Raw genomic sequence first — 55,381 nt, forward strand, 5'->3', positions numbered from 1 at the left:
CAGGTTGAAACTTGATCCTGTTTCTTAGCCTTTTTCTGCTGAGAAGGCGCATCCGCAGTAGTATCACGCTTTCTTTTATACTGAGAAGATAAAGCCATGTGAGCACTGAATTTCTTAATAAAGAATTTCTCAACATCCTTTAGGAACTGTTTGGCATCTTTATCCTCAGTAATTGAGCCCCGAAACACCTCAGAAATTGAGCGTTTCATGATCATAATGCTCATTCGATTGGATCTCTCCCACTTCTCTATTTTAACCTCATTGAGGTTTTCCGGAGTGGAAGTGGGTTTCTCCTCTCGAAGAGCTATATCTAGATCCATACAACCGAGGACAATCTCCACGGTATCTTTCCAAACTTTAAAGTTTGAACCATTCAGCATAGGAATACTGCTAATTTGCGCAGAAATATTGGTAGCTAAAGCCATAGTTTCTGGATTAGAACAAAAAGAACATGCAGTAAACATTAGTTAATTAATGGGAAAAAATCCATATTGATATCTAACACAACATTAATTTTCAATCTTTGGATAGAAAAATTAACTATAAGTGATACTCTCATTGCAGTAATCAAATATTGTCAAAATTCCTGTCACACATTAAGCCTTTCTTTGGACCGACTTAATGCGCACATGGAAACTTAAATTTCGCAACCTATTTATTACCGCATATATTTTCTATTAATTGGCCAAACAATAACCTTCCTTTGGGCCGATTATTAGCCGCATAATTAATAGAAAATAAACAAAAGTGTGCAATGCTTATTATTTGGCCAAACAACAAACTTCCTTTGGGCCGATTATTGTTCGCATAAATAATAAGTATTACTTTATTATTAATCAGTTACCCAATCATGTATTTACTATCAATATGTGTATGTAATTCGGCCAAATATAGACCTTCCTTTGGGCCGACCAATATTCGCATGAATTACATATCACCATATTCCTTATGTTTTGAATAAATCAATTTTCACAAAAGAGGCTACTTTGGCAGCATAATGTTCAATCAATTTATTTCAAAACCAAATTTTTATAAAATATGTGGGTATAATAATCCAAATTGTTACTAGTTTCCTTATGTAACAATTTAAAAAAAATATTTAAATCACAAAAGAATTTAAATCTTAATGGTGTCTTTTCAAATCTAAAAAAAATATGATTATAACTGAATATATGTGCCAAATAAATTCTTGATCCATTAAAATTAAAATTAATCATTATATAAATTAAATGCCAAATCGATCTCATATAATATATTTATACATATATATACTTTAATGGATAACCAAACAATGATAATGTTTATCAACATATATATACTTACTAGCACTTCTATACACACACAGAAAATTCATGATGTGCATAAGTAAACATACTAATTAATATATATATATATATATATATATATATATATATATATATATAAAAACAATTTCACGAATATATATATATACATATATGCACGATAGAAACAATTTCACGAAGCGTGCAGCGATTTTATATGTAACGTAAATCGTGCATATATATATATATATTGATTTAATAAAATTAAATATTTTCGATGATTAAATTATGGATTGCTCTGATACCACTTGTTGGAATAAATTAATTTTTAATAACCCAGATCATCCATATTGAATTATCAAAAATATATTATATCATAGTGCGGAAGCGTACCTGAATTCATAAACATGAATCATACGATCGAAAGAGTTTGGATCTTGTGGTTCTTTCGATATTCCTCAACCAAAGCTTTCTGTATTCCTAGGTGGCTGAACTGTAACTCTTTTGATGGGGAAAGAGCAACAAAGGCGGCTTTGGTATATTAGGGACCGAAACCCTGAAAGTCTATTTATATTTGAGCATGGCACCCATTAAACCCTTAAGCCCAAATAAAATAGTATCTAAAACCCAAAAGATAATATATCTAAAATCCAAAAAGATAATTATTTAAGGAACAAAAGATAACATCCGGTTTTATTCTCATTTAATTCCAAATCAAAAGTAATAATGACTTATTCAATTAGCATTTAAAACAATAAATGAAATCATCATTATATAAGTCATTTAATTTGAAATAGCATAATTTGTGATTATAATTAATATATGTATTGCTCACAAATAAGTTAGGAAATCAAATAATTTCCTAACAAATACATGATATGGAGCTAAAATATTTATGCAAAAGTTTTAATGAGAATATAGACACATTTTTTTTTATATCTCATAAACAAAAAAATATGGTTGTATTTTCTATTCCATATATATATATAATACTTATGAGTGTATTTAAAGATTGTATTTGATTCTGAAAATAAAATAAAATAAAATATTAAAAATAAGACATAAAAAATAAATACGTATAAAAATTAATATTTTATATTTTATTTGATCATAAATTAAATATAAAAATAAATAAATTATAAAAATATATTTTTTATACAAAAAAATTATAAAAAAATATAATGATAAAAAATATAAGTATAAAAAAATAAAAAAATATTGAACCTAAATGTGAAATTAACTAAACCTATTTAGAAGTAATTAAAAGTAGGAATCAAAACAATAACTTAAATACCATCAACTCCAGGTTTTCAAAATCAATATGTTTCACAAAGCAGATATTTTTTATAAAACCAAACATAACTATCACCTTAGCAGTACAAAAAATACCAAGAAAAAAAAATAAGTGTTAAAAAAAATTATATTTATTACGTTACTCATTTGGCTAATAACTATAACCACATAATGTGTATATATTGGATCAAAAATCAAAATATTGAGATCCAATTTTTAATTTCCACAAAACAACAATAAACATAATCACAAGCCATAAGTTTCTTGTTTTGGTAAAAGAGAATTAAAAAAATGGTGAAGTGGGTGTATTTTTTGTTGTTGTATAGAGTGAAATACATGCATGATGTAAAAAGTTCCAAGAATGTGTTTCCAAGTGGTTTATTAAATAGAAAAAAAGATAAATTTATCCTTAACTTTTTGGTCTGCAGATATTTAAGTTTTTGAGAATTTAAAAATATATTTAAATTTTCGACCTCTTCAAAATCTGGACATATTAATTTCTGAGTCTAATTTGTCTACCAATTTTAAAAACTCTCTTATGTGTACATCCATATCAACCAGATTCATACAACAGGAGTCATGTTTGATTTTTTCGTTGAGTCTGACAGACCCAAGTGAATATGAGAGATCAATTTGTCTGGGTTATCTGGACAATTTATTGCGGTGGTTGGTTGGCTTTTTTACGGTCATTTGGACAATTTAGCTAGAAAAAAAATGATAGACTCTTCAAAATCAAGGTTCAAGTGTGGTGGACATCATTAACAGATCTTTTACAAGTTATGATGAGTAGATTGCTCGTGAACCCTGTCCCTGTGGTTATTGATGGCAATATCGGAGATGACTAGGGGTTATTATTTTAGTGTTACGAGTTTTTGTTTCTTTTCTTTTACTCCACTTTATTGTGTTGAACTTTTTTACTTCAAAAAGAAAATATATTTGACCATACAGAAGCACTTTTGAATTAAAGGTGGTTGGGCTCCCTTTTCCAAAGCAAAAGTAGAGTTCGGAATGTATCAAGCTGAGGAAACCTGTTCACAAAGCTTGATAAGTTCAAACGGAGAGTTTATCAAAGCCTATGCAGCACTAGCTGCCATTTTAGCCAAAAGAGCATCAAAAGTATAGACATAATTATCTTCCATCCCATCTGCCAAAAATGTAATTGAGCACCAAAATTATTCTCCAAGAAAAATGTGTTACAATAATAACAGTATTACTATATAATTCACAAATATCAAACCGTTATCATGGTACAAAGGGTTTAGAAAAGAAAAGAAGACTTATTTAGAAAAGTATCATTTGTTATTTCTTCATTTGTGATTATAAGGTTCTTAACAATATATAGGTCAATAATACGCTAATGAGTACGCTAATTATGGAATAATATCCTAATAAATTACATTGATTTTTTTCCGATCCTCTTCGACATTTTTATGATTTTCTTCCCTAATCATATTCTAATACTCCTCCTCAAGGTGAGTACTGGGATTATCAATACTCAGCTTGGTTAGAACTTTAGCAAGGGCTTGTCTTGAAACTGCTTTAGTAAGAATATCAGCCAACTGATCTTCTGATCTCACAAATGGAAGCTCAATAATTCCATTCTCAATTTTTCTTTGATAAAGTGTCGATTCACCTCAACATGTTTTGTTCTATCATATTGTACGGAATTATCTGAAATGCTGATTGTGGCTTTGTTGTCACATTTCAACTGGCTTGGCAATCGTGGTGGAAACCCAATCTCAGTCATCAATTTTATTATCCACAATACATCAATTATGTCTTTAACGATCCCTCAAAATTTTGCCTCTACGCTTGAAAGTGCTACAACTTTCTACTTCTTGCTTTTCCAAGTTACCAGGTTGCCTCCAACAAGTATAAAGTAACCAGCTGTTGATCTTCTATCGTTTGGTTGCCTGCCCAATATGCGTTAATGTATGCCTCAACCTTCAAATGGCCATTCCTTTTGAATATGATTTCACTTCCTGGAGTTCCCTTCAAATATTGAACTATCCTCATGGTAGCTTCTATATGATCTTCTTGTGGTTTATGCATAAACTAACTTACTATTCCCACAGCATAAGCTATGTCAGGTCAAGTATGTGATAAGTAAATTAGTTTCCCAGCCAGTCGCTGGTACCTTTCCCTATCTGCTAGGGTGGCACCTTCTACTATCTTCAACTTGTGATTAACTTGTATGGGCGTATCTATTAGTTTGCAATCCCCCATTCCTGTTTCTACCAGAAAGTCCAATATGTACTTTCTTTGGGAGATAAAGATTCCTTTGCTGGATCGTAGAACATCCATTCCTAAGAAATATTTTAGTCTTCCCAAATCCTTCATTTCGAAGTTTGTAAATAGGTTCCTTCTCAATTTTGCAATTTCTTTAGCATCACTTCCCGTTATGATCATATAATCCACATAGATTATTAGGCAAATGATTAAATCTCCCTGTTTTTTCAAAAAAGGTATTATCAGAGTTGCTTTGCTTGTACCTATACCTTTTCATGGCCAATGTAAATCTTCCAAACCAGGCACGTGGAGATTGTTTAAACCCATAAAGAGCCTTCTTTAACCGACAAACTTCATGTTTTTTAAATCCCGTTGAGAAACCTGGAGGAGCTTCCATGTACACTTCTTCTTTCAACTCTCCATGCAAGAAAGCATTCTTGACGTCAAATTGATGGAGTGGCCAATCTTCATTTGCTGCTATTGAAAATAACACCCTGATAGTATTAATCTTTGCAACCGGTGAAAAAGTATCAGTGTAGTCGATACCATAGGTCTGTGTATAATCTTTGGCCACCAACCTTGCCTTGTACCGTTCAATGGTGCCATCTCCCTTGTGTTTAATGATGAAAACCCATATATATCCGACTAGCTTTTTTTTCTATCGGTAAGATACATTTTCTCCCAAGTTTCATTCTTCTCTAGAGCTTTCATTTCTGTATTCATGGCTTTTCGCCATTCAGCTTTCTCATTAGTTTTTTGGACAGTTCTTAGAATGTCTTCTGTCAAGAGTGTGGTGGAAAAAGCCTTTGCAATATTTGCTATTCCTTTTCTAGCCACCCTTATCGGGTATCTTGAGTTACGGGGAACATGTTCTGGTGAGTACCGATCAGAAGGCATCCCTCTGTTTCTTCTTGGAAGAAGAATAAAGGTAATGGACTCTGGTTCATCATGTTCCAGTGCTATACTGTTATTGTTAGTGACCTCATTGAAAACAGGGAGTAAATTATCAGATTGGCAATTACTTACCTCTTGTCTGACATTCTCAAAAGGACTCTCACTAGCTGTATATACCGAGTTATTTTCTACATTAAGTGATGTATACTCGGTGGCTCCATCTGCTTGCTCTGTTTGAACAGTTTCTGGGCAACAAAGGTTATTTAGCTAACTTTGTGGTTCATTATTGTTCTCCCCCTGAATGCCATGTTGGCGGTTGAAGTAAAATTCGGATTCTAAAAAATCACAATCCATGGTCACATGAATACGACGAGTGATTGGATTGTAGCACTTATACCCCTTTTGGTGTGTAGCATACCCAACGAAAACACATTTTTCTGCACAAGGATCAAGTTTGGTTCTATTGACTTTGGGGATATGGACAAAGACGGAACATCCAAATACTCGAGGTGGTAAGGTTAGAATAGGCGAGATTGCAGTCTGAGTAATCAAAACTTGTAAGAGTGTTTTATGGTGGAGAACTTGGGTAGGTAGGCGATTTAGTAAGTAGGCAGAGGTCGCTATAGTTTCAGGCCAAAACGTTTTTGGAACTTGTGCATAAAAAAGCATGGCTCAGGTCATCTCAAGTAACTTACGATTTTGCCGCTCAGCCACACCATTTTGTTGGGGTATATTTGGGTAGGAAGTTTGATGGATAAGACCATTTTGCATAAAAAATTTCGCATTGATTGGTTTATAAATTCCTCACCATTATCTGAGCGAAGTACTTGGATTTTCTTGTTAAATTGAGTTTGAATCATTTGGTAGAAGCAAAGAATTTATCAGGCACTTCAGATTTGTGTTTTAAAAAATATACCCAAGTCATGCGAAAGAAATCGTCCACAAATAACACAAAATATTAAAAATTATTATGGAAAATAGGGGCTAGGCCCCACACATCAGAGTGTATTAGAGAAAAACTAGAATTGACTCTAGTGTTAGTTGGAGAAAAAGAAACTCTGTGATTTTTTGCACGAATATAAGTTACATATTTGAGGGGTTCAGTGCTGCTTGTAAAAAGACTAGGAAATAAAAACTTGAGGTACCCAAATAAAGGATGTCTGAGACGCCTGTGCCATAACCAAAGTTGCCTAATAACCGTTCTGTGAGCAAGCATAGCATGACCCTGGTGTGATACTTTATCAACGTAGTAAAGGTCTTTTCGCTCAGCACCATGCCTAATGATCTCCTTTGTAAGAATGAATGTAGAGTACATGAGTACCACACAATTTAGTTTCTTTGTTACTTGACTAACAGACAATAATTTTGATGATAGTGCAGGGACATAGAGGTAATTCTTTAATTTTAATTTTTTTAAAAAAATTAATGGAGCTTCCTCCTTTAACATCGATTAATTCTCCACTAACTATTTCAATATGGGCTTTTGAGATATAGTCAAGCTGTTAGAATCATGGAGGTCATGAGTCATAGTTTCAGTAGCCCCACAATCGAAAATCTATTCATTTATTTTTAATTAGATTCTGATTTTGGTTCTCCCTTTTATATTGAGTCGCGGCCCTGTGCTGAGCAGCTAAGGAGTTCAGTAGTCCTTGCCGTTACCACCGTTGCTGCCTTGCCATCGCGACTTGCTTCCTCTCTTCTGGTTTCGCCACTACTGCTGGTAACCTTTGGGATGCTCACAGCGGCGGCTCCGTTACTCTGGTTTCTCGATGATTTGGGATTGTTTTTCCACCAATCTGGGTAACCCACAATCTTAAAGCAGTTTTCTTTGGTGTGTTTCTTTTTTCTTCTTCCACCAATTATTTTTTTCATCAGAGTTGCCCATAATGGATCATTATCTCTATTTAATTTGAAACCAATTGATAAATTATCAGAATTGGTTTGTGGTGATTGCATTCCAAGACTATTGCGTAGCATATTTGCAATTTGTAATGTCAATTCGTCAGAAATTGTTGATTTTGAGTTTCTAGAACCTAACTCTGCTCTGATACCATGTTACCATGGTACAAAGGGTTTAGGAAAAAAGAAAAAAATTATTTAGAAAAGTATCATTTGTTATTTCTTCATTTGTGATTACAAAGTTCTTACCAATATATAGACCAAGAGTACGCTAATTATGGAATAATATCCTAATAAATTACATTGATTTTTTTTCTGATTCTCTTTGATATTTTTCTGATTTTGTTCCCTAATTATATTCTAATACAAACTCCAAAAAGTACTGTTAAATTTTGAAAACCCAAGCCCGTTTTTTAATCTCAATTTTAATAACAATGATTCCAAGAATACAATTACCGTTTGTATCCACATAAAGGAACATACGAATATTCCTCCATAGATTCTCCATTAACACATTTAAGAGTTTGTCTTCATCATGTGAATTGAAGAAATATCAATGACTTAGTATTTACAAGCTAAAATACAAATACATTACCAAAATCTCGCAGCACATTGAAAAAATAAGTTGAGGTGGCAGCAAGATGGACAGTCATATAAATATGCCATTTCTCTATGAACTAGTCTTCATCATGTGAATCGAAGAAATATCAATGACTTAGTATTTACAAGCTAAAATACAAACACACTACCAAAATCTCATAGTACATTAAAAAAATAAGTTGAGGTGGCAGTAAGATGGGCAATCACATAAATATGCCATTTCTCTGTGAACTGCCAAATAATTGCATAATCAATTTTCATCATACTTGCTTTACAAATATACCATATACTTCAATTTTTGATTTACCTTAATTGAATTACCCATAAGACTGGTAATTATTTGCCGAAACCTTCCTACATCACCTATTAACAGCTCAAGAACCTCATCTGATACATAAGCTGCCAACTATGCAAGTATATATATATGTATAAGATCAATATCACTATATATTGCAAAATTTCTAATATGATAAAACATAGCATATAATATATGTATTACCTCTATTCCTTTTTCTTGAGACTTTTTTGAAAATAATGATAATATATCATCCAAAACAGCACGCAAGACAAACAGTGAATCTTCGAGCTCCAGTTTACTAACTTCAATCTTTGCCTGATCCAATACCTCATTTATAAGTGACACCAAAGCTTTTTCACTTTCCTGCGCCATTCTCACATACTCTACTTAGTATTTACAAGCCAAAACACAAACACACTACCAAAACCTCACAACACATTGAAGAAAAAAAAAGAAAATTAAAATACATAGTTTCACTTTTCTTCAATAATAACAAATTCAAAACAGCTTAAAAATCAGTACCAAATGAATAACAACGAAAATCACAAGGAATTTGTATCCACGTATTCATGCACTCTCATGTTTCAATCGAATTGGCAAAAAATCAAGCAAAGCAAAGAAATAATTCGTAATTTTGAACCCTAGAATGTGAAAAAGTAGCAGGCTGACCTGCCGATCCAGAACAAAAGGGAGACACTGAAGATTTGGCAGAGAGGACACATAGGACGACAAGGAGGAAGCCGGAGGAGATCGTCGCTGGAGCAGACATCACAGGGGGAGATCGTTGTCGGAGGAGATCGTCACCGGGGGAGATATCACCGAAGAAGATCGCCGTCGAAGGAGAACGCAGGAGGAGATCGCGTAGTGTTTCAACTTTTTGCTCGAACACAGTGATACAGGGTAGCGTTTTTTAAATGAGGGTTTGGTCGATTTGTGCATTTTAAATATAGCTAATGACAATGGCGGTTCAAACCCGCCAGAATTACCAAAAACCGCCACAAAATACAAATCAATTATGCCAACAACAAAAAATGCCGCAATATCTAAATATTATTAAAACTGCCGTAATACAATTGCCATTTTAAACTCTTTTTTTTTGTAGTAACTCTATTAAAAGTGAGAAAAATGTAACTAGTTTTCAAATAGTATGATCTTTGTTGGGTGTCCTCAAAAGAAGTGATGCGCTTGAGTCTCTCATGGGTGGTTGTTGTGGAGTTGTTGCGGCTCACCTCCTCCTATCATCTCCTCTTCTAATGAACTAGAAACCAAATCTATAACTATCTGATCTTCCCATGCTGGAATGTCTTAAAATGAAATCTCATTGGATGAAGTCGACAGAAAGTCTTTAGCTACGACTGGTGTTTGTACTTGTCTTAAGGGACTGAACTGCTCAACCAAAGAATCTAAGGGCTGATAGTCGAGCATCAGCACATCTGGTATCACTAGCTCAGGCGCTGGATCAACCCAATACGGATAGTCAATATAAACCCCGTAAAACTAGTGAATAATTAATCAATAAACTAATTTTTAATAAAAGAAAATAGAAATGTGAATTTTATAGTGTAATAAGATAGAGCTAATTAAAATAAGAATTTTGATACTAATTTAAAAAAAAAATTAGCCCAATATTGGGCCGAACCGGACCCGTATTGGGCCTAAGGCCCAACCCACACTCCATAAGCCAATAAGCTTCTGCTCATTTCATCCCGAAACCAAAGGAAACACGTTCCTGGGAGTGAGAACAAGAGAAAAATAACTCAAACCATTGCATTGATTTCAAATCCACATTTCTTCCAACTCCGAGCTCCGATTACTACACCGTTTGTGGCCACGCGTCCAGCACATCGAGCTCTACAAAGCCCGGTAACCAATTTCGGTAAGAAACCTCATTTCTCATCTCAGCCTCTCAATTTCCTTGATTTTTGAAATTTTGGGGGTTTATTTGTTAAAACTTGGTGTTTTGATGTTTATGATTAGATTAGCTTGAGGAATTTGTGAGTTTTTGTTTAACCAAGTCACATATAAGGTAAGGGCTCTCAAAACCTTGCAAATTCTTAGTTTTTGTGAGTTTGGATATTGAAATTTGGTATATAAATGTGGTAATGTGAATTAGGTGGTATATGTATAAGAATTGGAGCATATTTATGAAAATTGGAAGCTTGGTTTTGGTACTGGTTGCTGAATTTTGGTGTTGAAGGCTTGTAGTCTTGCCTAATTGTGTTGTCCTGGGTTATACGAGGAAATCGGCGAAGGTATAGTTTTGATTTCTCGTATATATATATAATGTTATGTAAAAACTTAGGCTAGATAATTTAAGATAAGTTGAATTGTATGTTTGATGCATGTTGGATGATTTTAGTTGATGCCATGTGTGTTGGGTTGTATGTGAATAATTGGGAGTGATGTTGGATGATATGAATATGGTGGATGGTTGATTTGGTAATGTGTGAATAATGTTATGTTAATGAGTAAGTTGAAGATTAAGTTGAGTTTTGAATTCTTGAGGTTGAAATCGAGGTATATGTATGTTAATAAGTAAAGGAATGATTGGGATTAAATATAGTTTGTTTGTGGTTGGTTTGAAGACTTGGAATTTCGAATTGAGTTGGAAATGTGGTAAAAATATAGGTTTGATGTTTTAGATGAAAACTTGATTTTTAATGAATTTTGGCGGTCCATAAATGGATACTCAAATTTTGGATGGAAATGAAATTTGTTTCAAATCAAAGATATTTTACAAGCTTTAAAACAATATAAATTTTGTGAAAAACGAAATTTTGTAGAAGAAGTTATGGACGTCGAAAATCGTGCAAAAAATTTATTTTTCCAAGTTACAGCAAAACCAGAACTTCTGGTTTGCGTGTATACGCACACTGATGTGCGCACGCGTCGAGCAGGGGCACGCGCCGAGCAGGGGCTATGTTTTTGCTTGTGCGTATGCACACCCTGTGATTTTCGGCAAACATGCGTACGCACACAGAAGGACATGCTTGCTGTTGAGAGCGTATGCACACGCTGGATCTACGGATACCTTTGAAAGTTTGCACAAGTGTGCGCACGCACGCACCTTGTTTTTCAGCAACTTATATTTTATGATTTAAAACATGGTTTCGAACCTGTAAATCTCTATTTTTACTTTTTTAGCCCCTAGATCTTAGTAGTATGCCTAGTAATAAGATGAAGTTAGGAAAATGTGGTAATTTGGAGGTGAAGTAAGATTGGAAATGATGAACTGTGTATGAAAGTGCAAAGATATGAAGTATATGTGTGATGTCATGGCTATAATGAATGATTATGCAATGATTATGTGGTTTATGCACTCAATTTTATCTGAGATACGAGTTTTCCTGGGTAAAGAACAGTGGCTTGCCACCACGTGTTCCAGGTTGAGACTCGATACTCTGTTGACCCTACGTCGTAAAGGTGACCGGACACGTATAAATTTCCGGGAAGGATATCCCCGATGAGCAAATTTATATATAAGAAAAAGCTATGTATAGACTCTTGGAGATGCGCGACGGGAGATAGTCCAGGGTTTAGCAGCCAGACTTGTTGGGTTGGCTTGATAACCGATAGACGAGACTCATCAGTCAAAGGATATGCATACATCATATGCATATTGTTTGAATTGTTTGTTTGTGCATTAATTGGAAATGCCTAAGTGAATTTAATATACTAATTGTCATACTTGCTATCTGCATTACTTGTATTCTACCAGTGTTTGCCATTGTCCGCTTGTTTGTCTATGTGGTTTCATTGGAGTAGGAGGATCGGAGGAAATGCGGAGAAATTGAGGGTTTTAGTTAGGCTTTGATTAAGTTTAGAACCTTAGAGGACCACCTGTTTATGGTTTCTGCTTTAATTCTTTAAGTTTTATAATTTGAGTGTCGGAATTCTATGATTGCCTCTGGCTTTCCCGAGGCCTTATATCTTATGTATGCGGCACCTTTACTATACTGAGAACCCCTAGTTCTCATTCCATACGGATATTTATGTTTTTCAGATGCAGGTCGAGAGGCACCTCGCTAGGCGTCTGGAGTTCTGCAGCGAAGTGGATCTTTTGGGACATTATTTTGTGTACTGTTTATATAGAACTCTTAGAAGTGTATGGAGAACTAGGGTTTCTTTTGTGTATTTTGGGTTATGGATTTTAGACATATGTATGTAAATATTCTCCAGTCAGCCTTAGCTTCGCAGTCTGAGTTAGGAGCTTGTTATTTTGTACACTTGACCCTCTATTCTTGCTTTTTGTATATACATGTTTATGAACATTAGCTTTCTTCGTACTCAAGTAATCTTTATTCCTGAGTATTGCGCTTTTAATTTTACGATTTTGCTTTACCTATTCTTCAAGACTCCTAGTATACTACGTTCTTTCAACTATTATATATATATATATATTAGAGGTCATAATATCACACTACCTCTATTTTACGACTTAAGCGTATAGCTCTGTATGGTAGAGTGTTACAGTTGGGCTGAAACACTAGTGATTAAGGATGGATACGATGAAACTATATAAATAAACTACTAAGAAACTTTTGTTTCTCATCCCTTTCCCTATACCATTTTCAAGAATGACGCGACACGAAGTAATACGCTACTTGATTGAATTAAAAAGACCAATACACTATAAGATGATTAGGAGCTAAATATCAAAGACCTAGACACAGAAAGTCAAGTACTTGCCCAAATTCATATTAAAAATGGAGAATAAGCGAATTGTTTTTGTCATAGTTATGCAAAGTAAGAGAGTTACGATTTTACATGTGTCTTGCTTGATCTTTATTGAGCGATTTTTCGTTTTTTTTTTTTTATAAATAAAGTTTGTCATTATTTTTGTCTTTATAATTTAGTACATTCATATTCCGCATTAGTATCACCATGTTACTTATATTTGTTAACTAGTTACAATTCTAATGATCATAACTCTCATTATTCTTCAAATGACTTCAAAAAGAAAATTAGTTATCGACAATCTTTTATAAATTGGTTTATATAAATATTTTATTTTAAAATTTTTGTAAAAAATTGAATATCAACAACAAATATAATATAAATAACTTAAGCATAATTTTAAAAAATTAGAATGTTATATTTAGCATATATTTAATATATAAAAAATAGATCAATAATTACATTAATGCTTATACACTAGTACATATAACATTAATGTATTCAATGTATCAAGCTTACGAATTATTGTGGCCTCATCATGTCTCCTAGTTCGGACATGAGATCATATGATAGCCAATGTATCTTGGTAATTTGCTAAACATCTTTAATGTCTAAAGATCATGTTTTTTTTTTTTTGTTTGCACAAAGATATCTATTAGGTCAAAAGTTCAATGATTAATCTTTTAAGTAGTGTAGAAATATAAAGTGAACAATTTTTTTAAACAAATAAGTTCTATTTTCATCTTTCAATAAGTATCAAATTCGAAAAAAATGGTTAAAAAACAGAATCCTCATCCATTTATATTAACTTGTGTTAATAAAGATATAAAGATTATGGTATCTAATTTTGAAATTTGAGCTATGTAACCGTTTTTCTTGGTGCATGCACTGACTTAATTAAGAGTCAAAGTGTTGTATAAACACACCTCTAAGGCATGCATTTTGTATTTTGAGTCAACAGTGTCATTGATAATTTTTAAAATGTTTGACAAATGTTGAAAACAAAAAATAGCACTTTATGCTTCACCTAACTAATGAAAACACATTAAAATTATAATCAGACTACTTTATTCTACTTGTCTTAGAGCTACATTTATATCATAGTAATGGAAGTTTGGCACATGACAACTTTATTCTAACCGGTTTTGTGGATGTTGAATTTACAAAATTGAAGATTTAGTTTCAATTATCTATATATGAATGAATGTAATATTTCATTCGTAGTGATAATCGTATAATTGCTCAAATGCACTCAAGCAACGATGTCTTGACATATTTGAACAACCATATTCCTTAGTTTATTACTTTTTCTTTTCTTTTCTTAAGCACAAATAAATAGATACAAGAACAACTTATATAGCCATTTTCAATTGTTTTGACACATGAACTAATATGAAACATATTCAACGTCATGCTGTAATAGGCAATCAATTTTTTATTCCAAAAATTAAAACAGAATAACATTAGAATAAAAATATTTTTAAAACAACACTTGCTAATTGGATCATATTAATTAATTATGCATTGCTCAATTTACATCCTGAGGCAGCAACAGCTAACAAGTGATTCAAAAGGACCAAAACGTGCATTGCCGTTGCATCATTATTAATTTTTTTTGTCTCTATAAATTGAACCGACTCATATTATTTGAAGAGTTCGCGCGAAAATAAGATTGAGTTGAGTGGCGAAAATTATATTGTTCCCGCCATAAATTAATTCACATAATTTAGTAATAATTTGACACGCTACAGAACTGTGACCTTCCCACTTCACAGTTACGTTCAACTTCACCATGCTGCTACTACTATTTTGACTCACTTCGTTCCGTGTCAACTCATTTCGTTCGGTTTTTGTTAAAAAATTATGTTACGCTTAATGGCAATATTTTCTCGTGATATATATTCATCATGAATAAAATAAAATGGTAAACAAACCAAGAAAATAAATGAATATCCATTACACTTACTCGCAGTTATTAGTTAACCCACCGACGAGACTTATGCAATAGAGTAACAAATTATTGTTTGATGTATATTACCCTAGATTCAAAATTTATTATAAAATTAGAAGTTTCAAAACATAAATTAGTCTATTGAATTCCTTCTCAATGTTATTTTAATTGGACAAATTTATCTATTAGAAACAAAGTATACAGTAAAAAAATGAAGTAATTATCCTTTTCAAATGGTGTAACATATTAACAATGTCCAATAACTATAAGGTATGATCTATACCTCACTGAATTCTTTAATCAAATGATATGTGCTTTATATCCCATTTTGTAAATAATTAAATAAAAATTATTAACAAAGAATCTAATAAACAATTATATAAATTTAATATAATTTTATATTTATCTTCTTAGTTGTTTTTTGATCATCAATCAGAATTTTACATCATACCAATTTAGTATAATTATATTTTATTTAAAAGTTCAGGAAACATTGAAAGACTCGATAGCAAAAAATGGTTTTATTAAATTGGTATTCTTTTTCTTTTATCCTAACTTGAATTTAGAACTTTTAATTTTGCAAATACTTTTTTCCGAATTGAATTTACCATTTGATTAGAAAATCAAATGCTTAAAATTTGTCTTATGAATACTGATAATTAAATATAAGTTTTGAATTTATTAATATTCAAAATATTTTACAATCAAAATAGATATTAGTTTTCTCAAAAATAATTATATCTTTTTTTTTTTTTGTAAATACTCCAATAATAATCCAAACATCCTATACATACTCTAGTAGTCTAGTGTACTAAAAGTTTTATTTTAAACGACTACTAATAACTTTTTGTTTACTGATCTGAATATATGATAAGTATTTGTGTAATTTTTTTATATTGATAACATATAATATATAATATATATACACATTAATTAATAATTAGATAAGAAAAATTGGCAAATTTAGGAGCGCAATGACTCGGACGAGTGGGTGAGCCGACTCGGACGAGTGGGTGAGCCGACTCGGACGCAACGAGTATAACGACGAGTTGACTCACCTTGATTTAGAATAATAAAAAAAAAAAAACTCGGTAACTGAGTCTCCAGAAGAAACCAATTTCCCTCTTCCTTCTCGTTCTCTAGGGTTATCGTCTTCTTTCGCACCTTCTTCTTATCTCTCCAAAAAATCACACACACTCCATAAATTGTTCAAACTCACCTCACACTCTCTCTCATGTTCCGTCTCACGAATTTTCGTTTCTAACCGTTTTTTCCCCTTCCATTTTCTGGAATTTACCATCGACTCTTCGATATAGTTTCAAGTTCCTCCTTCGATTTGCGCTCATTTCTTTAGATCCGAACAATTCCTAGCTTTAAGAGCTCCGGTGGATCAGAATTAGAAGTTTCCGAAGGAAATCGAAGTGTTAGGGTTCCGATTTTTCTGAAATTTTAGTTTCCGTTTGAAAAAGCGATGGAGCCACCGGTTGTTAGATCGAGAGGGAGGCCGCGGAAGCGTAGAAGAAAAGAGGAAGAAATGGAAGCTCTGGAAGCAAAGAGGCAAGCCTTGGCAACCAGATCGATAGCGTTGGTTGGACGATTCGTGCTGAAGGAGTTCCCGAAAATCGGTGTTTTTCTCGGTAAAGTTGTGTACTACGAGTGTGGCTTGTATAGAGTTAGTTATGAGGACGGTGATTTCGAGGATTTGGATAGTGGTGAGGTTCGTGCTGTTCTACTAAATGACAGTGATTTTGATGATGATTTGACTAAGAGGAAGGGTAAATTGGAGCAATTAGTGTTGAAGAATAGTGTAAAGGTTCAGGCTAAGTCGGTGAAGGCTTCTGATGAGATGAATAAAGATGAATCCAAGGTTGATGGACCTGTTTCGGGAGAACTTAACGGTGAAAACGGTGAGGAACAAGCTGAAGGTGGCGATGATTTGTTGAGTGATGATTATTCTGATTCAGATGCTGAGGCAGTGCCTGCCGTGCCACCGCGGCCGCCTTTGTTGCAGTTGCCACCATCGTCAGGGACTATTGGTGTGCCGGAGCAGTGTGTTTCGCACCTGTTTGCTGTTTATGGTTTCTTGAGATCATTTAGCACTAGGTTGTTCCTGGCACCGTTTACTTTAGATGATTTTGTTGGTTGTCTTAATTGCCGAGTTGCTAACAGCTTGATTGATTCTATTCACGTCTCCCTATTGCGGGTATTGAGGCATCATCTTGAATCCGTTTCATCTGAAGGCTCAGAGCTTGCATCGAAATGCCTTAGGTGCTTAAATTTCTTTCTACTATTTATTTATTTATTTTTTCGGTTTGGCAAGATTCATGTATACAGCATTGATAGTAGAAATGGTGTCTACACTTGATTTTGATTAGATTGAAGTTGTTGTATTTGCAGGTGCAATGATTGGGGCTTGCTTGATGCATTGACTTGGCCTGTTTTTGTGATTCAGTATTTATTAGTTAATGGACACACAAAAGGACCTGAATGGAAAGGGTTTTATGATGAGGCTTTTGCTTGCGAGTATTATTTATTGCCTGTAAGTAGGAAGTTAATGATATTGCAAAAACTCTGCGATGATGTTTTGGATTCAGAGGAGCTAAAAGCTGAAATGAACATGCGGGAAGAATCAGAGGTTGGGGTGGATTATGACGCAGAAGATATCATTGCTGCAGAAAATGGGCCTGGAAAAGTCCTGCCAAGACATGCCAATACTGCTTGTGAGGATAAAGGAGCCATGAAGATAGTTTTGGCATCAAATTTTGTGAACCAACATGTTAACCCTAATAATTCCAATTCCAGAAATGCAGGAAACGTTGGTGATGGCGATGATAGAAATGGAGATGAATGTCGTCTTTGTGGTATGGATGGGACCTTGCTTTGTTGTGATGGGTGCCCCTCTGCTTATCACTCCAGGTGTATTGGTGTTTCGAAAATGCATATACCAGAAGGACCGTGGTATTGTCCAGAATGCAAGATTAACATGATTGGGCCAACAGTTGCAAAGGGAACATCACTTAGAGGTGCTGAAATATTTGGAATGGATTTGTACGGGCAGCTTTTCATGAGTTCTTGCGACCACTTATTGGTGTATGTTCAACATCATTTTGTGTTATTTTTTCTTACTTTTTTTTGTTATATCACTACTGGTGCTTCAGTTCTATTTTGTGTTATTTTTTCTTACTTTTTTTTGAAATTTGTGCTTTAGTCTACTTCCTTTCCATCCCTTTGCTATCCTCCTTAGAGTAGATGTACTTTTAACTTCCCAAATTCATCTTCATGATCTTTAAAAAAAAATGGATGATTGCAGGCTCAATGTCAACAATGATGAATTCTGTCTTAAATATTACAACCAGAGTGACATTCCTAATGTTATCCAAGTGCTCTGCGGATCCTTGCAGCATAGACCAATATACTATGATATTTGCATGGCAGTTATGCAATATTGGAATATTTCTGAAAGAGTCTTGCCTCTTCCTCCTCCGTCAAGTGAAGATGGTCATAAGCCTGTTAGTTTGGTGAATGGAGAGTACTCTCACACTTTGAGCTTGATTTATAGTGGCAATGTAGTCCCTTCACGTGATATCTCAACAACTAACACTGTAAATCAATGTCCTGAAAGCAGCGGTAATGAGCTCCCTACCACAAATATGAAGCTTCCTCAGGAAACTAGGATGGTGTCACTAATGTCAAATGATTCTGGGTCTGTTTCTGTTAGTAATCAGTCTGAGTTGAACTATCGAAGTTCTGTCAATGGGTTAACTGTGGTGGCTTCTTCACGCTCTTTGATAAACAGCCAATATAGTAATAATGCCCATTCAAATGATATTGTACTGCCAGTGAACTTCTCTCTGGAAACCAAAGAGAGCACCCGAGTTGGTTTTGGAAAGGTGGAACACAAAACAACTAACAATGTTGGGTACATGGGTTTGTCCTATAAACCTTTGTCATACATTAATAACTATATGCATGGTGATTTTGCTGCATCAGCAGCTGCCAAATTGGCCGTTCTATCCTCTGAGGAATCTAGGTCAGAGGGTCATGTTTCCGACAGTCAGAAGAAAACGATAGCTCAGATCACTTATTTGCAAGCAAAAGCATTCTCACAAATAGCTTCACGTTTCTTTTGGCCAGCTACTGAAAAGAAGCTAATGGAGGTGCCAAGAGAGAGGTGTGGCTGGTGCTTTTCTTGTAAAGCCCCTGTTTCAAGCAAGAGAGGATGCATGTTAAATCATGCCCTTATAAATGCCACAAAAAGTGCGCTGAAAGTTCTTGCTGGTTTTCCTCCACTAAGGAGTGGAGAGGGAATCCTTCCTAGTATTGCAACATACATTTTATACATGGAGGAATGTTTACATGGTTTAATAGTTGGGCCCTTTCTAAGTCCAAGTTATAGAAAGCAATGGCGAATGCGGGTTGAACAGGCCACAACATTTAGCTCTATCAAACCACTCTTGCTTGATGTGAGTGGCATTTAATTTTCCAATTTGGTTGAATGTTATATTTTACGTCTGCATATTTTTTAATAAATTGAAGACATACATTTTTATTTAGTCAATTTAACACTTGTTTTGATTTTCAAATTCTGTATGTGAAGCTCACTATCTATCGCACTTTTTGGAGTGTGCTAAACTTGGTGAATTTTAACAGTTTGTGTCCTTGTTATTGGTTATAGAATGCTCTGTACATATGTTCATGTTACCCTTTCTCAAAATTCTTCATTATGATGCATTTATAGGTTGTACCATATGAGTAGGTTTGTTAAGCCATTATTCTTCCAGTAGCTGATGAATTTTCATTTTCAGCTTGAGGAAAATATTCGCATGATTACTTTCTGCGGGGATTGGCATAAGTTGATGGATGATTGGTTGGTTGAGTTTTCTATGATTCAAAGGTCTGCATCTGCTCTTGGAACAACACAGAAACGTGCACCAAGTGGGAGGCGTTACAAAAAACGCTCAGCTACTGAAGAACCTACAGCTGATGGTTGCCATGAAAGCCTTGAGTGGTGGCGGGGTGGGAAATTCACCAAGTTTATATTCCAAAAAGCTGTTTTGCCAAGATCCCTGGTCAGGAAAGCTGCACGCCAAGGTATTCTATTTTCGCCTCAAAAAATTATACCATAATGATGATGAGCCTGAGTAAGAAATTCTGAATTTGATTTTTCTAAAACAAAGGTCATATTGATTTGAAATATGTTCTAAAATTTTCATTTTTATTATAATTTTTTTGGTTATTTATTATTTATTTTTTCTAATACTAAGAATAAATTAATTGAATTTGTATACTTATTACTTAATACAGCTGCCTCTGGTTAGAACAAGTAATGATAAAAAACCAGACTTGAGATTCAACGGAACTGTTACTAAGTGTATGCTTATATTATATATAAACTAGTTTGTGACTCCCATAGGCGTGCAGGGAATTGAAATAAAGAGTTTTTTTTTTTTTGTTTTGTGTGTTTTGTTGGGGGGGGGGGGTGGGGAATTATAGGGGTGTACATATATAATAAGGGGTGGGATATTGACCGGAAATGGATCCTCTCCAGTTTTTTTAACACTTGACAGAATCTAGTGTGATCTCTCACCTTTGATTTTATAAGTGGGACCAGAAATAAATAAGAGAGAGAGAGTAATGAATGGTTAGATTAAACACTGCACACCATCCAGTTTTTTTTCACTGGAGAGGATCTACTCCTGGATATGACCTACTCTCGTTCATGCATATGTCAGCAACATATACTTTTTTTTATAGAAAATGACAAATAGGTCCCTGACCTTTTGTCGCGCGGACATTTTCGTCCCTATCCTTCACAAAATTTGGACGGATCAGTCCCTCCGTCCAAATGCCTCCGTCAGGGACTGATCCGTCCAAATGCCTCAATAAGGGACTGATCCGTCCAAGTTTTGTGAAGGTTAGGGACTTAAAAGTATTTTTCAATGATTAGGGACGAAAATGTCCGCGGGGCAAAAGGTCGGGGACCTATTTGTCTTTTTCTCCTTTTTTTATATGTTGATCAATTCAAAAAATAAGGAAGTGTGATATTGCCTTGTATTAATGAGTCATTTAATATTTTCTCTTTCCTCATTAATATGCACCCTCCACTATTTTCTCTATCTAAATTATGTATATGTAGTATTATTAGTTTCTGACTTTCTGTTTTCTAATTTTGCTTTCTAGAATAATGTTACCTTTTTTTTAAATAAAATAATAGTAATTTTCCAAACAAAACATCTAGTAATATATACTGTTCAACATTAATTATTTGTAAAGAGTAAGCAAATATCTTATGTGTATTGCCAAAAATTGAAATTATTTAAGAACCCAAAAATACAACATACGTATATGACATTTCAAACATGCACGGATATATCATTAATAATAAAATTCCAAATATAACTAGAAGCATTACATATAATATGTTTTTTTAATTTAATTTTTCCAACAATCCTAATTAGCTTGTGTATGATTATATTTAAGATCACTTATATATTATTAAGTATTTCAGCAATAAAAACAATAATTATTAAATTAGAAAAAATAGCAGGGAGAGAATATTTGCGAGGAAAGAGAAAATGAGTCATTAATATGATTATGACAATATTACACATTTATTCTTACTTTTAATTAGTCATGAATAAATTATGGTGGATTTTATGTCTCAAAAATATGTGTATGTAGGTTAGAATATTCAAATATATATAAAGTATAGTATGAGAAAAGCTTGGACATATGGAGCATTTATGCTTCACAATGTTTATTGTATAATTTTTTTACCCCGTAATGCTACTACACACATGTATGGTTTTAGGTTCATTAAATTTTTTAAGTCAATAAAGCATGTTATTTATTGTGAGCAACAGGTGGTTCGAGGAAAATCTCTGGCATTTTCTATGCTGATGGATCTGAAATCCCTAAAAGGACCAGACAGTTTGTGTGGAGAGTTGCAGTACAGATGTGTAAGACTGCATCACAGCTGGCACTTCAGGTTTTGTATAGTTTATTGTCAGTTTGCTTTCTTCTTTGAGCATATTGAATGTTGCAAAGAGTGCTACTTATGATATAAATTGTTTGCATCAGGTCAGATATCTAGATTTTTATATCAGATGGAGTGATCTAATTCGTCCAGAGCAGAATATTCAGGATGGTAAAGGTCAAGAAACTGACGCTTCTGCTTTTAGAAATGCAAATATTTGTGATAAAAAGCTTGTAGAGGGGAAAACTTGTTACGGAGTAGCATTTGGGAGCCAAAAGCATCTTTCTACTCGTTTAATGAAAAATGTTATTGAAATTGAGCAAGGTATAGAAGGAAAGGAAAAGTATTGGTTTTCCGAAACACGCATTCCTTTATATTTGGTGAAAGAGTATGAAGAAAGCAATGGAAACGGACCATCTGTTGGTGAGCACTTGAATACTGCATCACAACAATTGCTCAGTCGGTGGTTGAAAGCATCCCGCAAGGATATTTTTTTCTACCTTACCTGCAAGAGAGACAATTTGGACATGTTCTTGTGTTCTGTATGTCATACTGGTGTTCCATTAAGGTTGCCTAACTTTTACTACTAGTTCATTGATTTGTTTTTAATTTCCCTTGCGCCTTTTCTTTATTCCTATTGTTTGCTAGACATTAATCTTTATCTGGCATGGTTTCAGGAATGCACTCAAGTGCAATACTTGTCAAGGTATATCAGTTATCCTTTTACTATTATGCTTTCATAGGTCTCTTGTATATGCAGATATGATTCAGTTATATTTGATCCAAACGTTAATAGGAACCTTGCCTTTTGTAAATCATTGAAAGTAAATCCAGAACTAATTTTTTTGCTGCTACTTAGGCATTGGGGTTGTGTTATATGGTTTTCTTCATTCTTTATTTTATTTTTGCTATTATAGTTCATTAACGTATCCTGTTTAAAATTTTGTTCGATTGAGCATTAGGTTTTTGTCACGAGGGCTGTTCCCTAAGGTCAACAATCTTCACAAATAAGAAAGTTGAGTACTTGACCACATGCAACCAATGTTATCATGCCAAGTTCCTTGCTCAAAAGGAGACCAGTAATGAATCTCCAACCAGCCCCTTACTCTTACAAGGACGTGAAAACAACTCTCTTACTATCCTAAAGGGATTAAAGTCTAAATATTCTGATCTAGCACAGAAGTCTGCCAAGGCAAAGGATAGCCGTCCAGAAGCAAAACAAGCAAAACAAGTTGCTTCAATGACAGTTTTGAAGGAAGCAAAGACTTCCACCAAGTCAAAGGATAGTCATCCAGACAGAAAACAACTTGCTTCTGGTTCCAGCTCGGCAACTGCAACCCATCGTAGGAATTGTTCTTGGGGTGTGATATGGAAGAAGAAAAATATTGATGATACAGGCGATGAATTTAGGCTCAAAAACATACTTTTAAAGGGAGCTTCAGGAATTCTTCAAGAGCCACCAATTTGTCACTTGTGCCGTAAGAAATACTGTTCCGATCTGATGTACATTCACTGTGAGTCATGCTCAAGTAAGTATTCTCTATTAACCTACACATTTTTAAAGGCTTTTTTTTTTGCAATTTTTTTATCTCTGTATTTTGGTTTTGGCTTTTGACAGATTGGTATCATGCTGAAGCTGTTGAACTCGATGAGTCCAAAATTTTTGATGTACTGGGCTTCAAATGTTGCAAGTGTCGCAGGATAAAATCACCTGATTGTCCTTATGCTGATACTAAGCGCAAGACACAAGAGGGTAAGAGGACAAGGACTTCAAAGAAAGAGTATTCTGGTCCAGATTCTGATTCTGGAACATTTTCTGATATGAAAGAGTGTGAGCCTGCTACCCCTGTCTTCCCAGTAGAGGATGATCCTCTACTTTTCTCTCTTTCAAGCGTGGAGCTGGTTACAGAACCTAAGTTAGAGGATGCTGAGTGGAGTACTCTCTCTGGCCCTGGGCCTCGGAAACTACCAGTGAGACGGCATGTTAAACGTGAGGGGGACTGCGATGGATTTTACGTAGAGAAACCGTTGTATGATGAAACTTTGGCACATAATGAAGCGGGTGATACGTACAAACCCGAGCCTTTAGACTATGACTCTGTCGTGCCAAATGATAGCAATCTGCTTAATGAAGCGGAAGGTTCACAGTATGAATTTGCGGACTTTGAACCTCATACCTACTTCTCTGTAACGGAACTGCTGCTTCCAGATGATAGTAGCCAGCTTGAGGGAGCTGATGCATCTGGTGAGTTGTCAGGATATTTGGGGAATTCTTGTACACAAGTTCCTGAAGAATGCGGTGTAACTTTAGATGACAAATCAGAACCTGCCCTATCATTTGAAGACGCTGTTTATAGTTGTTGGCAGTGCGGGCAAATGGAACCAGCCCCTGATCTGTGTTGTGAGATTTGTGGGATTTTTATTCACAGTCAATGCTCCCCTTGGGTTGAGTCACCATCAAGGCTTGGAAATTGGAGGTGTGGCAATTGCCGGGAATGGCAATAGCTGATTCACATGTCATTTTGTTGAATTTGAATTTGGGAAATTCTCCCTCTTGATTGAAGTGGGTTGAAGCTTCTGATGCCTTAACAGTGATAAATCGTACAAGTCAGCTCAAATGAATATTTGCACTTTCTTGGCAGTATCTCCCCGTGGACGAGGTGAATTGTTTGCGAATCTTTCAAGGGCAACTTTATGCTGTGTGCTTTGTCTTGCCATTATTCTGTGCACTGTTCACCGAAATATAACTGCCTGTGCAGTGCCCAGCGGTCCCGGTGTACTCAATCGACGAAAGGATCTGGTGCGTTTGTCGTTAGTTTGCTTTGATCCTATAACGAGATTTTTTAATCAAATCAGTCGGTCACTCGCATGGGGGATTGTTTTCACTTTACCCATTTTACGGTTCGTAGATAAGCATTGTTTTTGTGACGCTTATCTGATGGAATTATTTGTATAGATGAGAATCCTCAATTTTTTATGGAGGTTAGTTAAAACTATGAAGCTTCGATCTATTACGAAAGAAGCTTCTATACTGCTTCCATTCATTTTCACTCGTAGTAGTGAAAGAAAGCACGTTAGGATCCAATGCTGGCCTTACTTAACTCTTTTGTGGTCTTTATTAAACTCATGTTTTCCGCCTAATTCGTGTGTTAGCATAGCACCGAATCCAGTATTATTATTGGCAAAAGAAAGTTAACATGTGATACATACAATCTAATCTATCACGCAAAATATTTTACATTATAAATACACCCTGATAAAAATAGGTAAGAGCTCACGGATAAGAGAACTAAAACACTCGAGAGAATTCACTCACTCTAGGGGAAAGAATCTTAAAAAATGCCGACCTACCGAGACTACACTGACAGTTTTCTCTGATTCCGCCAGTCCACGCATCATGAAATTGTATATGCAACTCAATTGGCTTACGATAAATCCACCTCAATAACGTACAATAAATCATTGGCTTATGCATCTATCTACTTTGTCACAGAAGAGCAGCAAGCATAGCCCCGGGGTCTGTCGATGCTGCCAGATCACTGGCTTGTTGAAGTGATGTTGGAGATGCTTGTGGAGGTTTCTGGATTGCTGGGGGAATGCTGACTAGCATTTCCTTTATAAACATCTTCAACCTGAAACCAAATGCGAATTATATGAAGAAAAATCTCTTTCAAATATGTTTGATAGCTCACGTAAATTGAAAACTAAATCGCATACTCAAATGTTAGTGTTGGGTCTCCCGAAGCAACCGTCATTCGTAGCTGGGTTCTGTCTGCTGGATCCGTTTCAATTCTTATCTGAATATTTAGAGTGTTACAACTTCTTTCATCCATCAATAACTCAATAATGCTGTGTATTATCTCTACGATGTAGAATTCCTAAGTAAATAGATTCCTAAAGCAAACATGAATACTAACCAAACAGAGCATTGCTCTTGTATTTTCTGAATAGAATGTTGCACACGCAACAAGATTGTTTGGATTGGGATCCTAAAACAAATAGATAGCAGAAAGAGTTATGATATAAATCAATTGGTGTACAACAGAAAGATAAGAAAGATAAAAAATAATAGTTGGGAATTACCAGCCCCGGGCAGACTGTCAAAGAGTAACTATCGAATAAGTTGGCCATTTCAAGCAACGGAAGTGGTTTGACACCTCTAACCTGCAAAAATAACAAAATAAACTGATGACTGCATGATCCATATTCAACAATATACATTTGCAAAGTTAAATTCAACTTCCTAGAGTAAGTATACTACTCTAGGTGCACATAATACATACCACTTCTTGAAGCTTTAAAGGTGGTCCAGATAGGGATCTCCATTGAGCGAAAAAATCTTCAGCAGATATAGATATAGGCTGAAGAAATTTATTTAGGACAGCTGGAAGCTGAAGTTTGACGTTGACCTGTGAAAGGACACATGTATGCAGTTACACACATAGGGTACTGGGAATGAAGCTCAATGATTTTTCCAGATAGTAACAAACACAGGTTCAAATTTACGTACCATATCATTACCAAACTTGTATGAGAAGTCAAGAACAGCCACATCCCTGCTTGGGAGGAGATTAACAACTTCAAGTGGGCATTGCACCTACGCAACCAAGAGGTCAGGGAAATGTGAACAAATTATTAAAGCAGCAACATTTAACATTGGTCGTGTTGTCTCACCTGTGCCCGGGGAGGTATAGTTTCTGGTACTAATGAGAGCTCCGTCTTTAAATGAGTGGGTGGCAATATTATAGCTTGAACAGAGAGGAGAGGAGAAGTATTCTTGTTTCCCAAAAAAAGAACAACACGTCCCTGATGAGCTCTCCATTCTGCTTTAAGGCCAATCTGTTGCAAAAATGAATGTACATACAAAAAAGTGAGGACACCAAGAATCTACTATAACGTTGACCCTTAATTACTGAAAATACTAAAGATGTCTCTGTCAGTGAACTGCAAGTATATTTTGGACTGATGTTACAAAAAAAATAAACAATAATGTTGGAGGAAAAACCTGAATGTAAGGATCCTCATATAGAACACCACTATCCTTCAAGCACAAAGAACGAAACCTTTCAGCGATATTTCCAATTGGCTGCACAAAGGGTGGTATTCGTTACATTCCAATACATACATGCGGTAATATCTTTCTAATGTTGAATAACGGATGACAAGTCTCCATCAGATAGGTAAAATGGTCTATCATAAAGTATTCTTCATTCATGTAAAGAAAAGCCTTTGGCACAGAAACCAACATTTGACTCATCCCGGATCATTTATGAAAATGAAAAAAGTCTAACAAGAATGTTTTCCTCAAGTGATCAGTAAAATTTAAATATGGAATGTTCTAGTAATATTCCAATAAAATGGGTAAAGTTAAAACTTAAAAGACTTCAGAATTATGGTACTATAATCAATACAAGTACCTGCACAGCATTAGCTTGCTGATCAACAGGAACGAGGGCTGATGACTCAACTGCAATACCTCCCAATCCCAAATTGGAATTTGACTTAGGCTGGACAATGCTGCTGGGTGGGCCCTCAATAGCCAATGTATCCAAGAGAACACCATCAAGGTCGCCAGATTGAGGCAGAGCATCTACTTTACTCAAAGTCCCATTTACCTGGGGTAATCTTTGATCCTCTGAATCATTATCCTATTAAAACATGAAGTCCACATCAAACTAAGAAGCAACTGGGGCAAATGTGTTATTTCTTCTGAGGATGATAGAATGAGACTTAAACTAACCATGTTACTCCTTGTGCTGGGGTTGGGCACCTTTAAAAGACCAAGTTGGTTGACCATGACTGCTGGTGTACCATTAGCAGGGTGTTGGTCAGATACAACCAATGCATTTGATGTTTGAGAAAGTTGCTGGGCTCGCAACTTCATTGCACTTTGTTCTGCAGTATCAACTTCAGTGTCTTCAGCCCTTTTGATCAATGCAGACTGAAGCCAAAGTAGATTAAACCATGAGTATTATACCATTGGTGAATAAACTGATGAAACAAAATTATAAATAAGCTGCCTCTAAAATACTGAAACAATAAGGCAATAATACCTGCCGTTCAGGGAATTTAGGCATTTCAGCTAATATATCTACTAATGCTGCACCTTTTCTACTCAAGGCAAAATATTCAACAGCCCGCTGCTGTATCTCAACTTCAATGCAACTCTCATATCTAAAGATATGAGCAAATGCATCAGAATCTCAAGCTTTATGACAAACCATAGACCAACTCATGAAAAATAAATTGAATAGGTATAACTCACTTTTTGAATATTGCCCATATCTGATTCTGTAGATCAGGGTCTGGTGGTTGAGTGTGCATAAGAATTTTAGCATATGTTGATAGAAGAATAGGAATAGTAGAAGTCCTGAAAATAAAACATATCTAGGTCAAACGGAACATCGGAACCCAGCTATGAATTAAGTGAGGTATCTGCTGATATGGACCGATTCTGCTTACGATACAGTAGGAAGCTTCTCATGTATGATGTTAAATATTTCCCTTGGACTAAATCCAGGTTGTCTCACTAGAAGGTGCCCAAACTCTCCAAGGATATATGCACTAACCTGTTGAAATGCATGCAACTAGAAAAATTAATAATGAGCTATAATCAGATCTCATGCTATATGCCTATATCAGTGTTTTGATTAAGTATAAACCAATTATCTGTGTCTGAATTTAATACAAACTAAAAGTTAATAAACATAAGGAGAGGGAGGGGGGAAGGCCTTTTACTAAATGGTGACAACAGCACACAAACCTTAACCATTGTCTCATGTATGGCAGGCTTATCAAGATACTCTCGAGCTTTTGCCGCGGCATAAGGCTGATCAAAGACATAAAAAAGTCCTTGTTAGCAATGTATATACTAGGAAGAAGTAAGAGTTGATACGAACTTCTGTTTCACCTGTAGATCATCATTATTTGTAACAAATTGTATCACACGAAACCAGATGTCATCACTAACAAATTCTCCAGCCTTGTCAATTAGTTGAAGGATCACATCTACATACCTGTAATAAAATAAGGATGGCCCAGTTCATGATGGATAGTAGTTTTAATACACAAATACAGTACAGTGTACTTCAGCAATGCGACAAATAGCAATAGCATTACCAAGAAAGATCTGGTGTAAACTTCTCCGCAAGAATAGCTGCTTTTAGTGATAATTCCTCTCGCATTGCAAAATCTGCTGTGCTGAGATACTACAAGATAGTAGAAGTTACAAAGTAATAATTTGGGTGGTTCAATTCAACTGTAACATCAGTTATTTTTTTTTTTTCTAAATAAAAAAACTTCATTTGGTAAGGATACAAAGGGTTTAAAATGAGATTTTCAAATTCACAGGAATCACCGTAAATCTAGTTCATACCTGCAGTAGTTCTTCAACTATATCCTTTGCATTTGAAACATCACACATGCTATAAAGCAAATCCAAAGCACGCCTTCGAATACTGAGTATAAACCAACAACTTAGAAATACTAGATTCAACAAAGAATGACATTAAGAATAATGGAATTAAATATGTATGATACTGGAGATTTTAAGCACTTTTAGAGTTTTTAGTAGAAGAAAACTATATCTTCAATGGAAGGACATTTTTCCCTTCAGAGTACGACGTTAACATGCACGTACAATAATTATATCCAATTTGTGCAAGCTTTACTTGGAACGCAAATAACGGGGATGAGATATATAAACTATAAAGAATTGATGATTTCACAACATAGGACAGTGTGTATAACCTGATGTCAGGATCTTTCAATGAGGTAATAATCTGAGCCTGGTGTCTTTTTATGATATCTTGCACATCTGTAATCATAAACATTCTAGTCATATTTTCCTGCATCACAATAGCATATATGTTATGAACTCTACATTGCATTCTGACAGTAACTTTAGCCTTTTAAACTATAAATATGATATCTTCTACTGCATAGTATTTATATTTTATGTCGCACGGTTCTTCCCCAAAAAGAGAACTTAAAACAAAATTAGGGATAAATGAACAGTGTCAGTGACAGCAATTTACCAAGCCTAGATATCGAATATTTGGCTCTCTAACAGCAATAAATTTTCCAAGAAGAGTCACACATTGAGACATCATCTCTTTTTCAGCATCAAGATGCATAACCTGCAGCGGGCAATTGGAATAGATAATATAACAAAACTACTATATGTAAAATTGCAAGATAAGAGGAAGAGAATGAACATATGGCTACCAGATGCACTGTACAATTCAATTAAGAGCATGGTAGAAATCCCTACAGAAGAGTCATATTTGTCTGTTAATGACAGGCTACAGAACCTACCACATGCATACACAGAAGAGTATAATTTAAGCCACATGGTAACATTTGTCATTAGGTTCACAACAGCATCTATTATATTTGAGCAGTTACATTTAAAAAACGAAATCAATCATGAGAATGAATGGGGTTGTCCAAGAATAGTATAATTTCTAAGGAAATTTTCCTAAAACCTCAGCTAATTTGACAAATAAATTCAAAATAAAGAATTTGCATTTAGCAAGTCATTCATAACAAGATCATTAACGTAAAGAAAATGCTTTTCTTGTTTAAAATATAAAATGTCAATGTACATACCAGAGCAAGGGCTTCAAACAGAACAGCATGAGATGCATTATTTTTGTTCACATTTTTTACCACATCAGTGCCCATCAATATCCTTTGTAAGACCTGAAATGATTAATCCAAGAGTTAGCAAGACTTAATAATTAAACAAAGTTATTTGTATGTGTTAAAATATCCAAACCTCAAATAGTGATCTTCTGGTATTTGGATCTTCAATGATCGGAAAATACTGAAGGGCCCTCATTGTTTTGACCTATGTTAAGAACGAACCAAACAAGCAATACAAGGTTGACAAGCGTCGTAAGGGAAAGTAAGAGTTGCAAAATTGGGGAAGCATACTTTTACTTTCATTAAAAGCTACACTGCAAGAATAGCACCCAAAATCTCCTTAAATCCAAAGCTATCAAAGGAAAAGGCTAAAAGTTACACACCTGAAGCCAGGGAGATGGAATGCCGTAGTAAGTGTACTCTTGCGGAATATCCTGGTTCCTAGCAAGGCGTTCTAAAATTTTTACACACTTGGGAAGACAACTCCAATATGCCTCATAATTGTTTGACACCAAAGCAACAAGGAGACTCATAGAAGAAGTCAAAACACCAAGGTCTCGTTCATCCAAAAGTTGTGCCATCCGAACCGCCCTGAAATATATTATAAGGAATTATCAAGATACATTTGAGGTAAAACATTGAAGACAGCATGTTACCAGCAAAGTGACATTCAAATTACCACCCATCTACATTGACAACATCTGGATTTTTCCTGTATAATCGCAGTAAGCATAAAGCAGCTTTTTTTTTCACAAGCGGTCTGCAACTGCTAGATACCTAGATCACAAAAGCATAAATTATTTTCTCATGGAAAATATTAATTAATTAATAATTATGCATAATTTCTTACCAGCAACTTCTGTACATCAGGTGCTAAGGACTCGGAAAATTCTCTTCCGCCAATATTTCCAACCTGCAAAATAGAATACACAATATGATAGCAACGAAAATAACATTCCAGCTTACATAGCTTGGAATTGGAAGGATAATTGTTTTCAGAACAAACAGGTGAACACATGCAATATTCAGAGAGCAAAAGTGATGGCATGTACAAAAAAGAAATTTACAGATATTCTGAACCTGTACTCAAGTTGGAAAAAAGGTTCAAAATTTAGGGTAATCAAAACCAAACAAATAAAGCTCCACCAAATGTTTCAAAGTTCTCACTCTCTATGTATAGAAGAAAACTGCATTCTCAAATATTACAAATCAGAATAGTGAACCATATATGGAGTGCTCCATAATCAGATCCCAGAGAGCTATATGACCTCAGAGATATTTTATCCAAGCAGTTGAAAACTATATCTGAATACATGTTTTAACAGTTAGAGTGGTACTGAGAATAAAATAAGAGCAAGAAAGGTAGGGAAATTTACTATTAATGCTTTTAATATGGTCATATTTATCTGATTAAATTAAGCACATGACCATAATGACGAAAAGGGAAAACAAATAACAATATAATGGGGAAACTCATCAATTTATGAAATGCATACTCATTGGAAGTCCATATGGCCATTTATTTTTTTTTTTAGAGTCAATTGCAAAACATAACTCCGCCTATGCTACACCTGCGGTACATAGCCGGTCCAAGCCCGGATAAAGGAGGAGGGTTGTGGTAGGCCTTCGACAACCAACATAAAAACTTAGTTGAATTCATGACATGGATCAATTGCAAAACATAAGATGTAAGATACAAACAACGTGGCCTCTTTTCTAGAGCTTCTCATTATTGCATTTTGAATAAGAGAAGCACAGTAGTACAGTTAATAAGAGAGTAAGCCACATAATTATAGAAGGTTGACAATTTTTCCATTACCATACCATAGTCAATGCTAAGCACTGAAATGTTTCATTGCGACCAATAATATCAGTCCGCACAGTATTTATTGCCAATCTCAGAAAGTCATGGTTTTCATTGACCAGACATGATGTCACAATGTACCCAACCTGCAATTAGTTATTGTGAAGTTAGAAACTATGTTTTCTCTGCCAGGTTTACCTTTGAACAATCTAAGATAATAACAACAACAACAACAAAGTCTTGTCCAATTATCCTACAAGGTGAAGTATGCTATTGAACAATCTAAGAATAGCTAATATATATAGCTAGTAACACAACATTGTGGAAAGATGACAGAGAAAGATTTTACCTGCTTTTCTGGATACTTTGGAGCAGATATTAGAGAAACGGCTTCCATGTGACCAAAATCCACATCATAGCCAAGCATATATATGTAAAGCATTTTCCATACATATTTCTTTTTGTCATATGGTTTCAAACCCTAAACATAGAATCAAAAGGGATAAGATCAACATGCATTGCCATGACACTTACACTGCTTTGGTTAATAGAAAACAACAACAGAATATGCACATTGAATAATAGGATTTTTCCCCCTTAAAAATATTTGCAACCAAAAAATTATGCAGAGTAACTATCCTATTTGCAATGTATGTAACAGAATCTGACGAAACGATCTTCTAGCATAATGATAATTAAAATGACACAGCTCAAATGCAGTAATAAGCAAAAATTAACTACCAGGCTTCAACAACAAAATTCTTCATCGGAGTTTTAGAGAACTTTAGCATCAAGTATATTAACAACACTTTCTAATGTCATTCTACATGAACTTGAACTACACAGCTAATGAAATAGTTCAACCACATAAACTCGAAGCTAAATTCGACGGAACATTCAAATCCTACGCGAAAAATCAAATAGCGAAAACCGAATCAAACTCGAAGATAAAAGAAAAGCAAAGAATCCTAACCTTCTCGCTCTTGAAGCGAGTTCGGATTTTTCCGAGCTCCTTGTCGACGCGTAGCCTCTCCTGTTCCTTGTTCTGACAGTTGCGGACATCGCTGATGAACACCGACAGACCTCTCATTCCCGATAACGCCATCTCCACAGCTCACAGATCCGCCGGGAGATGGAGCGGATCCCGCCGTCTACTCTTTCGAATGAAAAAAAACCGGTAGACAGGTTCCACCGTGGCTCCGATGATGACGGCTTTTGAAGTTCGATGGATCCAATCACCAATGGAAAATTCTGGTGTATGAACGAGGTTCAGATTTTCAGCTCACGGATTCGGAAAAACGAAAATGCATGCTCAGAGAGAATCTAGAGAGATACAATGGCAGAAAAGAAGAGAGAAAAAATGGAGTGAAGACCAAACGAACAAAATTGTAAAAACTGGAACACACTCGCGGAAGCAGCTATATTTTAACACTTTACGATTAAACCAAATATAGAATAATTTAAATGTTATGTATCTATAAAATTCTTTATATTTTTCTGTATCAAAATTATACTCATATAAGTTATAAAATTTACATTTACGTAAAGATAAATTTTATACTTAAAGAGCTAGGTTAAGATGTACAAATATAAATAATAATATCTTCATGTTGTAGCATATTCATTATTATTCCATTTCACCTAATCCTTTTTTTCAGTAATTATTATAATTATTATTATGATTATGATTTTTTTTTCTCTGACTGATCTATAATACTGCAATTCTTTTGTTCGTGCAGTAATTTGAGATTGGTAATTTTTAAAATTTATATTTTATGTTGTGACTTTGTGCCTCATACTCTCATTGCAATCCTCTTTTGTACTCGCAATTTCAATGGTTGAAGTCAAAGGTATCAATGTATCATACACTTGGGTCAAAATGGAGGGAAACAGGTGTGATGCACTTTGCAGTTTGTACCATACACCATAATTCAACCTCCTGAAGTGACGCATACTTTAGCTGACACTATAAAAGTTCATTCAAATTAAAGTTTTGAGAAATATTAAACAGCTTAAATATTTACACGGTTGGTTGAGCACCATTAATTTTGTGAGATAAGGCTGACCTGCTTTAATAGTAATGTAAACGAACTGTAAGAATACTTTAACTTAATTGGTCACTTCTTCCTATTTTTAGTACTATTGAATTCTTATCAGAAGACACTACAATTATGAACGAAGGAGTAATTTTATTTGGATGCAAATTGTCTTACTCTCTTATTACTTATTAGTAAACTCTCATTTAATCACAATACCACAACTTACTAAAATAACCAATAAATTTCACCAACTATATTAGTTCACATTTCAACTCATACTCTTTCCATAACTCATCAAATCCAACTATGAATTGATGTCTCACACCTTTAATAAAAGGTATCCATTGAAGACTATATATCTTTATGCAATTTTATTTATTTATTTTTTTTAAATAAATTTAGAAAGAAAAATAACCATTACCCGAAAAGATCAACTAAATTAGAAAAAATGGACTTACAAAAATAAAACGCAACTTTTTAATTAATTTTAATATCCCACCATATACATTGAAAACTAAAATAGCACACTATTTTTACAAAGGTCCATACGATCCGCATAAGACTTAATTATTCTTGAGTAACAACTAACAACCTTCTGTAAGTCTATAACTATACGATTAAGGAACTAAGATCCCATTTACAAAATTTACTAAAAAAAAAACGAAGTCGATTTTCCTATGCTTCCTCTCCCTCCTCTTCAAGTTTGTTCACTCGTTCACACTCATCAATCCACTCGCTGTATCTGCATTTAGATGATATATAAAACCACATCAAAGTTATGTAAGAAATCCAAGATACAGTGAGTGATTAAGGAAAGAAGTTTCCGATAAATTACAAAATAGGCACTTACATATCTATTGGTTCACTCAAAGCTGCAGCAACAGGATTAAAAAAAAGATTAACATTAGTTAGTATAAATTCCCAAACTCTTAAACCAGGATAGCAGCCTTAATAAACGTAACTACGGATTAGGGGGGATTTTAAATCATCAATTATCCTCCTCCTACTACGTATTCAATAGATAAAGCCAACAAAAAAAAAGGGATAAAGAAAAGGGTTAACATCTAATTATGGTAAGACTCAAGGCTTAAGTTAAGGAAAAGTATAGAGTACCAATATACTATCTGTCAATTTATTACCAATAATAATTAATTATTATATTTTAAATATATGTATAAAGAGACACATCCAAAAAATACATTTATAAAGACACTTCCATTAAACACAACTATAAAAAAAACATTTTTATTAGACACATTCACAAAGACACTTCTATTAAATATCATTATAAATCAGAGTTGGCAGAAGTTGGCAGAAATGTTGTTGGTAACTTAACGGGATTGTTAAGTTAAAGATGTTTATATTACATTCAATTTATATATACCATTCAATTTACCTGTGATGGCTGTGCTGAAACTCTCCTGACATATCCTACATGCAAGCTCACCGATCATATTCTTCATATCACTGAACCCATCACAGCTGGTGTTACAAATAACAAATCTTCAAAGCATCAAAGTTTACGCACACAGTTGAAATTAATTATTAAAGCCAATTGGGTATGCAATTGCCATCCCCATGTTAATTATTTTCATAGCAGTATCTCTATCATTGCTTTAACATCTATTCATACATTGCAAGAAAATTCTAAATGCCACGACATGCAAAACATCAATAAGAGCAATCACAGAGTTTAGTTCAAACTTACATATGACACTCAACACTGTTCTCATGGTTGCAGAAGGGGCAACTGAAAACAGTTTCAAGCTTTTCTCTCTTCTTCTTTGGCGCTGCAGTCTTCTTCCTTGATTTCCTTTTCCCCATCGGTTTCGTGTTGAAAAAAATTAAAACCAAACCGTGTCTCCACCTTTACAATCATTCACAATATTCAATATTACTAACATTTTTTTAAAAAACCTCAATAACTCTTAATTAATCTTTATTTCATTCTACCTAAGAATACCTAATCCCCCTCTGATAACTTCCAAGGCAATCAAACTCGAGAGTTCACCCAAAGTCATGGAACTTGCACAAATTAGATCAATTTAAATCGTAAAAGTAAACTCATATACTTTTTATTTGGAACCTAAACTTAACTAGTAGAGAATGTGATAACTTTTTTTTTTATTTCCCACGGCGAAAGACTAATCTAATCCACAACTGATCTAAGTTCCATTTAAAAATTTGTCACATACCAATAAGTTACTACGCATACAAGACAAAATTCAAATTCCACCGCTTAAGAAAACAAAATAAGTGAGCTGACTACTCCACCAACCATTAGAAATCTAAAATTTAAAATTTTCCAAACACGTCTCCTTATGTGCAACTCTCTCTCTCTCTTTCTATATATATATATATAGGAATGGATATTTACATCCAAGTATCCAACTCTAGGAGCAGAAAACTTTGTAAATAGAATAACAGATCATAGCAGCCAAATGAAAGTGAAAACTCAACTAACTCCTAACTACCTATAAACGTCTAAAATTTGCTGTTAGCCGTGCAAGGAGCTGAATTTTTCGGAAACACAGAAAAAGAATAATGATAAGCTTGGAACGAAGAGAAATAAGAAACTCGTATTTTAGAAAGAAAAGAATAACAGTGTGTGATGAATAATAGTGAGAAAATTTGCACTGAGAACCGAGAACGTACCTGAATTGAATTGGAAGTGTAGAAGTAATAGATGCGTAAAGAAGAAAGATTATTTATAGAGTTTTTAGCATTGAAGCAAGGTGTGAGTCAGTGACACTTGTATTTATATGCTGGCTCTTGCTCGGTGCCATTGAAGTTTCTGGATACTATTGTTTCTACGACGTCGTCACGAGGTAGTTTACTTTTGGAGGGAAAAGACCCAAAAAGGTTCAACGGTCAACGTTTTGTTTATTTACAAATTGTTCATACAATTTCTTGTCATAAACAATGATTCGATAAAATCCGTATCAAAGTAGCAAATTCAATATTCCATGTTTTATCTAAAATCATATACTACACGCTGGGGGTAGAAAATAGTCAGGCAGTCTGTTAGAAGACTATAGTCTTATTTATATTTTGGGTTAATCTGTTATAAAATAGATAAAAGTCTTATAAAAGTCTTAATATATTAATAGGCTAAGCCTAAGTTTATTAATTAGTTTTATTGGTCTATTAGAGTTGTTTGAATCTATTAATACATAATTATATATATAAATAATTTTTTTATTATTAATAAAATTATAAAATATTTTAAATTTATTATATTTAATTATAGATATTTTTATATATTTTAAATACTTTAAAAATTTAAAATTTTTTATAAGTATTAAATATGACATATTACATATAAATATTTTTATTAAAAAATAATTTTTTTAAATAATATTTTTATTTTTATAAGAAAAAATTATCAGACTTTTTAACAGATTTCAAGTTAAGCCAGGTTGAATAGCAGGTCAAGTTTAATACTTTAAAAATAGCCTATATCATGTTGCAGAGGCTTAACTATATGACAGACCTGTTAAGAATAAAGTCTGGCCTGACCTAGCCTGTTTCCGCCCCTATCTACACATAATACTTTTTTCTTTTTTTAATCAGTGCATATAAATGATTGACAAAACATTAAATTAAAAAGAACACTTCACTAATATCTAAATTTATATATGTCTATATCTATATTAAAAAAAAATTAGTGTACAATTTTTTTTTCAAAATATCTTTTATCATATATAATTAATAAAAAATTATGTTGAATATGAAAAGATTATGCCATTTGAGTTATAATTCATTGGCGTTAACTATAACAGTTAAAAGCATGTCATTTTAACTTTTGTATAACATATTTACTGTCTTAACTAATCTCAAATTTGTTATTATTGTTTATTTTAATTTATAAAAAAATAAATTAATAAGCACCTTAGTACCTTCTAAAGTTCTAATACACCAGTGTAGATAAATTCGAATGGATGTACATCATCAACCATGAATATTATTGATACATTTCTGAACTAAAATATAATGTACATCTTGCTAAACTTTAATTGCCAATTTCATGGCACAATACTAACTTTGAATTTCCACCAGTATAAAAGTGATATGTCACTAGCTTATGGTTGATGAAGAATAAATACAAAGGGATAAATATAATAGCATTCCCCATTCAAAACAAGAACAAAAACATCCTCCAATTAGGAAAATTTGATGTTTCCCGGTGAAACTTTACTTCTAAGAAGTCTACATGTTATACACAAGGGAAAGAAATGGAAAATGTCCATTGTCCAAGCTTGAAGCTTGTAAACTTCTCTGAAATTTATTATAAAAGAAATGGATCAAGAAACATTTTCCTTCCCTTTCCTTTGTAGAAATTTAGAAACCACAAAAAACTGCAAAACTGCTATGTATGTGTAAAGAGGAGCCATTATTTGTTTATATTACACCAAAGAAAAACTTTTTCTGTGTGCAGACCTATGTGATTGAGGTTCATATTCAATTGATGCTCTTGATCGATGACCAGTGCGATCACGAGTTTCTGGTTGAGTCTCTGAAGATCGACGCCGACCAAGCTTCCACCCAATTTTCCGGGCAACTAACTGAGGAGAGCTAAGGGAACTATGTGATTTTGATATGGTTTTCATTTCTTGCTTTATTTTACCAAATTCTTGTTCAAGTTCTCCAACTCTAGACCTCATATTTTCCATATCCACCTTTAGAACTTGATTTTCGCGTACCACAGTCACCCATCCATCCCTTTGTATGATTTGACCTGCCGTATCGCCTGCAACAATTGAAGGAGCTGCCGGGGTGATTTCATTGTCCAATGCATGGAGACAGCTGGCTAATGCCGTTCTTAACTGCAGCTGTTCGAAGAACAACACTTGAAGAACAACTCTGAGGGGAAACCTATCGTTTTGTGATGCATGTGTGCAGGCATGGATTGAGAGTTTCTGGAAGTCAATAATGCCACACAGTTCTTCTTTCTCTTTGTCTGAGAGCCATGGATGTGCCTGCACAATACCACAGCAGTTACTAAAACAATTGCAAATTGCCTTTCAATTGAAGTGCATCTCAAGAAACACAAACCTTGAAATATATGTCGAGTGCTCTGTAAAGTCCATCATGCAATGATCTTGATGACTCTGGAAGGGATTCTGCGAGGGAGCGTATCTTTCCAGGTTTCAAATTTACATCAGAAGCAATTTCTGCAATGTAGCTATCTATCAACTTTCCAACTTTCATTAAAGATTCAGATGATGGTAGTGCTTGTGGATCAACCGATGAAGAAGAAAAGGCGGTTTTATTTGATTCTGTAGACATAAAGTGATGGACAATCCGCTCAATGCAGTCTGTGTTATATAGCGTATCGGAATCTGAATAATTAGGAATGAGAAGACTATCCAGAGTTGCCAGTTCCAATTGTGTACCTACTCTCCTCTCTAATGAATCCTTGCATGTCTGATTCACATTCAATATCAAAGCCACGCGAACAAGCCCCAGTAGGAAACGACAAAAGGATGTTCCCTTCCTGAAAGGAAGGAGTTTCTCTATGCTTTCCAATAGAACCCTCTGATCAACGGCAGCTGGTGTCAAACTGAAGCTTGCAACCGTTCTAGTCTTGCTACCTTGTCCACTCTGCCAACGATCCAAACCTGGTAAGTATTTCCTACAATAGTACATTATGGCACCTTCAAGGTTTTCGGGTCTTATACCCCTCACTTGCATTGTCTTAAAAAGCCTCTCAAACAAACTCACACTCAGAAATGAGATGTCTTCAAACCACCAGTCAGACTCTGAGCTTTGAATTCTTGCGCCGGTATTTATACCATTCCATAGAATGCTTCCACCAGGACTTTGTAAACTCCCATACATCATCCTTGGCCATCCGAACAAACTAGGATCTGTACAAACCATCACTGAGAGAGCATTCAAACACTTGTCGACTAAGTGAAGCTTTTCAGCCTTTTGTAGAACAGGCTCAGAACTTTGGAGAGCTAAAATACAATCTTTCCAATTGTGCAGAATATTCTTATGGAAAAAGCCCTCTGATCTCGATAACAAATTATCTTCCCCGAATTCATCTGTCATTTCAAGGTAGTCTGCGGCACAATAAACTAAAATTACATTTCTGGCTGTCAATTCCACACGAAAACCATAACAGAATTTGGCCACAATTAAGAAAGTGTCAGGGCCACCAGGGAATTCTTCCAGCACCAGCACCATATTACTGGATTCTTCATGTGTTTGTGCAATTTTTCCACATTTTGCCACAAGAGGGAACTGCATTGTTGCCAAAGAATATCTTATTCAAAGTACAACTTAAGAATATTCATACCAAATACATAACATTATGGCTAACATAAAACAATTCCTTGTATTATTATTATTATCATTACTATTATTAGAGTTTTGCTAACAAAGTGCCTTAAGATGATTAATGTAGAAAGTTTTTCATTGAAAACTCAATAATTTGAAGTTTCCAATGCTTTTCCAATCCGTATCCAATCCTAAATGTCTGCAAATTATGCATAAACTTAAAATAGCAACAAGTGATCCTTCAAAACACTCCAATATGGTTGACTTTTGTCATCATTGAAGATTATACAGCATGAGCAGCAAGTATCAATGAGTCTTATTATACTTTTAATCACGGAGGGGTGCTAAACTCTCATTTATCAAAATAAAACTCTAAACCAATAGCATCTAAGCAATTAATTGCATAGAAGTAGCAGATTGAACACCTCATACTGGAGCTCAAAGCACAAAGTAGTAGAAGGAATAACAATTATTAAAGGAAGCCATTCATAGTATACCTTATGAAGATGGAAAGCAACGCCCTCAATGGAAACACTAATATCACTAGGCAGTTCACCATTGCAAAACCTACCAAAACCACACAGAAAAAAAAAATTCACCAATCAAACACTGTTTCCTTTCTATACACACAAATGCATGCAGAACAGAAAAAAGGCTCAACAACAACAAATCAAAGCCCATAGCTCATTCAAACCGATCGTGTACAATAAATTATGGAAGCATAACAATGAATCGAAATTAAGATTGAAAAGGAACATTAATAAGGGTAATAGTGATAACAATACCAGTGATTGCCTTCTCTACGAAACCCAGAATGCTTCCCAGCTGGAGCCATATCTGAAGGACACTTCCTTTTCCTTTTTCTCTCTCTAATTATAATCTCTACCAACCCAACAACAACATTCTGTTGCCAAAAAAACCGATTTGGTAAAAAAAAATCAAAAAGGAATAATAAGAAAATGAACGACGAAGAAAAGAAGAGAAAGAATGGATATAATGAATGGAAGAGTCAAATGAATATAAATAAGGTCATGTATGGAACAGTCAACAGTGACGATTGGGTCAGCTAAGAAAATCACCCGATTAAACACTCTAAACATAACATTGTAACATTCACAATTCAATTTTTTTATATATTTATTATGTATGTTAAAAAAGTATATTTTTTCTTTTCAGTGAAAAAGGGAGTGGTTTTGTGGTAAAAAAAAAAAAAAAGAAAAATGACGCACGGATCACGACGCTAAAGACGGTCCGGTCGTCTAAAGTCGGAACCACAATAATGTAGGCACCAATATTGTGTCTGTCTTCACTCTTCAAATAAATTAAGGTGATTGCTACGGTAATTAAAAATTGAGAAAAATTTAAAATAACTCTTGACAATTATTTTGAAAGAGAACGAGTTTTTTGACAAAAAAAATTCAACCCGATCTTTGACAATTATCTCGAAAGGATAACGAGGTCCTGTGCAAAAAAAAAGTCAATGTTATTTTTTTTTTTTTGCACAGGGACTAATCAGTCCAAAAAAAATATCAGAAAAGTGTTCTTTTTTCTTGGAGGTCTCGTTGTCCTTTTAAGATAATTGTCAGGGGTTGGATGAGATATTCACTCTTAAAAATTAGTGTTTGTTCAAATTTTATTATAAAAAATTAGATTAAATAAAAAATATTATAAGATTTATCATAAATTAAATTGTATATAATGAGTTCCCTCCCAAACAAATAGAACCTCCTAAAATATTAGTAATCTTAGAAGAAATACTCAAATGAAAATGGCTCATACTTCATAGAGATTGAAATAGGATAAAAATAACACTAGTAGTAACGCGAAGGGGGCAAAAAAACTATACAAACAAATTACAAATGACACACCCGGCGGGGATTTAGCCGGCTCAGAAATCATTGGTGTCCCCTTCCTTGTCTCAAGCTTTGTTCCTTTCCATCTTGCCATTTGTTTTAAAAAATTATTGGCTCTTTCTATTCAATTATGTGGGTCAAGGGATTATAAAATAAAATAGAAAAACATATATCTTTAGTTAAAACATTTGTAATTTTAATTGGCGGTACAAGGACATTTGACAAAAGCTAATTCCTGAAATTGAACAAATTTCAAAACATCCAGACAAGAGTAGCAAAGTAAATTAGAAATATCAAACCAGAGGACCACTAATTATGTTAGAACTTTAGGGGAAAACCTTTAAGTGCAGTAGAAGGAAAGTGACAATGGTCACCCCATATAATTGTTTACAATGACAAAGCTTTTACTGGTTCTGCTATGGTTCTATATAATATATATTCTTAAGATAGAATGTTCTCTAATCATCGTCAGAACTCAGAAAGCACTCCATGTGCCCCCAAAGGTATTGATGTATTCGGTAATTCACCTTACAAACCCACTTAGTTTTGTATAATTACAGTTACATGTATAAATATGCATACATACACAAACGATAATAGATTAATGAGTAAGGAAATATCTAAAAATTATAGGTTGAATTTTAATTATATAAATCACGAATAAAAATAAAAAAGATCATTTTCTTACATTCAACAAAATTATAATTGAAATTTGAAAACCTTTCACTAGTACATGTGAAAAAAATTGAATTAAAGAAAAAGTTGGCCACACCATTTAGAAAATTTTCATCAATCTTCTTTGCTAGATTCGACAGAGAGACATGATGATGCTAGTAAGTGGAGTGGTCCTTGGTTTTTTTTAGTTCTTGCTGTCGTTATTGGCACTGCATTGGAAAGCTGAGATCATGCCCTGTGACTATGGAGAGCTATGGGGTGTATATTGATCATTATTTGATCTCTAGTCTTAACCAGAAACATGGAATTAGCGTTGCTTTAACATTAAATGGATTCTAGCTGCAGATGGTGTTAGGAATGGATTTGACAAGCAACTCACTAGTAGATACCATTAGGAGGTTATTTCGATGTGGAAGCAAAAATAAAAGAAAGCCTTATAGTCCCACCTCGGTGGTGGAGCATATTATAGCACGCTAAGCTGTCATATATAAAGAGACCAACGAGAACGACAGAATTATCTTTGCGCTTGGGGCAATGACGCAGCTAATGAGGTTCTAACCGAGGCGCGTCTATTGCTGGTTGAAAACTATTTCCAAACCCCCTCTTAGGCCTGGGTTTGGCCCAGGCCTTCGAGAATTTCTGGAAGGGCTCCTTCTTGGTAAAGCCCTACAAGTTTAGTTTCAAAATTTATTTTTATCATAATATTAAAGCTAATGTTGGTACTAAATTGGAAACAGGATAGATAGTGATAACACTGATACATGCGTGTGATTTGCACTCTTAGATAGAATTGATGTCTGCTAATTTTATTTCCTGTAACTTCTGGCACCAATTAATCAAAAGAACATTTGTTGCTTAAAATTGGTTTCTGCGTAATTTTGCGTTTTGACATGATATTGATTTGAAAGAAAAATTAGGTGTCCCGTAGTGTCGGAATTCTGTAACAAGTCCAGTTGCACTTAAAGAAAAGGCATGCCTCTCAAGCCTACCAGTGTAATCTTAATTGTAACAAGGTGAAGCCGTGTAGTATAGACTTTTGTCATAAGTTAAAAAGGGTGGACAGTATGAAATAAAATCATCAGTTAACAAAGTCAATCCTAAGATAAATTGAAAAAAACTTCGGTCAACAGTCATAATTTACAGGTGACGTGATCAAACAGATATTTGAGTTAGGAGATCAATTCCAATTGCTTATATGATTATACCCTACCTTTGTTAGCGTTTGACTGTTTTTCCCATCATCACCATAGCGACGATACAGTGCTAACCAAATATTGTCTAATTAATAGAGAATACATAGGAGTACATAATTTTCTCCGTTCCAACTGGAATCCTAACTTATTTCTCCAACATAATTTATTGCAGATTGTTAATATTGCAATTAAGGGGAATAATAATAGTATAAGTTGTATAACACATGCAATCCATTTAACAGAATAAATTAATGACAAATAATTTAGAGCACATGGCTTAGAGGGTCAAACAAAATGTTTTACACTTACATCAGATCTGGAATGACAACACAGTAGTGACCGACAACCATCTAAAACACCAAAATATGAAAATAAAAAACAAAAAATAAAACTCTATAAAAGGCCTTCAACATGTCTAGTAGCACAAAGCTATTAAAAATACACAAATTGCCCATATGTAATTCCAACTAATCAATCAATAGACACACCTTAGAGCACGTGCTGATTTTGGAATTGGGCTAAATTCCTATTGCCTACGAACATTTTCACAATGTATGCAAAACCAAGAGTAAAATATGCGTTATGGCCCCATGATGGGTTAGCGGAACACTTTTAAGACCAGAAAAAAAACCCTTCTGAAACGTTTGTAGTATAGTAGTAGTATACAACCCCATTACTGCATAAGCTCAACTTGCAACAGGTTTAGCAATGACTTTCTTAATGGCTTCAGCATATGTCCTGTGCTGATAGGTCAGTGTGGACTCAAGCAGGTCCCAAAGTGAGGTCTTTGGGTTCCATCCTGTGAGAGGAACAACAAAACCATAAAAAAGTTAAGAAGCTTGACAACTTGAATATCAAATTCGATTAATGAATGAATGAATGAATGAGGAAACCTACCAAGCTGCCTGTTTATTGTGGTCATGTCAGGAATTCTCTTGTCGCTATCGTCATATCCCTCGCCATAAAATTCTTTCGAGCTGACGTCGATTGTAGGTGTCTCTGGAGGTTGTTCTCCACTTACCTTTGAGTATACCTGTAGAATTAAAGGTTAATAATTCTTGAATCCCCAGAAGGAGTAACGTGCATGCATTCTGATATGCAATGGTGAATAATTTGATCATTTCACCTTAATCATCATTTCAGCAAGCTGCCGAACTGTAACCTCATTGTTGGGGTTACCCACATTGAAGATATGTCCATTAGCCCTGGCAGGGTTTTCCTGTTAACAATAAAAGGTAACAACAGTTTAAGAACGACTTCCACAAAGATCAAACGATCAGAAATTCAGAATGAAAAATAAAAGTCAACACTAGGGGTATGAGAACCTACAATCATCAGTGTTACAGCTTCAATAGCATCCTTGATGTAAACAAAGGTTCTCTGGGATTGGCCACCGTCCACTAGCTTGAGGGGCTGCCCTCTGAGAAGATTCTGCAAAGATGAATAAAGGAAAAAAAATTGGATAATATTGGCAAAGAAGGCAAAGTAATAAAACACCTACAAACTCCTAGAGCCAAATAAATGTAGCTTACATTGCTAAAGCATGCAAGAACCCGGGGAACACCCTCACTAGGACCATCAACGCCAGGAATGAAATCCATTCTAGGTCCAATCCAATTAAAAGGCCTCACAATTGTGAACTCCATACCATTTTCAGCACCCTCAGCTGTCAATGATCACAATGTCACTGAGACTATTCAATCCAATATTGGAAATGATCCCTGTCCTTATATAGATAAGAGGAAAGAAGTTCAGCTCACCATAAATCAGCCTCTCAATCAACTGCTTTGCACAGGCATAGGACCATCTCTGCTTCTCAATCGAACCAAAAATGCATGGAGACTCATCTTCTTTAAGAACGTAGTATGCAGGATCCTATCACCACACAATATTGGGAACAGTATATAGCACAGTTGATCAGCTCATCACAAAAAGAAACAAGCAAAGCACTCCCTATATCTCAATACAAAATATGAAAAGGCAAACGAAACAGACAAAATGACAGAAAGGGACAGTCCATTTTTAAAAAGTCCCCCATCATTTCCCAAATAACCTGAATAATAAAAAGCCAAGAAACCCAATCTTAAAAAGGAACAATCATATGCATATTTAGGACATTACACAAATCACAACATGTCAATGTCCTTTTAACTTTAAAAAACTCTCTATTCCCTTTTTTATTTGTTAAAGATACATACCAAAAAGTGACTGTAACATATAAAAGAAAATAGAGGTAGTATCATGCAATTTTATAAGGGAGCTTAATTTGGGGAGGTGTGATGGGATTCGCACCGACACATTTTTAACACTTTTGTACTGTTAAAAAACAAATACTTTGAATAATATGCATAGATCTGGAAGAAGCTTCCTTTAACAAACAAAGAAAGATTTTAAAAAAATAAAATAAAATAAAACCAACAAGAAAAGGAAAGGTTACCTGACGAAGAGGACTATCTTTGGGGAGAAAGCTTCCAATCGTTTTCCCATACACTTCACAAGTAGAGAAGTGAATAAGCCTCTTGTTATTCTCAGAGCAGTACTTCACCTGAAACAGAAACAACACATCAAAAATCAAAATCACACATCCCATTCAGCTCCAACATGAATATTTGGCCTTTAATTATTTACAATTTGACCTAATCACACGAAGAACACGTACCACAGGGAGAGCATCGATGAAGTTGCTGTAAATTGTGTCAAGGGGACGGGTATTGTAATCCGCAGGGGTGCAAATTGCAGCCAGATTTATCGTCTGAAAAACACACAAACACAAATGTTCAATTTCAATTTCGCAATGTAAGCACAAATCTAAGAACAATAACATCAATAATTATAGAATGCAGTTAGATTCAAGATATATTACACATCAAATTGGCATTCTGAGAACATATCCAAGAACATGAAAAGCTTCAATTACGATAAATTAGGGCATTTAATTAAGAAATAAATTACCAGATCCGACATCTTGATGAGACCTTCGAGCCTTGAATCGTGCTTGATGTTGAGTCGGTGGAAGGTGATGCGACCGTGCCATGGAAGGTTATCGGGCTCCAAGAGGTGCTTGATCTTGTCGTTGTAGACATCCAATGCGAGAACCTTGTGCTGCGTTTCGGACATGAGCTTCTCGCAAAGGTGTGAGCCAATGAACCCTCCGGCACCGATCATGCAGATCGTTAATGGCTTTATCGGGTTCCCATCCAGATCCACGCGAGCTGAGGCACCAGCAGAAGCAGAAGAAGCCATTATGTTGTTGCTTTTCTTTGTTTCTTTGGAGAGTGAGGTGTCTCTCTCTTTAGAGGTGGTTGTTATGGGAAAATGACGAGTAACGAAGTGTGTGAGGTGTGCGCTATTTATATATAGTTAGAATGAATAAGAGGGGAGAAGAAGAAGAAGAAGCGAAAGAAGAAGAAGAAGAAGAAAATGTAGAGAATCAGGAGAGGGAAAAGAAAAGAATATGATTGGGACACCCTTGCGGTCCCGCCACTTTCTTACTCTCATCACTGCGCGCGTGTATCTCTCTTCACTTTTTTTTCCTTATACAAAAAATTAACCATTAAATTAATGAAAAAGTATACGCAGACAATTGAAATACTAAGACCAAACCGCTTAATTAAACTCTTTTTGAAAAATAACTTAAACAATAAATAATTATATGAAAATAGTTCATAAATAAATTATTTTGTATTTAAATTTTTAATTTTAAAAGTACTTATTTTATAAAAATGTGATAAAAAGTAGTAGTATTATGCGAGAAATTATTTTTTTAACTTTTCTATAAACTTTTATATAGCTTCTTAGAAAGTTGTAATTTAGTTTTAAAAATTATACCAAGCATTAATACCGTAACTTTTCATAAGTCAAAAGCTAAAAAAAAGTTGCTTTTGAAACAACGTCCCAAATGGGCTATAAATAATGTGAATAATTGATATATGGGGCAGTTATAAAAAAATAAATATGTCAGATATTTAATTCAATAAGTATGCAGATGATTATGTTGATTATTTTTAATTGGATGATTATTTCTTTTGATTCAATTAACTCATACACAGTTAACAATGGTTGGATATTCAATTTACTAGATGTACATATAATTATTTTAATGTTAAATTTAGGAGGTAATTTAGAGATGGAATATTTTTATACTTTATTGAATAATTTTAAAATTTATTATTCATATTATTTACAAAAATTATTATCTACTTAATAAAATTTTAAATTAATTAATAATATAAAATATATATTAAAATATAACATATATATTAAAATTAGATTGAAGGATATTTATATTATACAAATATATAATAACTAATTAAATAATTGATTTTTATTTGCAACTATAAAATTCATGAATCATATTTAATTTAGCATGGAGATTAGGTAATTATTATATATCTTCAAAGGGAATCGTTTTAGTGGAGGGTAGTTATTGGATTTGTAATATTGTAAGTTGTATTTTATTTTATGCTTTATTAAAGTTAATTGAGTTTTTTTTTAAAGAGTTTTATTATATATTTAAATATTTTTATCAGTTTAATTCAATTAAATTAGCTAAAATCTAACAAAAATATATACATAAGTATGTGTGAATTATGTACCTTTTTTTTGTTTTTTTTTTCTTCACGTATTTTTTTTGTTTATCGTTCTTCTATTCTTGGTATTATTATTATTATTATTTCTCTTCTTCTTCTTTTTTTTTTAGTGTTATTATAGTTTTTTATTTTTATTTTAAAAAAAACAAATTAAGAAGGATAAGATAAAAAAAAAAAAGAAAAAAATGATAATGATAAAGATTAGAAGAGAAAGAGAAAAATTTTTAATTGTGTATAAAAAAAATAGTATCAAAATTTTTTTAAAATTGACATAGAAAATTTTTTAATTTAAATACCATAATTTTTTAATGGTGATATAAAAAATTTCTTAACTAATTGAAAATGATCAGAAATGAAAATAATATTAAAATTTCTTAAAAATAACACCAAAATTTTTCAATCGTAACACCGAAATTTCTCCTAATATATTTTCTTCTTTTTCTTTCTATTATATCTTATTTTTCCTTCTCCCAACATGTCTTTATTTTTCTTTTTCATGTTATATTATTGATATAAAAATTTTTCTGTATCTTTTTATGTTTTACTTAAAAAATAAAAAATTTCATTTAAATAAATTTATTTTTAAAATTAAATTGTATATTCCTAAATCCTAAACAACAAACTATTTTGTAATATAACGTAGAGATTAATTCAAATTATATATTATTGTGATAAAATTTCGGTATTTATATAACTAATTTTGGTTTAATTTTTATTTTATTTTTGTATTTTATTTTTAGGGTAAAAAACCCAAATAAGCCAAGGAGAGCTCCAAATTACCGAAATCAGCCAAATCAAAAATCCATACCTGAATCCACCAGATCGAATTATTATATAATTCGAATCAATAAGATTCGAATTTTATTCTCAAGTAATTCGAATTGATATAATTCGAATTATATGCATGCAACAAATTAAAGTAATTCGAGTTGATATGACTCGAATTATACACATGCAAAAAAATGAAGTAATTCGAAACAACTCGTTTCGAATTATACTTACCTATTTCGAATTTAGTTAATTCGAATTACCAGGAGAAGTGCACTTTAGAGAGGTTCGGATCTACTTGATTCGAATTAGGTGAAAATTGATTTGCATAGTAATTCGAATCAAGTTGATTCGAATTACAAGGGTTTCGGCTATAAAAGGAGTTCGAACCAAGTTCATTCGAATCACTTTCTCATTCTCCAACCCCACCAAATCCCAGAGAATAAGACCAACGTTCGGTACGAGTAAGACCAGAGCGGCTTTTTTTGTCGATGGGGGACGATCCGGGAAGGCTTTATCGTTTGGATGGAGTTGCTCATATCGCCGGTGTGATCAACGACGAGGTTAGTGGTTTACGAAAGCGGTTTATGATAATGGTATTTGTTAATGGTTTTTGATAATGGTTTATGTTACTGTTAGTGGTTTAGGACAGTGGTTTAGGATAGTGGTGTAGGATAGTGGTTTTTGTTAATGGTTTTTTATACCGGTTTATTTTAGTGTTAGCGGTTTAAGCAAGCGGTTTAGGCCAGTGGTTTTTGTTAGTGGTATTTGACATTGTTTTTTGTAATCGGTTTGTGTTAATGGTTTTGGATAGTGGTTTAAGTGATGGTTAGCGGTTTAGGGGCGTGGTTTGAGTTGGTGGTGTATGATAGTGGGTTTTGTTAATGGTTTTTTATAGCGGTTTATTTTAGTGTTAGCGGTTTAAGCAAGCGGTTTAGGCCAGTGGTTTTTGTTAGTGTTTTTTGTACTGGGTTTTTGTTAACGGTTTTGGATAGTGGTTTCAGTAATGGTTAGCGGTTAACGGTAGTGGTTTATGATAAATGTGAAAATGCATCCGTTTTTGTTAATGGTATTTGCACGTGGTTTGAGTGAGCGGTTTGTGTATAAAATGTTGGTCGTTTGTTTGATATATCTTTTACCCATCACGATTTATTTTCTGGTTCCTTATGAAATATATTGTATATGTTAGTGGTTTGTGCATCTGTTCTAATTATGCGGTTTATGTACTGGCCAGCCTCGTCGTTGCATATCCAGCGTTAGGCGGCAGCAGGGGATGCGTCTTGATGCGAGGTACGTTCCGTACTTGCAGATGGCCGGATTGTACCATCTTGCGAGACTGAACGACAGATGGTTCCGACTAGACGAGCCCCTAGTCAGCGCATTCGTCGAGAGGTGGCGGCCTGAGACGCACACCTTCCACATGCCGTTCGGAGAGTGCACCATCACGCTTCAGGACGTCGCATACCAGCTGGGGTTGCCAGTCGACGGAGATTACGTTAGTGGTTGCCTGACAGACTTCCACCTTTACATTGAGGGTGGGAGACCTGCTTGGCAGTAGTTCCATGAGTTGCTCGGTGTTTTACCTCCCGAGAACCAGGTGCAGAAATTCGCAGTCAACTGCACCTGGTTTCAGCAGACATTTGCAGAGTGTCCAGACAGGGCTGATGAGGAGACAGTTAGGCGCTTTGCCCGGGCCTATATCATGATGTTATTGGGCATGCAGCTGTTTGCCGACAAGTCCGGCAATCGTATACACATCAGATGGCTACCTTATGTTGCTTGGCTTGAGGAGATGGGTTGCTACAGTTGGGGGTCGGCGGCACTAGCATGGTTGTACAGGTGCATGTGCCGAGTCGCCAAGGGAGCTCATTGTACGACTCGTCCCAGTCCCCATATATGACGGCAACGGCCTTCTGCTTCGCCATCCATACCCTCCTGTACGTTGGCTTGAACCCAAAGTGTGCGGTCGTGACATTTTGAAGCACCTTAATGTTCATAGCTGCATCAGCCCTAACCATCGGCATAATGAAGGTGGATATCACATGGTAGTCCAGACTCCTATGGTCGCTGGAGATGGAGCTGGCGAGACATGTATGCGGTCCGTTGTATCGCTTCACTTCCCAGATACCCTTCCGCTGTCGGAGACTCAACCGAATCAGCCATGTGCACCCATTCCCAAACTCAGAACACTTTCCCACATACCTGCGATAGTCAGACTCAACGACCTTGTACTGGACCCCTCGGCGGATACTGTACGTCTTCACATTCAACAGCGCCTCATCTTTATCCTGAAATTGTTGGCCAACCTGGAACTCGTTCATACCGGCAGACCCCTCGGTATCTCTAGCGCCAAATCCTGAGGGTGCAGAGCATTTTCGTCCTGCCGCATGGGATCCAGGTCCAACGAGGAAAAATGGGGTGGATACTGCTGTGTGCCAGAACTAGATCCACCTGTAGCCCTTCTCGGAACAGTAGTTCCAACATCATCGCCGCTTTCATCAGCGATCATATCCGGCTCCACGTCATCGTCATCTGGATCATCAAACAAACCATCACCAACACCAGCCGGTGTGGGACAATGTACCTCGGTGGGAATATGTTCCCCATACCGAACCTCGTCTCCAACATTGCCGCTCAGATCAACGGCAAACGAAGGGGACGCAACAAGCTGCATCGGTGGCTCATACACAGGAGCAGAAGATGAAGCAACAGCAGGTCTCGAGCTCGAGCCGGCAACCGCGGCTATAGTATTGGCATTCCGGTTCGAACCACCCGAGCTAGATACCACATCAACCAACTTTGCCAACAACTCTGGTGTTCTTACCTCGGAAAACTGCCTACGACAAAGAAACATAACCTGCAAGTCCTCGTCACTACCGATTGTGGAACAATCAAACTTCACGGTGTCATGGAGCACCGCTGTTGGAATGCGGTAGAAAAACTTCTTGACCCTTTTAACTCCTTCGAGACCAAGCTTCTCCAGCACAGAGGTAACAAGAGCATCGTAGGTGGTTGTTGGCGTCACGATAATACATAGGGGATCCTTATCAGTGAACTTCACGCCGGACCGAGTTTTTCTCTTAATCGACCCTCTGTAATGTACCAGCACTAGGAAACTCTCCTCACTAGCCATCTCCCCTCTTTGTTGAGAGCATCATGAGTTCACAGCATATATATACAGCTCTGGTTCGTGCTATATATATATAATTCGAAACAATTTGTTTCGAATTATGTTGTATCACAAGCTAACCTAGTAATTCGAATTAACTAAACTCGAATTAGTTAATTATAATTCGAAACAACTTGTTTCGAATTACTTTATTTTGTTTCCTTCATAGTAATTCGTATTAACTCAATTCGAATTACTTTAACTCGTTGCATGCACATAATTCGAATTATATCAATTCGAATTACTTGAGAGTATAATTCGAATCTTATTGATTCGAATTATATAATAATTCGTCCTGGTGGATTCAGGTGTGAATTTTTGATTTGGCTGATTTGGGTAATTTGGAGCTCTCCTTGACTTATTTGGGTTTTTTACCCTTATTTTTATATAATTAATTTTGGTGTTTTTTTTTTTATCATCGTCATTATTTTTTGTATTCTATTTTTTTATTCTTCTTTTCTGTAATTTTTTAAATACACAAATAAATAAGTAAATAAGAACCACAAAATATAAGCAGTTTAAATAATTTATTGCAAACTTGACACGTGAAAAGAGATAAAACGACGTCATAAAATTTATAAATTTTTTTTTACAGATTTGTATTCTCTAAATTTTGAATTTCACTTTAGAGAGTAAAGTGTGATTTTTTACCATTTATTTTATAAGTGGGATAAAAAAAATATAAGAAAAAAATTATTCAAGGATGAGAAATCATACTTTATCTTCTAAAAGAAAAATTCAAAATTTAAAAGATGTAATTTTTTTTTTTTTACATTTACATCAAATATATACCAAATTAAATGATACAATCATCAAACAAAACACAACTACTAAACCAGCAAAGATTATAAGTAGACATTATTAGTCAATTTACGGTAAATGATTTTGTATATCAAAGTCTTATAATGTGACCGTCAATATCTATTTTGTCATTTTCAAATATATAGTGAAACTTTTATTGAACAATGTTAGATATAGTCAATATAATTTGATTTGATGTATCATGCGCTATATGTAATAATTTCATAGCATTCCCTTTCAAAATAATAATAATAATAATTTCATGGCATTTAAACAATGATGCGACTTCATCGTGATTTATTTATTTTAATTATTTTATATAATACATCAACTTCAATTTGGTAAATTTCCCACTACTTAATATAATAGCATATTACTTGATATAGTTCCCAAAAATACAAGTAACAATGCTATCAGCGTGGTGAATTAAATATAGTTTGAATGAAAATATTTAACTCGTTTTGGCGTTAGGATGCTACTATCTTTTGACTAATTTTGGATTATTGATATTGCTATTTTATTATTTTATTATTGGTTTAGTTAAAGATATCTAAAAACATTGGTTAAGAATATTAAAATAAAAGATCAATAATGTTTATTAATAAAAAATAATTTGTAATATTGTTAAGAAACGTCCTTATAACAACACATTTTTATTATTACTAACAAAATTTACAATAAAAGAGGAGAGAGAAGATTGAGTATCCATTTTATAAAAATTTATAAAAAAAATTTACTTAAATATCTTTATATATATATATATATAAATTGTGTAAATAATTCTAATTTATTTTATTTTAATTTATATGTTAAAATTTTTATGTATATATATACTATTATCTTAAATTTGTATTTAAAATTTAAATTATATTTGATTTAATATATTTAGTTAAATTATATATAATTTTATTATAACAAAAAAATTAAAATTTAATATTCATAAATATCCATCGATATCTATTTTTTCCAAAAAAAAAAAAACGAGAATTTATGGCAAAAACGAGAGAAAAACAAAAGGTATTTTACTAAATAAAAATGAGAGATGAAAAATGAAAACTCATTACCATCCCTGTTAGTCTACTACGTGCTAAAGGGCTAAATAGTAAATAGTGAAAAATAAAATTAAGAAGAGAATAAAATAGAGTTCAATCACCGTCATATAGTCATATTATCATGGGAACACGTGAAAATTAAGGAGAAAGAGATGGATAGACACGGTTAGTGGCGTAGCCATAAGCCATGAGCTGTACAAGTTTCATGCTCACGTGCTTCATACACTATCTCACATATTCACATAAATTTCCAAATTTAAAAGAATATATCTCCTTTTATTTCATTCACGCGCCCAACCTTCACAACGCTCTTAATCCTGTCTTGGAACAGGGCAACCACGATTAGAGGGAAATAAAAAATCTAAGAACTTTTACAAAATTCCAATAGTGTTTGGACATAAATTTTT

General features: G+C 34.3%; 5 protein-coding genes and 1 non-coding gene across 7 annotated transcripts; 2 read left to right on the plus strand and 4 right to left on the minus strand.

The window, feature by feature from the left end:
• The first annotated feature begins 16,221 nt into the window (after positions 1-16,221).
• On the plus strand, positions 16,222-25,185 carry LOC107629294 (DDT domain-containing protein PTM). The gene is made up of 9 exons (XM_016332049.3): positions 16,222-17,392; positions 17,522-18,214; positions 18,435-19,587; positions 19,930-20,215; positions 21,988-22,112; positions 22,205-22,668; positions 22,778-22,806; positions 23,063-23,629; positions 23,719-25,185. Exons 1-9 carry the CDS (start codon positions 16,596-16,598, stop codon positions 24,603-24,605), a joined length of 5,001 nt encoding a protein of 1,666 aa, XP_016187535.2. The 5' UTR covers positions 16,222-16,595; the 3' UTR covers positions 24,606-25,185.
• A 50-nt stretch (positions 25,186-25,235) lies between these two features.
• LOC107629295 (AP-2 complex subunit alpha-1) lies at positions 25,236-34,007 on the minus strand. Its single transcript, XM_016332050.3, has 27 exons — positions 33,524-34,007; positions 32,900-33,031; positions 32,571-32,696; positions 31,597-31,659; positions 31,426-31,523; positions 31,130-31,337; positions 30,880-30,951; positions 30,711-30,803; positions 30,137-30,238; positions 29,850-29,947; positions 29,476-29,557; positions 29,220-29,308; positions 29,011-29,116; positions 28,864-28,929; positions 28,563-28,669; positions 28,366-28,470; positions 28,154-28,274; positions 27,841-28,041; positions 27,518-27,748; positions 27,106-27,186; positions 26,775-26,939; positions 26,611-26,697; positions 26,384-26,509; positions 26,184-26,264; positions 26,018-26,089; positions 25,818-25,897; positions 25,236-25,732 (listed from the first exon to the last, which is right to left on the minus strand). Exons 1-27 carry the CDS (start codon positions 33,653-33,655, stop codon positions 25,588-25,590), a joined length of 3,069 nt encoding a protein of 1,022 aa, XP_016187536.1. The 5' UTR covers positions 33,656-34,007; the 3' UTR covers positions 25,236-25,587.
• A 1,033-nt stretch (positions 34,008-35,040) lies between these two features.
• On the minus strand, positions 35,041-37,247 carry LOC107629297 (transcription elongation factor 1 homolog). Of its 2 annotated transcripts, none has more exons than XM_021117736.2 (5): positions 36,543-37,247; positions 36,298-36,456; positions 35,986-36,056; positions 35,440-35,461; positions 35,041-35,331 (listed from the first exon to the last, which is right to left on the minus strand). In XM_021117736.2, the coding sequence occupies exons 1-5, from the start codon at positions 36,608-36,610 to the stop codon at positions 35,265-35,267; spliced, it is 387 nt and encodes a 128-aa protein (XP_020973395.1). In that variant the 5' UTR covers positions 36,611-37,247; the 3' UTR covers positions 35,041-35,264. The 2 variants fall into 2 exon arrangements, with proteins under 2 accessions (XP_020973395.1, XP_020973393.1); XM_021117734.2 differs by having other exon boundaries at positions 35,986-36,071; positions 36,543-37,238.
• A 1,347-nt stretch (positions 37,248-38,594) lies between these two features.
• Positions 38,595-41,863, minus strand: LOC107629293 (BTB/POZ domain-containing protein At3g44820-like). Its single transcript, XM_016332047.3, has 4 exons — positions 41,660-41,863; positions 41,372-41,441; positions 39,645-40,838; positions 38,595-39,568 (listed from the first exon to the last, which is right to left on the minus strand). Exons 1-4 carry the CDS (start codon positions 41,707-41,709, stop codon positions 38,996-38,998), a joined length of 1,887 nt encoding a protein of 628 aa, XP_016187533.1. The 5' UTR covers positions 41,710-41,863; the 3' UTR covers positions 38,595-38,995.
• Positions 41,864-43,918: 2,055 nt separating this feature from the next.
• LOC148569661 (U4 spliceosomal RNA) lies at positions 43,919-44,068 on the plus strand. Its single transcript, XR_015880333.1, has one exon. It is a non-coding gene; the product is annotated as a U4 spliceosomal RNA (small nuclear RNA).
• Positions 44,069-44,829: 761 nt separating this feature from the next.
• Positions 44,830-48,101, minus strand: LOC107629292 (UDP-D-apiose/UDP-D-xylose synthase 2). The gene is made up of 9 exons (XM_016332046.3): positions 47,548-48,101; positions 47,255-47,347; positions 47,033-47,140; positions 46,356-46,470; positions 46,128-46,261; positions 45,925-46,026; positions 45,722-45,814; positions 45,493-45,628; positions 44,830-45,394 (listed from the first exon to the last, which is right to left on the minus strand). Exons 1-9 carry the CDS (start codon positions 47,836-47,838, stop codon positions 45,282-45,284), a joined length of 1,185 nt encoding a protein of 394 aa, XP_016187532.1. The 5' UTR covers positions 47,839-48,101; the 3' UTR covers positions 44,830-45,281.
• Between the last annotated feature and the right edge of the window lie 7,280 nt (positions 48,102-55,381).

The sequence above is a fragment of the Arachis ipaensis genome, chromosome B3, assembly GCF_059453495.1.
Source record: "Arachis ipaensis isolate K30076 ecotype BB chromosome B3, ASM5945349v1, whole genome shotgun sequence".
Classification (NCBI taxonomy): Eukaryota; Viridiplantae; Streptophyta; class Magnoliopsida; order Fabales; family Fabaceae; genus Arachis; species Arachis ipaensis.

Excerpts from the sequence above, each read along its gene's own strand:
- LOC107629292 (XM_016332046.3), bottom strand. The coding sequence starts at position 47,838 with ATGGCTTCTTCTGCTTCTGCTGGTGCCTCAGCTCGCGTGGATCTGGAT. Across the intron at positions 46,027-46,127 it reads TTCTTGCATGCTTTAGCAAT|AATCTTCTCAGAGGGCAGCC; the intron begins GTAAGCTACATT and ends TCATCTTTGCAG. Across the intron at positions 45,629-45,721 it reads TTGCTGAAATGATGATTAAG|GTATACTCAAAGGTAAGTGG; the intron begins GTGAAATGATCA and ends TTAATTCTACAG.
- LOC107629294 (XM_016332049.3), top strand. The coding sequence starts at position 16,596 with ATGGAGCCACCGGTTGTTAGATCGAGAGGGAGGCCGCGGAAGCGTAGA. Across the intron at positions 22,113-22,204 it reads CATCACAGCTGGCACTTCAG|GTCAGATATCTAGATTTTTA; the intron begins GTTTTGTATAGT and ends TGTTTGCATCAG. Across the intron at positions 22,807-23,062 it reads CAAGTGCAATACTTGTCAAG|GTTTTTGTCACGAGGGCTGT; the intron begins GTATATCAGTTA and ends ATTGAGCATTAG.
- LOC107629297 (XM_021117734.2), bottom strand. The coding sequence starts at position 36,610 with ATGACTTTGGGTGAACTCTCGAGTTTGATTGCCTTGGAAGTTATCAGA. Across the intron at positions 35,462-35,985 it reads TTTCAGCACAGCCATCACAG|CTTTGAGTGAACCAATAGAT; the intron begins GTAAATTGAATG and ends CTGTTGCTGCAG. Across the intron at positions 35,332-35,439 it reads TTGAGTGAACCAATAGATAT|ATACAGCGAGTGGATTGATG; the intron begins GTAAGTGCCTAT and ends ATCTAAATGCAG.
- LOC107629295 (XM_016332050.3), bottom strand. The coding sequence starts at position 33,655 with ATGGCGTTATCGGGAATGAGAGGTCTGTCGGTGTTCATCAGCGATGTC. Across the intron at positions 33,032-33,523 it reads CTCGCTTCAAGAGCGAGAAG|GGTTTGAAACCATATGACAA; the intron begins GTTAGGATTCTT and ends TTCTATGTTTAG. Across the intron at positions 28,042-28,153 it reads CTAAATTCCCTGAACGGCAG|TCTGCATTGATCAAAAGGGC; the intron begins GTATTATTGCCT and ends CTTTGGCTTCAG.
- LOC107629293 (XM_016332047.3), bottom strand. The coding sequence starts at position 41,709 with ATGGCTCCAGCTGGGAAGCATTCTGGGTTTCGTAGAGAAGGCAATCAC. Across the intron at positions 41,442-41,659 it reads CGTAGAGAAGGCAATCACTG|GTTTTGCAATGGTGAACTGC; the intron begins GTATTGTTATCA and ends TGGTTTTGGTAG. Across the intron at positions 40,839-41,371 it reads TTGCTTTCCATCTTCATAAG|TTCCCTCTTGTGGCAAAATG; the intron begins GTATACTATGAA and ends GCAACAATGCAG.